Source organism: Musa acuminata, chromosome BXJ1-5 (assembly GCF_036884655.1).
Source record: "Musa acuminata AAA Group cultivar baxijiao chromosome BXJ1-5, Cavendish_Baxijiao_AAA, whole genome shotgun sequence".
Lineage (NCBI taxonomy): Eukaryota > Viridiplantae > Streptophyta > Magnoliopsida > Zingiberales > Musaceae > Musa > Musa acuminata.
In genome coordinates this window covers 306,198-367,145 of record NC_088331.1, presented here as the reverse complement: position 1 = coordinate 367,145, position 60,948 = coordinate 306,198, and the positions used below count along the sequence as shown (strand labels likewise).

At 39.5% G+C, this 60,948-nt stretch overlaps 6 protein-coding genes across 9 annotated transcripts in view; 3 read left to right on the top strand and 3 right to left on the bottom strand.

Moving 5' to 3' along the window:
* The first annotated feature begins 884 nt into the window (after window positions 1-884).
* LOC103983686 (starch synthase 3, chloroplastic/amyloplastic) lies at window positions 885-27,681 on the top strand. 2 transcript variants are annotated; one of them, XM_009400949.3, is made up of 16 exons: window positions 885-1,267; window positions 2,120-2,183; window positions 2,272-3,765; window positions 5,992-6,206; window positions 6,373-6,643; window positions 7,449-7,624; window positions 15,240-15,347; window positions 15,541-15,650; window positions 18,553-18,658; window positions 19,388-19,558; window positions 21,498-21,626; window positions 25,216-25,398; window positions 25,541-25,672; window positions 25,757-25,868; window positions 26,551-26,674; window positions 27,357-27,681. In XM_009400949.3, the coding sequence occupies exons 1-16, from the start codon at window positions 1,172-1,174 to the stop codon at window positions 27,493-27,495; spliced, it is 3,630 nt and encodes a 1,209-aa protein (XP_009399224.2). In that variant the 5' UTR covers window positions 885-1,171; the 3' UTR covers window positions 27,496-27,681. The 2 variants fall into 2 exon arrangements, with proteins under 2 accessions (XP_009399224.2, XP_065037325.1); XM_065181253.1 differs by lacking the exon at window positions 15,240-15,347 and having other exon boundaries at window positions 897-1,267.
* Window positions 27,682-28,964: 1,283 nt separating this feature from the next.
* LOC135672839 (probable beta-1,3-galactosyltransferase 2) lies at window positions 28,965-35,027 on the bottom strand. Of its 2 annotated transcripts, XM_065181256.1 has the most exons (11): window positions 34,668-35,023; window positions 33,364-33,460; window positions 33,041-33,105; window positions 32,697-32,908; window positions 32,547-32,610; window positions 30,975-31,047; window positions 30,714-30,834; window positions 30,184-30,271; window positions 29,968-30,093; window positions 29,691-29,800; window positions 28,965-29,314 (listed from the first exon to the last, which is right to left on the bottom strand). In XM_065181256.1, the coding sequence occupies exons 1-11, from the start codon at window positions 34,766-34,768 to the stop codon at window positions 29,166-29,168; spliced, it is 1,206 nt and encodes a 401-aa protein (XP_065037328.1). In that variant the 5' UTR covers window positions 34,769-35,023; the 3' UTR covers window positions 28,965-29,165. The 2 variants fall into 2 exon arrangements, with proteins under 2 accessions (XP_065037328.1, XP_065037329.1); XM_065181257.1 differs by lacking the exon at window positions 29,968-30,093 and having other exon boundaries at window positions 34,668-35,027.
* Window positions 35,028-35,502: 475 nt separating this feature from the next.
* On the bottom strand, window positions 35,503-39,316 carry LOC135672837 (aminomethyltransferase, mitochondrial-like). Its single transcript, XM_065181252.1, has 3 exons — window positions 38,662-39,316; window positions 37,764-37,882; window positions 35,503-36,219 (listed from the first exon to the last, which is right to left on the bottom strand). The coding sequence occupies exons 1-3, from the start codon at window positions 39,232-39,234 to the stop codon at window positions 35,670-35,672; spliced, it is 1,242 nt and encodes a 413-aa protein (XP_065037324.1). The 5' UTR covers window positions 39,235-39,316; the 3' UTR covers window positions 35,503-35,669.
* Window positions 39,317-43,441: 4,125 nt separating this feature from the next.
* On the top strand, window positions 43,442-48,243 carry LOC135672836 (polyamine oxidase 3-like). Its single transcript, XM_065181251.1, has 10 exons — window positions 43,442-43,863; window positions 45,070-45,185; window positions 45,315-45,403; window positions 45,490-45,603; window positions 45,837-45,924; window positions 46,012-46,097; window positions 46,195-46,297; window positions 46,563-46,660; window positions 46,855-47,284; window positions 47,644-48,243. The coding sequence occupies exons 1-10, from the start codon at window positions 43,827-43,829 to the stop codon at window positions 47,962-47,964; spliced, it is 1,482 nt and encodes a 493-aa protein (XP_065037323.1). The 5' UTR covers window positions 43,442-43,826; the 3' UTR covers window positions 47,965-48,243.
* Window positions 48,244-50,741: 2,498 nt separating this feature from the next.
* Window positions 50,742-51,229, bottom strand: LOC135674878 (non-specific lipid-transfer protein 1-like). The gene has a single exon (XM_065185129.1). The coding sequence runs from the start codon at window positions 51,087-51,089 to the stop codon at window positions 50,742-50,744; it is 348 nt and encodes a 115-aa protein (XP_065041201.1). The 5' UTR covers window positions 51,090-51,229.
* Window positions 51,230-57,353: 6,124 nt separating this feature from the next.
* LOC135672835 (auxin response factor 17-like) overlaps window positions 57,354-60,948 on the top strand; it is a 7,322-nt gene continuing 3,727 nt past the window's right edge. Inside the window, exons 1-7 of one of the 2 annotated variants that reach the window (XM_065181250.1) lie at window positions 57,354-58,307; window positions 58,407-58,656; window positions 59,917-60,029; window positions 60,188-60,286; window positions 60,390-60,446; window positions 60,539-60,694; window positions 60,794-60,878. In XM_065181250.1, the coding sequence (XP_065037322.1) occupies window positions 58,614-58,656; window positions 59,917-60,029; window positions 60,188-60,286; window positions 60,390-60,446; window positions 60,539-60,694; window positions 60,794-60,878 (553 nt within the window). In that variant the 5' untranslated portion in view covers window positions 57,354-58,307; window positions 58,407-58,613. Of the gene's footprint in view, window positions 58,657-59,916; window positions 60,030-60,187; window positions 60,287-60,389; window positions 60,447-60,538; window positions 60,695-60,793; window positions 60,879-60,948 lie in introns of both variants that reach the window. The other variant, XM_065181249.1, reaches the window with a different exon arrangement.

Genomic DNA, 60,948 nt, shown 5'->3' with positions numbered 1-60,948 from the left:
AAATATACTCTTTCATCAAACTTATTCTAAAACATATTAATTTCTATGCCAAAAAAAGCCCTAAATCCATTATAAAATAAAAAAAATTTATTAAAATCATTTTCTGATATAATTGTGAATTAAATAAATGGCTTGGTTGAAATACAAAAATAAATGAAATACACTCGTTCATAAAACTTATCCAAAAACATATTAATTTAAATTTAAAAAATCCTAAATTTATAATGAAATAAAAATAGTAATACAATCCTTATACTGAAAGAATATGTGTTGCTCGTTACAAGCTATTATCCTTAGGCCCTTGAATAAAAGTATACAACAAAAATATTTAGCAATAATGTTGATTAAGCTAATTCTGAAGAGACAAAATATATGTAAAGACATATGATACAAAATAAGATGATAATAAAATTTTCACAAATGATAGTTAACACATGGAATAATACAATGTATAATCCATGCAAATAACAAACCTCGGCCATCATACAACATATTTGGCTAGAGATCGAACAATTATTATGTTTGATAGTTTACTAATCTCTTAGATCCCCGAGGCATCTACTACAATATACTCGTTTAGAGCATTGTATTATTGTTACTTACCTTTAGAAAAAAAATTTGTTTTAAAAAATCATCTAGAAAATTTTTTTGTTTTAAAACCTTACCTTTATCTTTATGAGTTTGAAATAAGTTTTCAATATTGATTTTGATAGAAAATAACTCATCTCAAGAAATTTGGCTTGAATGAGTGTTTTATTAATAGTATCGATCATCAATTAATCGATATATTAATTACAATTATCCGCAAGCTTTTGAGTTATTCGCACGATCCAAAAAACACAACCCATTCACCATTATCTCCGATAACCACATAATTTCCCGAGCTTTACGATCATCGACGGCTACCGAAGCCGCTCAAATGTAGTCCACTCATGTGGACGCGGGGAGACCACCGCAAATCAAGCAATGCCAACACGAATTTGCTGGTCTCCGCCGCTCGATCCCGAATCCAAATCCCGAAAATTCCCTCTTTTTTCTCGTCCGTCATTCTTGATTCGTGCAACAGTCGGCACCTATCATTTGGATCTCTTCAGACCCACACTTCCTTGTCTCTTCGTCTGGGCCCTGAAGCGCCGCGGCATTGGGCGATCTCGGAGTGGCGAAGGTGGCGATGGCTCTCCAGCCGCAGCGGCCTGTTTGTTGTCCGGGTACCGTCTCGGAGAACTCCCACCTCAGGATTCGGTCGGTTCTTGGGCTTTTTTCGCAGGTAAGCTGATAAGATCTGTCTTCATCAGTGACAGATTCTTCCTTTTGCTCGACTCGGAGGGATTTCTCTTGTTTTGAGCATGCATAAATACTCGGTGGAAGAGTTTTGAGTTGTTTTTGAATGATTTTGATCTCAGTTCCCGATCTTGAGACTACTATTCAGCAATACACGTTGTTTTTCTTGTTTGCTTTGTCTTTATATTTGTTCGTTTTGTTATTTCTCATTTGTAGTTTAGTTGGTTTTTCTTTGCTTCGATAGGCACGATTTCAGTTCTTGAATGAGAAGAGCGATAATATGTCCATGCAAAGGCTCAAGTTTCCTGTTTTTATTGTTTATGTGGTTGTTTTTCTCATTTGTACTTAGTTGGTCTCTTCGCTTTGATAGGTAAGAAGATTTCAGTTCTTGATTGAGAAGGGAGCTAATTTGTCCATGCAAAAGCTGAAGTTACCTGTATTTATTGTTTGTTTGGTTGTTTTCTCATTTGTATTTTAGTTGGTTTCTTCGCTTTGATAGGCAAGAAGATTTCAGTTCTTTATTGAGAAGGGAGCTAATTTGTCCGTGCAAAAGCTGAAGTTACCTGTATTTATTGTTTGTTTGGTTGTTTTTCTCATTTGTATTTTAGTTGGTTTCTTCGCTTTTATAGGCAAGAAGATTTCAGTTCTTGAATGGGAAGGGCGCTAATTTGTCCATGCAAAAGCTGAAAATTACGATCCATTCATGAGTTCTATACCTGCTGTGTTTTGTTTTTGTCAGGATAAATTGTTGCACTGTACACTTATCTGTGGTTATGGTTTATCGTATACTTCTTGGCATGTTTCATCTTCTTCTATTTTCCTTTTTTTTCTCCTTCAGTCATCATTGAGGTTTCAAGAAGTTACAAGAATCAGTGCTACACCTCGCATGCTAGCAGGTTCAGGTCGGTGATTCTCATGTCATTGTGCGGTCAAATTCTTCTTCAAGTATATTTGTATATTTTTCTCCACGTTTTTAGTTGCATTCCGCAGGCTATTCAAAGAGGCAGCCAAGAAGGAGCTTAATTCCAATGACCAAAGCCTCCAACCCTAGAGGCTTTGCTCCGAAACCACAGGCAGGAACAAGCATTCGAAAGAAAGACCAAAACAAGGTCGATGAAAAGGAAGTGTCGGGAAGTTCAAGCTCCAGCAAACATACAATTTCTAGCAGTGGATTGACTGATAGAAGAGTTGCTGGTGAAGCACAAACAGCTGAAGTTGCTTCGAGTTCAAGAATCCCAAGCACTGTAGGAAAAAGGAGATTAGATGTCCTGGGAGAAACAGAGCAAAAAGCACTGGCAGGTGATGAGATAGATCAACAGAATTTTGCACACATGCCTTCTGATGACACTTGTGATGCTGAAACTGATGGACAAATAGCTGAGATTGGGAATGAAGGAGATGGAATTGGTCTGATATCTCAGCATGTGGCAGTTGATCATAGTGACAAAGAAATTGGAAGAGAGGCCATGACTGAGCAGTTCAATGAAGCTGGAAAAGAAATGGTTTATGTAAAAGATCAGATAGGCAGAAATACCATAGCAGAAAGTATGGTGATAGCTGGAGAAAAGGAGACAAAAGTAGCTGTGTCAGAGAGTAATTTGGGTATTATTGACGTTGATGAACCACCTGAGGATCAAAATGGTATAGCATACACAACTACAGCTATTCAAGAATCGTTAGTCAAACTGAAGGCAGATATGGATGCGCGAACACATAAACAGCTTCTGGAGAATCTCGCTGATCAAAATTTTTCAAGAGGGAATAAAGTATTTGTTGTTCCACAAATCGTGAATCCTGACCAAGTTATCAAAGTTTTCCTGAACCGAAGCTCATCAGCTTTGGCAAATGAAGCTGATGTTTTGATCAAGGGTGCATACAATGGTTGGAGATGGAAATTTTTCACAGAAAAGCTGCAGAAAGCTGATATTAAGGGGGACTGGTGGTCCTGTCAAATTTATGTGCCTAAGGAGGCATATAGAGTTGATTATGTGTTTTTTAATGGTGCTAACACTTATGAGAATAATAATTCGGAAGACTTTTTTCTACTTGTGGAAGGTGGTATGGATGAAGTTGCATTTGAAGATTTCTTACTTGAAGAGGAACACAAGAAACTCAAAAAACTTGCCGCTGAGCAAGCTGAAAAAGAAAGGCAGGCTGAAGAACAACGCCGGAAGGAAGCAGAAAAGGTTGCAAGTGAAGCTGACAGAGCACAGGCAAAGGTGGAGGTAGAGAAAAAAAAGCGTGGTTTTAATCATGTGATGAAATTGGCTTCAAACTCTGCTCACCATATATGGCACATAGAACCTAGTTTATTCAAAGGAGGCGATAGGGTCAGATTGTATTATAATCGAAGCTGCCGTCCACTTTCTCATGCTGCAGAGATCTGGATTCATGGAGGTTTTAACAACTGGGATGAAGGACTGTCCATTATCGAGAAGCTTTCCCATTCTGAAAAAAGAGATGGTGATTGGTGGTTTGCGGATGGTACGTGTTTTTAGATGTTTACTCTCTTATGATCCTATGTGCAGTTCTTTGTGGATTTTTATATTTAAAAATCTTGTACCTTTTCCTGGCATTACATTTATCTTGATGTGTGAAGGAAACCTTCTCATCACGAACTACCTGCCCTTCTGCTCATCTCAACTTACCTATAGTTATCATTGCACTACTGGTAATATCTACCAAATTGCATGGATATTCAGATGGAATGTGTTCATTGATTGTTACTCTCATTAATTCTTAAGGAACAAGTTAAACAAGGTCAGAGGTTAATAGTATGGTAACAGGAGTACATGCTAATGCATATGGTCATTGACTTTATTGCTTGGGTAAGTATGTGAAAGTTAGAGTTGAAGATTTGACTTTGTTGCATGGATAAGGATGTGTGAGTAACAGTTATTGACATATCCAATAGGCTGATCTTGTGAAGAAGAATATGAGAAAAGCAACAAAAATTAAGATAGAGCAGCACACTGAAATAGTAATGTACTTTTTTTTTATTACAGAAAAAGTAGTGAACTTGAACTTACAAGATTGACATGCTAATATTGAGATTTGAGAGCATTAAAAGACAATATCGAAAAGTTTGTCTAGTTTTTATATGATTAGGAAATTGCCTCTTCCATCAGTCAACGCTCTTCAGCTCATATTATATGATGAATAATAAAATTGTTGAAATTTATATCTTATTAATGCGCATTAAGAAATTCATTTATCATAATTCCATTAAAAATTTCAAAGTTCTCAACAATCAATATTTTTGTCGTTGATTGTGATTTTAAAAGAAAAGCTTCTTCTGGAAAAAAAAAGAACAGCTTCTTAAGGTCATTGCGGGATTTATCTGAAGTTGACTCCTTCAATGACTATGACTAATTTCTTAGAGAGCTTAACTTAATATATCTCTGAAATCCAAAGTTCAAGATTCCAATATGTATCCAAAGCATTCAATGCAAAATTTTGGCTGGATGGTAGAAGCTGGAAAACAAATGATATGTTTAAGTTAAAGAAAGAAGGAATAAACAATCACAAAAATATTTGAACAATTAGTTTTGTGGTAGGCAGTCATAATTGTTTCCTTATGCAGTAAATGAACAACTTTTTTTTACAATTGATCTGGAACAGAGGTATTAGTGTTCTAGCTCATTTTTTGTTCCAATTTACCATGATCGAAAACAACTGATTTCCATTCTCATCTTGGGAAATTTTTTCATGTTTAATTATTTGGTTTATGTCTCTGTGTGTTCAAACTTAAAATAGGGAAAAACTATTGAAACTAGTAACATCTCTTCTTCCATCTTGGTCTCAGAATTGTTTTGTGATTGAACTTCTTCACCAACTGCTTCCTTGTATTTTTAACCAAGTTATGGTCACAGTGATCTTGTCCTTCAATTTGTCTACCCATTGAGTAATCATGTAAAAATTGTTGTTCCGTTTGTATAAATCCTACTAATTTTAAATCAAGTTTGTTGTTTGTTTCAATTTACGAAAGATTTATGACTATAATAAAGAGACCTTTTTCTTCTCAATGCTTCAGTGGGAAGATATATGCACCTATGTGATTTTAATGGCCTAAGCAATCCAATAATCCAATAACTTGTCTGGTTCAGCTTTGCTAGAGAAACCTACAATGCTTAAGCCCAAGGATTGCCATCTCATACTGACCCTAGGTACTGGTTGATACCTGTGCAGTGTCGGTACACTGGTATGTACCTACTGAATTCCAAAAATCAGCTGAAAAGATGGCTGAAAATGAAAAAAAAAACCCTATTTCAAGGAATAGTGTTTTAGAATCAAGAGCAATTTCAGACTTCTATCCACATTACCAACATAGAGTGGAATATGTGTGACAATGGAGTTTTGTTTGGTGGAAAACATATGTCCATCTCTACACCTCAATATTGACGATGTGTATCAGAAAGACACTCTTCCCTTTGAGCATAATGACATAATCTGTTTGATTTTAACTCGAACAAACATGAGTGATGTGTCAGTAACCTAGTGTATTATAACAAGTTTTCAAGGGTTAGGTTGACTAGGCTGTACAGCAAATCAAATTGTTTGGGAGTAAATCTAACTCAAATTCTATCAGATGAATAACTTTAATTTGTTTACTCATCACGCTCATACTAACTCCTCTACCATAATGCATTGTTAGATTCTGAAGTTACTGCATATGATGTTTTCGTAATTAGTAGTTGTTTCTTTCTACAGTTGCTGTACCTGGTCGAGCACTGGTACTGGATTGGGTTTTTGCTGATGGTCCACCAGGGAAAGCAATTGTTTATGACAATAACAACTTGCAGGATTTCCATGCTACGGTGCCAAAGAGCATACCTGTAGAAGTGTCCTGGGTCGAAGAAGAAAACCAAATCTACAGAAAGTTTCAGGAAGACAGAAGATCAAAAGAAGAAGCTATTCGTAAAAAGGTTAGTATCATGGTTTGCCTGAATGATTCAGTACTAATACCGGATAATAATACATAAAGAAGATAAGAAACCTTTTTGTTCTTAGGTCGTTGTTTGTTTTTGTTAATGTTTGAGCATAACATGAAATTTAGGCTCAGCTTCACATTTACTCGTTTGGTTTTCACAGACTGAGAAAACTGTACGCATGAAGGCTGAAACAAAGGAAAGGACAATGAAATTGTTTTTGTTGTCTCAAAAGCATATAGTATATTCTGAGCCAATTGTTGTGCGAGCTGGAAGAATGGTCACTGTTTTCTATAATCCCTACCATACAGTTCTAAATGGCAAGCCAGAAGTTTGGTTTAAATGCTCATTTAACCGTTGGAATCACCGTAAAGGCCCCCTACCTCCCCAGAAAATGGTGCCTGCAGAAAACGGTTCACATCTCAAAGCAACTGGTCAGAGTTTGTACAGTAAAGAAAATCTTAAAAGCACATTTCTACATGTCTATTCTTTAATCACTCGGGTGGTGAAGATTTTGTCTCATATTACTCACTTTGATGTTTTTGCTGTAGTTAATGTAAATTAATTGGTTGTTTCAATGTTATTTTGACATCTTATATTAATTTATATAGCATGCATTTACTTTTAAAAGGTCAACTAGGCAATCTTCATCTGAAGCTATCTGATCAACAGCTGACCCAGATCCAATCAGTCTACCCAACTAGTGAATTTCATACATCAGGTTGACTTCAGGTCAACCACATGTTTACTTCATAGTGAGGCTCAAGTTGATCCAACTTGGTGATTAACCAGTAAATAGTAAAAACATTGGCTCAATGTGTCAACCCACCAATCTATCCTAACTAGCTTGTTTTTCCACCTCAGGTGATCTATATCTATACAGATGGTCACATCAAATCTTGTCCTGATGAGACGTTGGATCTGGTTCAGGTTGGTCAATACATCCTAGCTAGTTCAGCTCGACCTGATCTAATTCCAACCTAACCTGATCAATTAACAGCCTTAATTCCAAGTAAGTTTAAGAGTATCAAGTTCTTTCAGAAAATAATAGCAAGTCACATCTTTAGGCAAAGTAATAATTGTTTATTGTTGTTTTACAATTAAATGGTTTTACTTCTAGATTCTTGTTAATTGTTATAAGGATGTGTTAATTCACGTGCATTCAGCATCATATTTTAGATGTCACAGTTCAATGATCAACATCATAGGTTATTAAAGTGACATTGTTTATTGTTGCAGTTAAGGTCCCAATGGATGCCTACATGATGGATTTTGTTTTCTCGGAGAGGGAAAATGGTGGGATTTATGATAACAGAAATGGGATGGACTATCATATTCCTGTCACTGGAGGAATTGCAAAGGAACCTCCCATGCATATTGTACATATTGCTGTTGAGATGGCACCTATAGCAAAGGTAAACTTTATATATTGAACTTTACATGACCTCTATGGAAGTTAGATATTTAGGAGCTAGGATAAGATCATGACCATCAATCATAATGATTGGTTCCAGTAGAAACATACAGTTATTTTGTATATGGAACGCTAGTGACTGCAAAATGCTATTATGGATCTAATTTTGCTTGAGTTTAATACTAAAATTCTGCTGGCATGGCACACATCATTCTTCCTGGTCATACAATCCTCCTCAACTTGTTTCTGTTGAGCAATCAGAGTAACATTCTCATCATCAGCGCTCAGTACTGTTAGAAAAATTGTACCTTTGGATTGTAGGTTCCTTTAGATTCCTCCATCTGTTGCATTTTTTAATTTTCCTTTTCAAAAGTTCCTTCCTTATTCTGGTATGCTTTTTTATCTTTTTAATAGAATTCTAACCAAAGCTTCTATTCATGTGTAAGTTATTGGAAGACGGAAAAACCAGAATGAGAATTTCCATATATGTTTTATTGAATTGGTTATTTTGGTGAGATAACTTGATTTTAAATGCATTTTTCCTTTTTATTCCAAATTATTTAGTTGTTTAAAAATCTCATAAAAAAAATTATTTATGGATGTATACACTTAAATTTGTTAGGTTTTGTGCATACATGAGATGTTGAGAAAAATTGTAGCTATACCTATAGAACATTTCTTGTCTAGGTTGTAAGTTAGCTAGTGGGTTTTGGGTTGCTGCTACTGAACACAGATTGGCCTAAACAGCCATCTGTGAAAAGTAAAACAATTTAATAACCTTGGAAAACAAAGAAAACAACAGAAAAGGAAAAAAGCACAGGAAGAGTGATAAGAAAGTAGAAACAATTGAAATATGTATAAACAATAGAGTAAAAATTCTTGAGTGGACTGGTACAAAGAAGAATATTGTGAAGAAAAGGCAAGTAAATATAAATCAAGAGTGAAAAATGGGTGAGAAGAATATGAAGCATGCTAAAACTCATAGTAGAGGATGATTGTGGGGAAAAAATTATCGGTGTCGAGAGACTATAACTACAAATTATGGCTGATATGGTACACCTGGAAAAAAAAAAGATTATACACATGGAATAAGCTAAAACACCTGTAAAAAATCAATGGTTGCAAAGGAGATTCATTTAATTATCAAAAACCTAAATGTAATCTATAGGCAGTGCAGTTGAATAGCAAAATTTAAGGATAAGTTTTATGACACGATTATGATAAGAATTTTGAGTGGCTTAAATTTAATGATATTATGTTTAGTGGATCGTCAATCAAATCATATTATTCTCAAGGTGGCATGTGGAAGAGTTAAAACCTATATTCTAGTTAGTGTCCTTAGACAAACAAGTCCTATCGGGATCAAACTTTATTGTTCAAAGTTCAAGTAATCAAAGCTTATCGTGTACATCCACAAGCAATACCTAGGAACTTAGAGTGAGTGAGATACTTTGGTGCAGGGTTTGCCGTGTTGTCCTGTATTGGGCGGTACGTACCGGTCCGATAGGAGATCAGCATGCGGTTCATAGCAAAGGGCCTCGTATTGCTTGATATGTGGCTTGTACCAGTCAAAACGATCAAAATCTAACTGTTATCGACCTATACCGATTTGTCACGGACAAACTTCTAAACAAGGTGTTTGATGTAATGCTTATGTATGTCCGTGTCGTTTGTCATGTTCATGCCTTGTACAGAATGTAAAGGGGCGGCCGAAGGCTTAATAGTCCCATTTTAGTTGGGTTGGTGGCCTCTTTAGGCTTGTAAATAAAGGTTGTGTCATGTAGACACGTGCGAGAGCTTTTCGGTCTGTAATGGACCATTTTACCCTTTGTTGTGCCACTGTTCAGAGCTTGTAAAGTCTGTTTGTAATTTGCATTGTCTATGAAGTGTTTTTCGGAGATGTTTGCTTGTGGATCCCGTTGGAGGCGTTCTCTCTAACCCGTTCTCTCTTTTGGTGGTCCTAAGGGACAATGGGAGGCTTCGGGGAGGCTGACCTTTGCGGACGGACGCGCGAGGGTGCCGCACGACTTAGGCAAATCCAGCTAAGTCCGTGTCATATGGTATCAGAGCGGGACAAGCACTCATAGAAACACTTGACATGCAAACGTGGGGGACCTAGCGGGGCTGCATTGAGGGCAGTCAGCAACGCGCGACCGTTTGAGGGAAAACGGGCATGGAGATGTAGGGAAAAGAGTCGCTCAGAGGAGCGGGCATCTGAAATTGGCATTCAGAGGAATGGCCAACCCTTCGCGCAAGAGGCACCACGAGAACAGGCAAGCTTGGAAGAATTTGGAGCGCACAAAGGTTGGGATGGCTGAGTTTGAGCTACGGCTCAACGTTGACAACTATACTTGATGGTGCTCTAGGCAAGCGAGGCGCTTGGCAAGAATGAGACCATGCAAGGTGGAATGAGTTGCGCAACGACCAAAAGAGTTATGCAAAGCTCACAGAGGTGAGGGGAATTGCTAACTCGAAGAATTTGGTACTCATGCATGGGCTTGTATGCGGACGACGGAATGTTCGTGGCCATCCCAAGGCGACCGAGACTCGGCGCCATGGAGCATTGAAACTTTCTCTTTGGCAAGCGAAGGATACGTCCGTAGGAGGCTGAAGTGTGCAATGAGTTCAGCATGTTGCTAGGCCTTGAGGGGTGCAGTGGGGGCTGTATTGACGTGGAGTCGCAATCTAGCAAGTGCGTTTGCAGGAGGCAGAACAATGCACAGTTTGTTCAGCAGATCGGAGTAGTCCAAGGGGATGGTGGTCTCCGAAATGAAGAGAGATGTTGCTCCAACGGGATAGTTATCCAGGAGGGATAAGTCCCGGCTCTCCAGAGGGAGAATCATGTGAGACGGACCTCACATGTTGAGGAGGAGTACCTCACAAACAACAACTCCACGAAGCTCGATGGACTGAGCAAGCGGCGAGGAGTTGTCGCATGATCTCGCTCGAGAGAATGCATTAGTGGATGCATTGCGAGATCAAGTGGGGGAGCGACCTGAAGCAACTTAAATGAAGGCACACTTGGAATCGATGTGGAGATCGGACTCAAGGGAGGGCTGACCTGTGGAATGGTGGGCACGAGGGCCACCATCGACTCAATGCGAAAACGAGGAGCGGAGCAACTTGGGCGTAACTTGGTGAAGTACCCAAGCCGCATGAAGGGAGCCAGCAGAGAAGTTGGAACATGGAGCAGAAGCACAGTGCTTTCCTTAGACAGAGGTCAAAGACATGAACTCTTGCAGAGGCAAGAGTAGGATCATGTTGTTCCATGGGTCCTTCATTCTGACGGAGCGGACTCATCTTGCATGGTGCCAAAGACGAAGGGAGCTTCTAGGCACATGCACCTTATCTCGGAGGAGCATTTGATGGAGGAACTAAGGCGACTCAATTTGCGGAGGCGAAGTTGGGTTCAGAAGGCCTTAGCACGGGGCAAGAGGACGCAGAGGCGGGTACTCTTGAAGAATATGCCACAATGTTGCCATTCAAAGTTGTCATGAAGGAAGCAGTGCGCAGCGGAGATTGTGTTGGTAGGGGCAGAGGCCCAGGATCCAGACAATGGTGCACAAATTACAGTGAAGTCGGTGGACTTCGGGAGCTACTAGGCGACGGACTGTCCTAGAGCGGTGCTTCATCTAGGTGTGACCCAAGAGTGGGTGGATGAAGGTCGATTGCCAAAGGAGCGAACAAAATCGAAGGTGGAGGAGACCCTGCGATGTATTGGCAGAGGCCACACATGGAGGGTTCACAATTCGAGTTTATTCCATAAGGATCAGAATGCAATGGAGATGTCACCAGGAGGCGACATGGTGCAGCGGATCGTGGTGGGACAGTTCGTGGCAATGCGATACACACGACAGAGTCCCGGGAGGGACTAGATCATATGGAGGTATGATCGGGAGCTACTGGGAGCTCCACTTCGGTGAACAACACGACGGCAAGGGCTATGGATTCAAGGAGTGAAGGCCATGGTACCGCAGAGGCGGGTCTTCCGTGCGTGCATCGAATTTTGCATCGGACGAAAACCTTGGTCATCAGCATATGGGGGCTGTGTTCCACTAAGGGAAAAGTTCGAATGCAAGTACCAGTGAGTTCCATGGGAGGGACTTGATCATGCAGAGGTATGATCGAAGCAGCTGGAGAGTTGGACTGCTCCAGAGCTCATATTCGCTTAAGGGAGCCCGACAAGTCAGAGGACAAGGTCGAGTAAGCGAACGTTGCTACCAAGGAAGCTAAGGAGAACAGAATCGGTGCAAACTCTACAACGTGATGGCAGAGGCCATGCATGGGAGTTGCAGTCTGTCTTTCCATCGACAAAACGGACTGCTTGGAAAACACAGAGGTGTTGAAACAGGGGGTCGAAAGGGGCGAGGAAGCGACGACGAGTCCAGAGGGACTTAGCTACCCAAAATCAAGCATCAGTTAGAATGGAGGTGGACTCAGAGGAGTGTCACAGAGACATATCTACTGATTGTGAAGAAAAGGGATTCAGAGGCGAGGCGACGGATAGTAGCGCCATGGGCATGGCAGCGCCATGGTACCGCAGAGGCGGGACTTTCGTGAAAGTCATTGATCCCTTGCTCTCACGGAGGGAGAGCGCTTGGTCGTGAAAGGGGCCGAGGAGGTGGAGCATGCAGAGGCAATCTCCAAGTACCGAGACAAGGCTGAAGGGCAGAGGCCAAGAAACTTCGTAAGACCGGTGTCAACAAGTTTCTCATCAAGATAGCCGTAAGTGAAGGACTTCGGGTCATGCAAGAGTGCACGACCAAGGAACGAAGCAAGCAGTACGCGGTGCTGTACCTTTGCTACTCAGTGTAGTAGGCGGCAGGGTTGATGGAGAAGACGGTACAATCCCAGAGGCGACCTCATCTATCAGAGAATTACTCCAAGTTGGGGTGAAAACTTCCTGCATTCCAGAAGTTCAATGGCATTGAGAAGGTGAATCACAGTAGCTAACTCAACGCAAGGAGTGCAAACACTTCAAGTGCTTCAGAAGTGTGAGCAAAGAGCAGGCGAAGGCCAGTAACCAGCTCGATGCATGAAGTACAACCTCGAGGAGGCGGGCGAAGTCATGTAACCTTTGCCTTCTCAACTCTTAAGAGAATGGGCGAAACCGAGTACCCCAGTTCTCTTATCTATCCAGCAGAGGAGCTCTGCACAAGTTCAAAGACCCTTCGAAGATAATGGAAGACAATAGTTGTCAAATCCTCACCAACGGTGATCAGTGCTACTGAGAGTAGATTGTCCGCTTCATTTCCCAACGAAATGTCAATCGAAAGCGGAAGTGATGCGAACCTACTTGGATGTGACAACTAACTGAAAGAAGAGTCAATGAGCAGATTTTGTGGAGGAAGGACCCAAAACTTCAGAAGTTTGCGAGGCGATGCTCGTTAAAGCTCCAACAAGCATCCACCCAGTTCAAGCAGCATGTGGAAATTTTGAGAAACTGGCGCAGTAAGAATGGTCTTTTCCTTCATTTGGTGGATCCGCAGGAATCAACGAGGATCAACACAACTCAGCCAACCCCACACCAGAGTCAGAGTCATTGGCGAGTTGAAGCAGCATGGCGGATCAAAGGTTCGACTACTCAAAAACAGCAGCGGAGAGCAGCTGGGAGCCAGGAGGCGCATTGCAGCTGGAGCAGAAGATTGAAGACTCAGCAAAGGCGAAGAGTTGCAGTGTTCACAAAGGCTTCGACGAGGATGTCGAAGGGATAAGTGGGGGAGAATGTCACGGACAAACTTCTAAACAAGGTGTTTGATGTAATGCTTATGTATGTCCGTGTCGTTTGTCATGTTCATGCCTTGTACAGAATGTAAAGGGGCGGCCGAAGGCTTAATAGTCCCATTTTAGTTGGGTTGGTGGCCTCTTTAGGCTTGTAAATAAAGGTTGTGTCATGTAGACACGTGCGAGAGCTTTTCGGTCTGTAATGGACCATTTTACCCTTTGTTGTGCCACTGTTCAGAGCTTGTAAAGTCTGTTTGTAATTTGCATTGTCTATGAAGTGTTTTTCGGAGATGTTTGCTTGTGGATCCCGTTGGAGGCGTTCTCTCTAACCCGTTCTCTCTTTTGGTGGTCCTAAGGGACAATGGGAGGCTTCGGGGAGGCTGACCTTTGCGGACGGACGCGCGAGGGTGCCGCACGACTTAGGCAAATCCAGCTAAGTCCGTGTCAGATTGGTAATGGTTGGATTTCAACCGATACTAATCAATGGCTAGGATTGTTGAATTTGAATGGTCCATTTGACTGTTTGAACTAGATCTTAAGGTTTTTAAACCCTTTCTATCCCCTCATTTGATCGTTTAAGGGTGGTGCATAGACTGAGGAATAGTATTTTATGTATGCCACTCAAGATTCAGATCATGGAGTTCGATAAGGTACTGGTCAAGATTATACATGAAAGGGGAAGAGGAAGACAGTGGATGACTTTGAGCAAATGCGATTGAGACTATATGATGTAGACATAGAGTGAAGCTCGTCGTATTCATAGCCATCATATTATGGAGAATCCTACGGCCAACAGCAGGATGGTGATAGTTGGTAATTCTTCTTCGAGCAATAGTGCAGTGATCGATTTTATGATATGGAGCAATAAATCAGTGGCAAAAGTAGAAGTTTCGACATTCTCTAACCTTCGCACCAATACATGCCACAATCGTACTTGTCTCAAGAGTTTCCTCGGACATGTATGGTTAACGATGATCAAACTGCAACCATCACCACACTGATGTACCAATAGCATACAGTGTATCAATATACCATATCATAGGATCAATGTCAAGATTGGTTTTGACAAACATATCAAATTGATATACAGATACATACGATCAAGGACTCCTATCCATCGCCCGTGGAGTTCCGTTGTTCTTTTTGGTTTTAGAACCAAGTATATCCATTGATCGATTACTTGATTCATTTAAATTTTACAGTTTAAATTGTTTAACAAATAATCTAATAATTCAAATAATTTCTTTGTAGATAATTCAATATCAACGGAAGGACAGTCTAGAACGTACCACAAAGTTACTCCTCAAAGTCCGAAAAAGATATGTGCACTATTCTTTCCTAATTTAGATTATTTTTGTTAAAATTATACTAAATTTATATTTATTTCCAACTTAAAAACCCTAATCTATTTTTTTAAAGGAATTTTTGGAGCTATTTTTGGCTATTTTTTCATGTTGCCGGTATGCCCCGTCATACTAACACACGGTATGTTAGTATGATCGATTAGTATACCAATATGGATCAGTAAGGTGAACTCTGCTTTGGTGTACGTTAAATGTTGTTGATGACCAAGTGTACTTACCTTCAACAAATTTTATTTATTTTTCGTAAGTTAAAATGATTGCCACCATTTGTTTGGTGAGATGCAGTTCTATTATTTTTGGAGCTTAAGAGTAACTATTCTAAAGTGTCTGATTCACCAACTTTTTTTTAATTATAATTTGATAAATTTTTTGGTAGTTTCATGATTGCCAACTTTAAACTTTGATTTCTTTAGTAATAGAGTTGTATATCTTAATCTACATTATCTATGAGTTGAACAAAGTATCCGTTCTCATCATATTACCTTGATGGTCAATTCTCTAGTCTACCATTTTTTTTCTTCTTTGCAGGTTGGTGGCCTTGGTGATGTTGTTACAAGTCTATCTCGTGCAGTTCAAGATTTAGGCCATACAGTCGATGTTGTTCTTCCAAAATATGATTGCATGAATCTTAGTAATGTAAACTACTCTTGCTCCTAAATGGCTATTAAGATTGACATCATTGTTTGTTAGATATGTTAAAGGAAGTGCTGTTTTTCTTAATATATCATGAGCATAGACTTCATTGTTGAGACATCTGTGGTGCCTGTTATATTGTTTCTGATGTATGTTTATATTGGAAAATTTTCTTGACATGTTTCTTACAATTTAGGTGAAAGACCTCCATCACCGTAATAGTTTCGCTTGGGGTGAAACAGAAATAAGTGTCTGGTTCGGAAAGGTTGAGGGCCTTCCTGTATACTTTTTGGAGCCTAAAAATGGGTAGGCATTAACTTTCTCTCTTGTATCATGTACTTGTCCATTCCATTGGTTATCTTTAACTTCTACAAAATTATATGCATCTGAAAGTTGTTCAAATCATTCCTTATTTTTAGCATGGAAACTATATGTTACCATGGCTCTTTTTTTTATTTTTTTATGTATTGGATGCATTGGGGAGGAGGAGGAAGAGGAGGGAGGAGGGGGGAGGGGGGTGTTGGTAATTGGGAGGAAAGCTTATTCTCCTTATTCAAAGGTAATGCCACTTTCTCTTGTGGCTTTTCCTATAAAAATAAAGCTACACAAAGCAATATAATTATTAAGCTGAATTGGTTCTTCATGGTCCAGAGCAAGGTGTTCATGCACATTTGTTGCACAATAAAATATTTAGATTCTTGTGATTGTTGCCCTGTGAGACTGAGTCATGACCAATTGTGGAAATATCAAAGTTCGTCTGTCTTATTCCAGGTTGACAGACCTGCAAGGACATTTTTTAATTTATTTTTGTTGACAGTTATACAACTAAATTAGTAATTTGAAGAATCTTATTTATTTGTCTTTTAAGTTGGTTCAACAGTGATGTACATGAATATATAATGCATTAATAGCTTTGCACTCTTTTTAGGCAGAACTGTCTCTAGCTGTGTTGTAATTTCTTCTGCAGATTATTATGCAAATCCTCTTACGTGTATTGTAAAAGCAAATTTTTTGTTTAGGGCTTTGTACTTGTAGTTCTATCCTTTATATTGTCCAAGCATATCTAATCTAGAGTTAGTTCAGTTGGTCATCACTTTGCATGGGAAGATTACTATCATACTATGTATTATGTGTAATACTAAGTTACTTTTTTCTTTAATTTTCCTGTTATACATATTGTTTGAACTTTGAAGTGTGTTTCCTTAGCTTGTTTGGCATCTCATATGTCATGATTTTTATTCTGTAAGATAGTATTACTCATGGAATTCAATTTTGTGTTGCGGGCCTTTATCATTGTAGGCTGTCAGACTTGTATGGGTCCGGAATCTGCTGGCATGTACCAATACAGTGTGCCAGTCTGTAATGTGGTACAAAAAAGGCCAAGAAATTAGATTAGGTTTGGATTTAGACTAATGTTACAGTGCGTGTAAGTCCTATCGATTTGCATGAAGTTAGATTAGAAATTAGGTTTGGATTTACCTTGATTTGAGGAGATATTGGACTGAATCTTGGACTTATATCCTCTTCTTGAACAAATAGCCTTTCACTAAATGATCATGGACGATATTGAAAGAATTGAGAGCGACACGGGAGAACAAATGAAAGAGGGAGAGGGAGAGGGAGTGGAAATATTAATCCTTTACTTTTCAAGTACTTACATTATTTAAGTTAAATGCATCAGCATGTGCTTTGATTTTCTTGGAGACATCTTTTATGTTAATTCAGTTAGTCTGTTGTAGGAAATTGCTAATTGTCACTTTTTCTATAATCTTTAAACATAGTGAAACACCATAAGTTTTACCCTATCCTTCTAGAACAGTAGAACGTCGATCATTTCTTAATATTACTAAGCTTGTATAGCCTTCTCTACTTCTTTAATGCATTCATTACATAAGCTTTTGGTTTTCACTTGAATTCTTTCTGTTAGTTTCATTTATTGGTATATTCTTGCGTTCCATAAGTTTCTTTCTGTTAGTTTCCAACATCCTCTTTCAGCACTACGAGCCTCCAGGAATTTGCTGCATAACTGCATCTCTTAGAACCATGTATTTCTTTCATTTAGAAACATGGTCATAAATGGTCATAACTGCATAACTGCATAACTGCATCTCTTAGAAACATGGTCATAAATAAACCAAATGACCATGTATTTCTTTCATTTCTATTTTGATGCAATTTAATTATTAGCCTGGTTCGGCATATTGTTAATGTCCTCTTCTTTAATAGTTGGTTTAGATTATTTTCTGCTTTTTTTCTTAAATTGTATTTTTTTCCCATCTATATTTAATCCTACAGCTCAAGGGTGTCTGTGTGCTTTCCAATAAACAACAGAAGGGTGCCTTAGAATTTGTGGCTTTGCATAACTTGTAACTAAAAGATTTGAGTGAGGGTTTGATATTTAGGGATGAAAAGAGAATATGGACATTTTTTAATTGGTTTTCCGCTGGATGGTAACATGGGTTAGGTTCGAATCATACCTGACTATTGGTCTGGATGGCTAGGGAAAATCTGGCTTAGGTTGGTTTTTACCTAAAAACCTACTCAAACCCAACCAAAGTCTCTGGATTTGATCTGTTGCTCAACTTGAGTTTAATTATCTTGACCCAACACATACCCAATCCCAATTGGCAATATAATTTATATGATATTGTGATTTATAATTTGTTCATATTCAAAGTACTCTGAAGTTAGAACCTCTTGTAATTTAGATGATACACTAAATATAATAGCTCTTTACTAGAGATTTGAATCTCTTATAATGTGATGCTCATTTAATATAGGATGAACATGTTTAAAGGATGCTTATATATGATCTGATTAGGGTGAGAAAGATTTATTTTTGAACAACCTCATTGTATGCTGTGATTAAGGTTTAGTTAGGGTGAGAAAGATTCCATCCTGAGCTCGGGTTTGTTGAATTAATTTTGAGGAATTTGAGGGGCCAGTTTGGTTTGACCTCCAATTCGAGCTAACCAGCTAGATAAAGTACCCAATATTTGAGAAAATGGTTTATGTTGCTTTTGTAGGTCTTTGTGCTCTCTAGTCTCTACTTTTGAATACCAGAAATAAAGAAACTTTTTTTTTTAGAGAACTTCCATGTGATTATTATAATTTGTGAAGTATAATATGAACTAAACTAATAGCATTACCTTCTGATTGGTGAGAAGATCAATATGTTGGGAGTTCATCATGCTATAATCTTCTGCAGGATGTTTTCAGTTGGGTGCATCTACGGAAGGAGTGATGATGGTCATAGATTTGGCTTCTTTTGTCATGCTGCTCTTGAATTTCTTCTTCAGAGTGGATTTCGACCAGTAAGTTAAAAGAAAGACGTGCTGTTCTTGTGCCTTAATATATCATGTTGAAAACTAGAGTCCTGTTTATTATAGTTTGATGGATTATTATGTGATCATTTTCTCTTGAGAACATGCCTTCCTTTTAGAAATTTGTCTTCTATTAACATGAATGCACTGATGGCTGAATTTATTCATAAAAAAGCATGTTAAATATCCATTTACTGCTACCGCTGCAGAATGACACCTGTGGCACAGCATGCATTAACCGTCCCTAATCTTGAAACATCAATAGAGCCATGACCCTATGTTTCACCAGGAAATCACTATCCCTGTCCTTGCTTTCCAAGATCTAAATGAGATGACAAACTTGTTTTAACTTAGTGTGCTAGTAGTGAAGTAATGTATATTTTTTCTATTAATATCCATTAATTTTGCATGGACAGTCTTATGTTTAATTTTTTCATTCTGTACTAAAATGCTAATTAAAAGTGCAATTTTTTATCAATCACTGTCTTTACCTTAGAATTTAACAATCTAGTAAAGCCTGTGTGCATGACCAGATTTTTTGTGTATGGTACAAGGTAGATATCCATTTACCAATTACCAGTATCTCTGCAGGATGACAACTGAGCTTTGTCCATTATGGGTGTAAGCTTACCAACATGCTTCCATCACTTCAGACTTTCTCTTGCATGCTTATTTGATCCTTTTTTTCAACAGACCTTGACTGATTTTTTCCTTGGACAGGATATTTTACACTGCCATGACTGGTCCAGTGCTCCTGTAGCTTGGTTATTTAAGGAACATTACATATATTATGGGCTGAGTAATGCTCGAGTGATCTTCACAATTCACAATCTTGAGTTTGGGGTGCACAATATTGGTAGAGCGATGACTTATGCTGACAAGGCTACAACTGTCAGTATCTGGTTCTTCTATTACTTCTAGTATTTTCTCTAATTGTTTTTTTATATTTGATGAGCTATTGCCGAAGTACCCTTTTGATAATTAACATCTTTCCCTTTCAGTGGTAAACTCATAATATTCTTGTTATTTCTATTGTTGTTCATGTAACATGTTTCTATCTTTTGTCCTAGCAATTTAATTGCATTTGTTTACTGCAGCATGATAATTTTTGCAATTTACCTTGTTTGTTTGATCTTCTGGATGAGTTTAAGTATAGATTGTTGAACATCGTTTAGCTGATCTTTTGTTTATTGGGAATTATAAACAATGGAAATTGACATAATTTACAAGTGAGAAGCTGTATCAGGGAATACTGTGTTGAATATGTTCAATGTGTGGCAAAATTAGTCTGTATAGTTCCTATAAACAGATTAAAAACTCAACGACAGAAACAGAATTAACTACAGGAGAAATGCAACTGAATGAGGCTTGCCTATGATGTTGTTAGATGGTTTAATTGGTCATTGATGGGTGTCTCATTCTTTAGACCCATGCATATAGAGCCAGCCTTGCGGTAACCATGGACTTTTGGCCCATTATAACTTCATATGTGATAGCTTCCCCATCACTTCTCATTTGTCCAATTATTGCTTTAAAAACCAGCCACAATGATTAGAGAGGTGGCTAGACCCAGCAGCACCCATCATGTCCTGCCTAAGGTCTTATTAGTTATTTCTATGCCTGTCAGTTTGTCACTTGGTTGAGTGGTTGGTAGTTAGACAATGCTTAGATTATCTGTTCAATCTGGCTGATTAGTCCAATTGTCTGATCAAATTAATATGCAAATTGATACATTCTATAAGTGATGCATATCTCATGGCTCTCATTTCTTACCTTTGGCAAACAAATCATAAATTTTGGTTCCATGAGTGGCAAACAAATCACAAATCTTTAGTTCCATGGGGGCGGGGGAGGGGGGGGAGGGGTGGTATAGCTGTTTTTCTTTCCACTGTTGTCTAATTTCCCTTCAGTTTCTCTTCTTTCTTTCTTTTTTTTTTTTTGAACTTTCTTCGCTAAGCCATCCAAGCTTCTTTTGTTCTTTCTTTCCCTTCTAGTAATGTTTTAATAAGGAATAGTTTGGTTTATGGATTAAATGGGTTATCTATTCATTTCTTCAACTTTTCAATATTATGTCACTTAGCCTTTTTTTCGGATGGTTTGTCAACTCAGTGACCGCCTAGCAAAAAGATGGTGGGGTAGAGAGGATCCTGGTCATCCATCTGTCACCTGCAGTTGAAGTGAGACTTCATTTCATTTTTAGCTTGACTTCCTGTTTTGACATGGAAGTTTGTTAGAAGTCACAACCTTTTTTTTTTTGTCATGTTAGGTACCAAACAGAATGTCTGGTAGTCATGTTTAGCAGGATGAAACAGCAGAACAGATTTTCATTATGGTATTGAGAAATTTAAATTCATGATGTTGTATCTTCATTTGCTAAGGTTTTGATGTATAAAATTTGTTATCATTGTTGAGAAAATTCATCAGAAGATTGTACCTTAGGTTGTTCTTCCAATCTTGCATCTTTCACTATAGTTTCACAGGGAACTAAAGAAGATAGTTTGCTTAACCAAATACACCCAATATGTGAAAATTTGATTCAGTAATATGTTTGATTCATTAGCCCAAATTGGTTAAGATCCAAATTCCAAAGTCTTTTTGTGTAAGTTTGATGAGAATCTTTCCTTGGTTAGTGTGTTCCTTTGTTTTAGCTCTCGCATTTTCTGCAGTCAGGTTTTATTTTTGATGTATTAGTTCTACATGGCTTGCTCAAGAGTTCATGTATGGGATGATTTGACTAGAATCGAATGACGATATGTAATTTTTAACTGTAATTGGTTCTTCAAACTTTTATTTGCTCTTTAAACTTTAAAGTATTTATCTCTTAATGTAGGTATCACAAACATACTCAAGGGAGGTTGCTGGGAATACTGCAATATCTCCTCATCTTCACAAATTCCACGGTATTGTAAATGGTATTGATCCAGATATCTGGGACCCATACAATGATCAATTTATCCCGGTATTATTTGACTCTAAACTTATGTTATAAGTTTAACTTTCTTCGTTTGTATATTAACATGATGTATTTTTCTTTCACATGCATGCTTTGATTTATTTTGGTTGTAATAATTTTTATTAAAATTTAATTAAAAAATAATTTAAGTTTGCATATTATGATATTCTAGAATAACATCAATAATTTTTTTATTGATATTCTAGCACTAGCATTATCACGACCCGGGTTTGATAAACTAATTAGCTTATCAATTTCATTTGGCTCAAACCACTGACCAAAATGCATAAGTTAAAGTTGATAGTAGCATCAGACTCTTATAAGTCAATCATAATCTTGCCCACTTTCGATGTGGGATTAATCGAGATATTACAAATATAACTAATATAGCTACTAAAAACAAAGAATTTCTCATTTCATATCTTAAGCAAACAACGTAATTAAATTTGGTTAAATCTATATTCATGATTAATGGATATTATATGTTGATGATATTGTCTTAGTAGATGAGAGCCTAAGTGGATGAAATTACTAATCACTTACGTGATAGGCCTCTATGGTGTATGTCATTTGTTAATGATATTGTCTTAGTAGATAAGAGCCTAAGTGAAAATAATTATAAACTTGAGCGGTGGAGCAAATCCTCAGAAGCTAAAGGTTTTAGATTAAATTGAACTAAAACTGAATATATAAGATGTAATTTTAGCAATTCTAAAAATAGATAAGAGAATGTAGTTAAGTTCAGTGAAGTCATAGGGTTCTTGCTTAGGCGCCTAGGTGAGATGAGGTGAGGCTTGAGCACTCGCCTATTGACTGGGCGAGTATCTTTACTCAAGCGCGGCTCAGGTGCTCGCTTGGGCGTAAGCGTTGGGTGAATCAGGCGCTTGCTTAGTTCAACTCAGACCAAGTCGAGCCTGAGTCAAATCAAACTGACTTATTTGATTTGATTGAACCAATTAACCATCGAGAGTGTATCAAACCAAACACAAGAAACCAGTTATCTGTTACATAGTTGTAGAAAGCTCGAAACCTCTTACATGAGAACCCTAACGTAGAAACCTTCTTTCCTGTTTCTGCACGACGATGACATTCCTCCCATCAATGAACAAAGGCAGCAGCCTTCTTCCCCAGTGGCGTCTTCCTCCCCTCCCTCCTAGTATATCTCTCTTTCTTCTCCCTCCTTCCTCCTACCTGTGCCCTGTTCATTGTAGCCCTCCTACATTCACCGTAGCCCCTCGTCTCCCCCCTACCGGCCTCGTCGTAGGCCCCCTTCCCTTGTGAACAGCAATTGCCTGCTGTAGTGAACAACAGCTGCCCCTTCCCTCGTGAACAACAACCACTTGCTGTAGTTAACAGCAACTGCCCCTTCCCCTGTGAACAGTAGCTGCCTTCTTTGCTGTAGTGAATCAGCAATAAAATGTTGATTATTATTGCTATTGCTATAGTAGTTAGTGTTACTTTTAGTGTTTTAAATTGTCATTGCAGCTTTAGAATCTTGAATCATGACTACAGTAGGTATCACTTCAGACGAATCTATAGTGCTATTTGTTTAGTTTATTTTTATTAATCATGTTATTTTTTTTAATTATAATATTTGGGAGCGTCTTACTTCGCTCAAGAAAGCGCCTAAGCGAGCTGACTCAGGCATTTTGGGTCCGTAGAATCTTTTGATACCTAGCACTTTTAACTATACTTATAGTTTGATGAACAAGAAATTGCCTTAAGTAAAAAGTTTTAGGTATTTTGGATTAATTATTCAACAAGATGAAGATATCGATAAAGATATTATTCATAGAGTAAAAATAGGTAGGTTAAAATGGCGAGGGACGTCAAGAGTCTTGTGTGATCATCGGATACCTTTAAGATTAATAGAAAAATTTTATAAGATGGTTGTGAGACCATCAATGCTTTATGGATCTGAATGTTGGATAATTAAGAAACAACATGTATAAAAAGTTTGTGTTGCCGATATGAGAATGTTGAGATGGATGTATGGAGTTATTAGGAAAGATAAAACAAGAAATACTTTTATCCATGAATAATTAAGTATCACTTCGATAGAGGATAAAATGAGATAAACTTATTTAAGATGGTATGAACATGTGAGATGGATGATCGGATGTGATAGTCAGAAGAGATGAAATGATTAATGTTAATGGTATAAGGAGAGATAGAAAAATATCTAAAAAGACTTTAATAGAAATTATAAATAAAGATTTGAATACTCAGAACTTAACTAAGCATATGACTTTTTACATATCTCAATTATGGTAAAAGATCCATGTAATCAACTCCAAATAGTTAGAACTTATGGCTTTGTCGTTGTTGTTGTAAGCAAATAATGTAACCGGCATAGGAAAGTGAGTTCATGGTGATAACAATGATTGTCAAGACTTTTGTCATCAACCTGTGGTTTTTCAATAGTTGGCATGGAGAACTATGAAATCATCATTGTCATCTGGAGTTTATTATCTTCTGCCACATGGCAATAGATCATGAAGAATTTCTTGATCGGAGAATGAAATAGAAAAGATAAGGCAAAAAAGAGAAGTATTTCATCATGGGCATGGGCATGGGCATCTTTAGTTAGATAACCAAGAAACTTTCACTCATGGCCTGCCGTTAATATATGAAGGCATGACAAAGGCCTACCATTACATAGTATATGGGGTAGATCAAGGTTTTAAATATGGTGCTTCTACCCATACAGGAATCTGATTGGAACCATTTACACCGATCAATATGGAATAGTACAACTTGGTACACCAATAAAAAAATTGAAAATGTTTGATATGTCAAGTCCCATCAGTCTATGTATTGCACTGGTATATCAGATTCAGTACTACAGTAATATTCCAAATCATGTTGAAGAGTACCTACCTCATTCATTTAAGTAATCATCACTATTGCCTCAACTATTTACCTATACTTACTCAAAATATGATCAAAAGCTAGACCTAGCAGTATAAGTTTTAAGGGAAACAGGATGAAGATCTTGCATACCTTGGATCCTTAAGCTCTTGTGAACTTCAAAATTGGTTCTTCAAATAATTTTTTTGAACTGAAAATGGTCATAAGCTGTTTGAGACGAGATTAATTGACTCTTTTAAGAGGTATGGTCTAGAAGTAATGATGTAATACATCTTCCCCAGGTGAAAATAATCTAGAGTGCATCCTAAGGTGATCTTGCCCTTCAACCATGGAGTTCTTGGCATGCCATCCAATGTTGACCAGCACGTGTAGAACCTTTGTACACATTCATCAATGTGGCTCTTTTTAAGATAGTATTTCTGACATGTAGTTCAAAGCATCTTATTTGCTGTTAGTTGTTGATCTGACTGAAGATCCCAACCCAAGGATTGTTTAAATACTGGGTTAGACCACAGGGTTATGTCATTCTTTATTAAATGGACTAGATTTTTAGCCATCCTGTGCGGCCATGCTCAAGTGTTTTGGCCCTACCAGGCTTATGAACCTGTCTAGCTCAATTGACTAAATTGTTCTGTAGGATTGTTCTTTATAAAATGGTTCTGAAGAGGTGTCTATCCAACCGTCAAAACATTCTTCTGATGGTTTCATATTTTTGTTATTTTAGGTGCCTTACACACCAGAGAATGTTGTTGAAGGTAAGAAGGCAGCTAAAGAGGCATTGCAGCAAAGACTTGGATTGAAGACATCTGATCATCCTCTAGTAGGAATAATTACCCGCTTGACAGTTCAGAAGGGAATTCACCTCATCAAACACGCTGTTTGGCGAACGCTTGAGCACAATGGGCAGGTTTTACTTTATATACCCTTTATGCAGTTCTTGGCATTATCTAATATTTAATCTCATAGGGATTTGTGTCTGCTACTGGATCTCACAGCACCAATGCTCCTCATTTAAGCATTTTGTAATCTATAAGAACTATTTGTTTTAGGTTGTTCTTCTTGGTTCAGCTCCAGATTCTCGTATACAGAATGATTTTGCTAACTTGGCAAGTGAATTGCACTCTTCACATGGTGATCGAGTACGTTTTTGCTTGACCTACAATGAACCTCTTTCTCATCTGGTAAGACTTCACTTACTGCTCTTTGTTAGGTGCCATTGTATATTGATAAAGTATATGTGACCTAATGCAATTTCCCTTTGTCAGATCTATGCTGGTGCGGACTTCATTCTTGTTCCATCACTTTTTGAGCCATGTGGCTTGACCCAACTTATAGCTATGAGATATGGTTCCATTCCTGTTGTTCGTAGAACAGGGGGTGAGTGCTTTACTAATTTCATACTGTGCTCTCAATAGAGTATCAGTTTATTCTCAAGCAACAGTTTCATGCAACTGAATCACCAGTTAATTAGTGGACTGTCTAGTGCATGAGGCTCCTATCAATGTGATATTTGGATCATTGCATGCAGCCTTACCTTTTGCAAATGAAGAGTCTATTTCAGTGAATCATCATTTCGTTTATGCACTGTTAAACTTAACAAACTTGATATGGAGGAAAAGACGATACCGAAGACAATACCACTGTTGCGCTTTGACCCTTAAGGTCATCCGAAGCCACATCATGGAAATAGTTGTTATCAGTTGCAGGCCAAAATCAGTTTGCATTTGCCAAAAGTTTGGGTGTGTCAAATAGAGATCGTGTTAATATGCACAGCCTAACTTATATGAGTGAATATATATACCCAGAGCCCCATTCTGACCATAATGCTTTTCTTGAATGCCTAGAGGCCTTACCTGATAAAAAACGGTATTGTTATGTTACGGTGCAGTCATCCTTGCAACATTCCTAAATAGATAGCCTGTTTTACATGAAGTGTAGTAGCATGGCTGTATAAATAGGGCCATCAAGAATGCTTATGCATCTGCCACTCTTTACTCTAAACAGTGATACATTCTATTATTAGAAATAAAAAAGAGGAAATGGCTTTTTCATTATGCAGGACTTTATGATACCGTGTTTGATGTTGACACTGAAAGAGAGAGAGCTCAAGCTCAAGGTCTTGAACCAAATGGGTTTAGCTTTGATGGAGCTGATTCTGCTGATGTGGATGATGTTCTCAACAGGCACGTTACACAAATTTTATTTTTTTTATTTTTTTTTCAATTGATTTTATTCTTAAAATGGAACTTTGAAATGAGTGATGAGGAGGTACTCATCTGTAAGTGCTTTGATTATATCTGCTTGATTTAGTTCAGTGCTGGGTTTCAGGAAATCAGCAAAAAACTTGCATTTTATTTACTTAATTACTTTGCGTTAGCATCTAACTATTTAATACATGGAACTCTCACTTTAAACTACTGTTATAATTTTGGCTAGTTAAGTATTTAAGAAAGCATACTTGGCCATATTTAATTTTACCAGCTTGTCTTATACCTTGAACCCAGTTTACATTTCATATGGTTAGGAAGCTAATGGAATATGTTTGGAACCCTTGAATTTGTTCATTAGATAAAAGTTATTTGGCATTTCATATTCCACATTATGCAGACATTTTTCTTCAATTTGTACACCACTGACATGCTGATTTTCCTTGTGTACTTTTTCTTCGAGCACTTATATTTTATTTGCATAATTTTCTAACTATTGGATATCGAATGAGTTCTAATTAAACATAAATCAGTTTTATTGGTTGCTGAACAATTTATAATCTATGTCATTAAACTTATCTCCACTTTCTTCTAAAAAGCAAAACCAAATTATTTGTGGAGCAAGCAAAATTATATATCTTATACTTGGATATCACAGAGCAATATCTGCTTGGTTCGACAAACGGGAATGGTTTCACTCGCTGTGCAAGCGCGTGATGGAGCAAGACTGGTCGTGGAATCGACCGGCTTTGGACTATATGGAACTCTACCATTCGGCACGGAACAAGACATCATGATGGTATGGGGAGAGAAATCTGGTACACTATTCTTGAAATCTTTGTACAGCACAGTTGATCATTCTCTGTTTCTTCTGGTTCTGTATTCTTAGAGATGTGCATCACTTGTCTAATTTAGGCTCATATCAAGTTACCATTTATCTATGTTTCAACATTCAAGTTAAGATGATTCTTCATTTTGATGCATTTTGACAGTCTTTGCAACAATATAGCACTAAAGTGCTGTTATATTGGGAAATTTTGCAGTGTCTCTGACCTGGTGTTGTATTTCTCATGCTTTTTTCATTTTTCTGATATCGTCGGCTCAAAGGCTGTGTTAGTTTCCAAACCAATCAATCCTATCATGAAACTATCAAGCCTAATTCGCCACGCCACATATAGTGCCATAATGTTGATCCTGGAGCAAGTATGCATCTCCTTTGCTAGGAAGTTTATATTGGGGTTTAGTAGAGAAGTATCTATTCATCATACCATGTCTCCAAATTCTAGTCTTTATTAAGTGTATGAAAGAGAGAGAGAGAGAGAGAGAGAGAGAGAGAGAGCTCTGGAAATTTTTGATTTATCCTGAAGAGTGAGATGTGTGCAGAAGTTTATGTTGATGTTTAGCAGAGAATTTGTCATTTATCATTACTAAATCTTCGAATTTGTCATTCGTCATAGTAAGAGCTGGAAATTTTTGATGCATTCTGAAGAGTGAATGAAAGTTATATGTTCGATAGGGTTTGAAGAAAGTGTTTTTGGCTCAATGTGGGATTGGGTTCATTCGTAGCCTCACCTCATTACCACTGAGCTCCATTGTCAACTCCTCTAAATCCATCCCCGCGGACCCTTCTCTTTCCCCTCCCCGAAGCCTTCCTACTGCACTCCCCCCGCCATTTCCCTCGTCTTCCTTTACCCCACTCTCGTTCCTTCCCTCCCCATGATGTGCATCAGCCTTCCGATGGGGAGCGATGCCAAAGCTTTGATAAGGACGTCGATGATGTCGCTACAAGAGATTACTGCTGTTTATGATCTCCTAATGATTGTTAGCGACATCGACCATGTTGATCTCCTAAAGATAGAAGATAAGAATGATGTCAGAGTAGGCTTTGTGTTGGAAGATTGACATTAGCAATGGTTTGAATGGTCCTTCCACACATCACTTCAATTGTGTTGGAAGACACGCGTATAAGACTCGCCATTAGCTGATCAACCACATCTCATGCAATATAAAAAACAAATGACATCCCCATCTCTCGTCAATAGGGAGTCAGTAGAGACTAAGAGTTTAACTGTGCCTGTAAATAAATATATTTAGAGAGGTTGTTTCTGTGATTCGAATCGAATCGAATTTGGATCTCCTCAGTCATAAAAGAACTAACCTTACTGTTGTACCAAGATCGACCCTCAAACACATCTCAAGTAATATGAGCTAAAAATAATTTTGCATCCAATTATGCATTTATTTCTCTACATCAAAACCATTCATATGAGATTAGATAGGCAATGACATTGTAAAGAATGTCCCACAAAGACCCATTCACCCAACCCATGGCTTCCTCTGGTAAAATGAAGACGGCCATTTCCAAAATCTAGTCCACTATAATTCCCCTGTGAACTTACATTCCATGATGATACATTGTCACAATAGTGTAGTAGCCCATCCACCTAATTAAAAGAAGATGCATCGGTTAGAAAACTGCATTCCAGATAGCACTTTCATTTTCGCCACATCGTCGATGAACTTCTTTGATTCTATCGACGGAATCGCAGATACCACTGCAGTTCCAATCAAATGAGGCAACGCAGGTGTTGCCTGCCCGGGCCTTCCCCTCACAATCTGCAGTTCATTGTTACGCTTATGCACTATCGACAGTCATTTTGAAGATTAACTATGAGAATGCCGAAAGTCGTTTGAGGTTATTACTTCAGAAGTAAAATCTTAAGTACATTCTTTGAGAGTAAATACAAGCATGAAATGAGAATCAGTTTACAAGACTAAACATTGAGCATCTCTTGATCGTCTATTTTAAATGGTACTTAATGCAAAAAGACAGCAGGATAACTGATTATGATAGATTTATTACGATGCAATTCCCAGTGTAAAGTTTTTCATGTAATTAGATGAGGCGAAATGCATTGATAAAGCTGGGAACTTGTGGAAATTGACATCAATAAACAATTCAAAGATCAAATATGATGGTAAGCATTGTTACCAGGTGGGGTACCGCAGCATAGTTTGCGGTCATCGATGTGCTCAACATCTAATCCTATAAACCACGATCCTAGTGACACATCCTCGTTTGCATATTTGTGTAGTATATGCCTGAAATTGAATGAAATGAGAAGCTATCTATTACTCTAATTAGATAGAAACAAAAGAGACAAATAAGAGACCATTTATAAAGAATTGCTCTCATTTTAGTTTGGATCCATCGGAAGCACAAGTCAATTACCAAAGATATCAAAATTTGCATGCCAAGGTTTTCTTACTGGTTTATGGATATATAGGTTGCCAGTTCATTCGAAATGGCATATAATTGACCAGTAGCATGTCGGAAGTACTTGTTGCCTACCCCTCCAAACTTCCAATGTTCAGGTTCATGATATTTCACCCCCCTATAGCATTATGTATTATTCCATTGTAAATTAAACCATTTAGCAATGTTAAAGCAATCAATAATTCAGAATCCATCAAACGGTACTTACTTCCGGGCAAGAACAGGGCCACACTTCATGCATCCAATATATACTCGTGGTTTCAATCGATGCCTTGCTAAAGTAGTCCCCAGCGTTGCTGCAAAATTTAGAATGTAATCAAGATAACATAAAAAATTCCACACTCCTAAATTGACTATATTGATATTTAGGAAGACTAAATCTGGACACTCTGTGCTGTTGTTGTATAAAACAGGACACTAGTGATAGTGATATAAAGGCATTTGTGGTACGGATAACATTTATAATTTATAATTTTATAAACCCTTGAAAAGCTATTAACACTAGTATTAATCATCTGTAGTATGGCAGTATAATTTTTTACTACTTTTTATATAATAGACCTTTAAAAGGCTATTATCCAGTGGACTTCTGAGAAAGCAATATTCTTTCCTTGTGTTACCATCGGGAATTGGCAAAAAGAACTTGTTACATATTTATCTAAATATGTTCCCATGCATAAAGATGCTTATCAAGTTACCTAGACAAATCTTATTGTAGATAATCTAAAGGAATATTACCTATATTTACATGAACATCATCATCAACTTTAACATAGAAGTTTGCATCCCACAAAGAAACTGCAGTAGCAAAATATGTTCTTGTTTTGGCTGATAATTCCAGATATCCTTCTACATGATTCTGCAAACAAATATATATCCATATTTACCATGTTTTCTATCTTTCTCATAAGAGATCTCTTTTAGCGGCATCTCCATACGTGACACTGAAAAGTTACAGAAGACTAATAGAAAAAAAAAAAGAAAAAACAAGTGTTTTACCAGCCTCAAGAAATCACCATGTTTTCTGTCCTCAGCCTCAATTGTTCTATCCAGAATTCCACCAGAAGTGGCGCTACAAACAAATTCCAATCGTTACTTGCTTGTTATATGCAACAAAAGTTAGTAAGGAGTGTTATAAAATGTGGCAGAAATAATGCAATGAAGTCGATACTATGCAAGAATAAGATCTCTGTTATTTTCTCATCTTATTATTACTTCTGTTTAAATATTGAGCTGGTGCAACTATAAAATTATTAGGTGATTGGCTTATCAATCTAAGGGAGAATCAGAATTCAAAAAGCTAAAATTTACCAGATTAAATAAAAAAAGCATTCCGAATAATAATTAGTAACCATTATTCTTGAAGATCCTTTAACAATATAAATTGAGAAAATCAGTTGAGAAATTTCAGCTTTATTGCTTACTATAGGTCACTTATTTCTTGAACTCTTGAATAGGATCAAGACATCTAATTAGTGCCTAATTTTATGGCCTTACTAGACCTCAATTCACAGAGCTGGTTTCGGGATAGATTTGTAGCAGACGTCAGAATGCAGGGAGAGAGGAAGCCCAGTATTGACTTCTAAGGTCTTAAGCAAGGTTTATAACTTTATCGTACCACAGCATACCGCTCGGTATGGGCGGTACATACTGGTCCGACAGGGGATTAGTATGGAAGGTACATCGGTACGCCTCCATATACCATGTGTTGGTATACTCGGTATAAGTCAGTACATACCGTACCAACAGCTGATCGGTATATCGGTACGGACTGGTAAAACGAACCATGGTCTTAAGCACAAGACCTTAGAAGTCTCTATTCTGATGAAGTGACAAGCACCTTAATCTGCTGCAAATTATGCATGTAAAAACAAAAAAAAGAAAAGGGGGCTTGGTGTGAGATGTGCTCGTCATAGTTTACGGAATCAGCATTGGGATTTGAGATTTTGTTTCTAGAAACATGAGTTCTAGTTTATTGGACACATTTATGAAATCTGGTTTCAAATTGAATTCTGAGGTCTGATTCTGCCTCTTCTGTCAGAGCCCATTTTGTTAATAACCTTGAAATGAGATAGAACAAGAAATGATCGTATTGAAGTCAGGATATCTAAAGAGATATGCATTACTTGATATCGGTGCCAATATCACCAGTATTGAAGTTAATGCACTGTTTGCAAGTGATCCAGAAGGAAATATATTGAAGAAACTGTCAGTGCTTAAACAAGTATCAAAGAATCTATTTTCCTTCATTGAGAATCCAAGTGCAGTGCAACAGTAAGATTGCTCCATTGTAATCTAGACACCATGTTTACCAATAAGGAAAAAGGCAGGCCTAGAAATCAGTTAGTTTGATCTTTGTTAGCCCCAGTAGTTGCAGGTGCCTCTTGGCCCACGATACCGTTATTCTTTCCTCATTTTCCTTTGCTTTCTCCTATAACAAGCTATACATGGAAACACAAATGCTGCTTATAAATAATTAGATAATGCTTAACAGAGATATAAACAAATAATAGGGCATACAACAATGTTTACTCAGTCCACTGGTCAGAATGATACCGGAATAGTGCTCACCCGTGACCAATAACAAAACGGATGACAATGCCCTTCTCTTCTTCAAGTTTCTTTCTTTTTTCACCTACAATATATTTGTGATCTGATCATCTGCCAAAGTTAATCCAGCTACTATGACAAGAAAAAAGAATATTAAATTGAATTACAAACCTTGAGGCATCCAAGTAGCACGAACAGAATCTCTTCTCTTACGGCTATTAAAAGCAGTATTGATTCCTATGACCATAAAATATTTGTGTCTTCTACTGGTGTTAATAGCCTTTGGCTCTTCAGCTAATGGAGAATGCTTGAGCAAAGATTCTTGTGCCATCCTTGCAGCTGCTAACTCCATCTCTAAGTTTGATATTGTTTTATTTAGCAACCTGTACACACAGATTTTCTATTTCTTGTTAGAATTAAAGTTATTCTTAACGATCTCGTGCTATTAAATGATACATAGAATTCCAAGCATGAAATATTCTATGAAATCCAACTATAACAACAATGTATCTTACTGGAGATCCTCATCAGTTGTTGAGTTCTCCCCCAGAATTTTTCTGGCCTCTTCCTTCTGGTCCATCTGGAGAGAGAAGAATTGTCAAACAACTAAAAGAATTCAATATCTTCAGGATATAATAGAAATCACTTAATGTTTTGCAGGATTATCTGCATCGGCACTGCTTAGTTTCTACATATAATTGAGTTCCGAAAATCTTTGTACTGAGAAACTGAAGAGGAAAAAAAAAAGAAAAAAACCTAATCTACCGCATTAAAGTCATGTTAGCAAAGTAAATCCTATACTTGATTGGCAATGGTAAAGCAACATGAAGGTACTCACTAATTTTGGATAGTATCTTTCTGTAATGACCTCTTTTCTTTGTTCCTTGGACTTGCTTGTTCTGATGATATCTTTTGCATCAGGCACCATCCACATCCTGTCATTTAGGCACAAAACGACTATGAGATAAACATTAAATCTATATTTTAACGAAAATATCAGGTCTAATACTTTGGTGACAACATCATGTCAACAGTGTAAATCTGACTGAAGTAGTTGTGTATGATTCTTGTCACCAAAAGCATTTCAACCAAGGTTTGCAATACTGCTTGATACTGTTCGGTACAGACGGTATTTATTTGTCTGATAAGATATCGATACACAGACTAAGGTAAACTGGACAATATGCTTACGGTGCTAGTATTGCCTAGTATCGAGCCGATATCACCTGTGACAAGGAAATCCAAGCTCTACACATGGCAACTTCTTTTTTATGTTTTTTTTTCGAAAATCGATACATGCTGGTCGGAGCCCTAATCAGTACAGTACCGATGCACAAAATTACAAACCTTGATTTCAACAATGACATTCTAACTTGAAGTCTATACAAAGACCACGTTCTTAAAGTTATGAATATTGACAGTTATACGCGACCCCAACCAAATGTTCAATTGAACATACCTCTTATGAAATGTGAGCTAGCTTAGTTAGTAAATGCTTCTGAATACTGACAGAAAAATGTCTCCAGCCAAATGTTCTAACTGAAGTCACCGGTGATGAAGATATCAGTCAACCTAGTTGGCAAAACCCATTTTGGGATTAGACCCTACCTTCACCACTTACTTTTTGCACACACAGGAAAAAAAAGAAGCACCCATTATTTTCATAGTAAACTAGACAAATGCCTTTCTTCAACAAGAAGATCTTATAGGGACCCCAGTGGGAAGAATTACTGTGTTAATTAATTGTTCATTGTTAGCTTGCAGTTGCAGTCATTTACTCCTTTACATAACAAGTGTGCTTGGGATATTTGAATGATTTCAAATAGAGATCGCACTTGAAGTTGATGATTATTGATGAAACGAATCGACTGATCTATTAAAGCATTTGATCTCGACAACACACCAAAAGAAAAGGGGGAAAAAAAATCTCATCATCGGTCATGTCCCCAAGTCCAAATCACTGCCAAAATCCTCCATTCAATCACCTCTTGGTAAAAAAAAAAAGTATTGAACATTGATAAAAATTGCAAAAAAACAAACTAGTTATTGTAATAGGTTTGGATGCAAAACCATGAATCGAGCCTTGATCAACTTTCCAAAGGATCGCCCAGTAGGAATAAACTGGGGGAGATGTTGGAGTACCTGTTGGTGAAGACAAGCCCTGTGAAGAAGCTGCCCACGCAAAGCAAAAGGGTCCATCTCCTCGACACTGTCTTCTCTCCTCCTCTGCTCTTCCAACTCATTACTAGACCCTCCTCTGCTCTCCTCTCTTCTCCTCCCTCACCCTCACATCCGAAGAAATCGGAGACCAGGCTTTCTTGGATTTGCAGTAAAAGATGCTCTCAAGCTTTAGGAAATGTTGGTGCTGTTGCAACTCCTCCCCAGATGATGAAAAGTGACACCCGAGCTTGCTTTCGCCGCGAGCTTTCTCGATGATTTTGTTTCACTTTCTTGGTATTTTTCTACCCCATCTTTGTCGATCTTCGACTCAATCGAGTTCACCGATCGGCTTCTAAAACCCACTCTGACGTGATACTATTTTACAGTATCTTTTTTCCCACGCGACTCGCGTTACCCGATCTCACCAACCTGTCGTTGAGAAGCTGGGACCCATAAGTGGATCCCGGGACGCTTGCTGGTATAAAAGCAATGGGGAGCACAAGAATTCCTCTTTTTTCTAACGAAAACGAATCTATCTCAGATCTATCACGAATCAAATTGAGATCTATTCTATTCTTAAACCGCGTTCGGATTGCTTTAATCTGGTTTCTGATGGGTTAATAGTAGGTTCTCCACTCTGATATGGAACGATAAATCAAGTTTGGGTCAAAAGTTTTTGGCCCTCGTTGATAAATACGGTCCACCTTAGGTCAGCCATAGATTTCTTTGACAGTGAAGTTTGAGCTCCTCTTTCAACTTCTCCTAATCAAGATGAATCACCATCATCAGAGAAGCTTAATCCACAACATCTATAACAAAACCATGAAACCAGAGCATCAGATTTATTTCAAACAAAAAGAAGCAAAAGAGTTCATCATCATCTTGGACTTCCAGCAGAAGGAATGTTCAGTTACAGATATCAGCTCAGAGAAAAAAACAAAAGAGGTGGAGGATGATCAACTCGAGCAAAAAGCATCTCACGATCTAAGATGGCTTATAATACTTGGTTGGAACGAAGGGCATCTTGGTGACGATGCCATCGTTGGCCTTCCCACGAATGACGATCTTGACTTCAGTTCCAGGCTTGTGGAAACCCGACTCCACGTACCCCATTGCTATGTTCTTCTTCAAGCAGGGGCTGAATCCACCGCTGGTCACCTCGCCGATCTTTTCTCCGCTGCTGCTGCTCAAGATCTCGCTGTGGCTTCGTGGGGGTGGGCCGTTTGAGAAGAAACCGACACGCCTTACTGGTGGCCCTTCCTGTAGCTGCTTTAAGATCACTTCTGCTCCCAAGAAGCCACCTTCTGCTCTTCTTCTCTTGCCAATTGCCCAGGAAAGGCCAGCTTCAACAGGTGTGGTATGCTGCTCCATGTCATTGCCATAGAGACATAGGCCAGCTTCGAGACGGAGACTGTCACGAGCACCTAAACCTGTCAACCTCACCTTCCCTTCAGATTTCTCCAGAATTGCCTTTGTAAGATCTACGGCATGCTCGGATGGAACTGAGATTTCAAATCCATCTTCACCTGTGTAGCTGATGATTTCAGGAAGATTAGATAGTGGATTGCTTGTGATTCAACAAGTTGATAAAGTTTACCTCTGACTAACAAGCCGAATAAAGTGTTAGCAAAATAGTTCAAGAGCTGAGTATCGGAAGCTTTTAGGTATGATAAAGAGAGATGACTTTGTTGAATAAATTTGATTGAAAAGTTTGCAGATCAAGCAGGTGTGATTTTAATGAAATTTGTGATACTATGTCGTGCCATAACAGTAACTTGAATTTTTTGCTCGGTGCATCTTCCTCACTTGATTTCTTTCGTTGATGATAATAAATGGATAAAAATCTTTGACTAGTTCCTTTTTGGCATTCTCTTATTGAGTGGTAATACTGTGGGTTTGAATATATCTAATGGTGGTAGGTCCTGATGTAACTGTTTATTTCATAGGCTCCACATAAATGAAGGGTATAATACCATGTAAAAGGATCGAGTTATGATGTTGGGCTATTTATCATACACTCGCTAGGAAGGCAAAAAAGTGATTATAAGTTTGTACATGAAAAATGCAAATTTGATGGATATGAAGTAAGGACTAGTGTCTATAGACTAGTATACAATGTGACAAGGCACAAACACATTAATTCAAATGGTCCATATCTAGTAATTTCAAGCATTTGGCTCAAAGATGATTCTACAATTATCGAGTGTGTATCTCTTAACAATTCTGGATTTCTTAAATACTATTGAAGAAATATAAGGTTAAGCAACTTTTCCTATCAAATTTAAGGTTTAATTAATTGAGGCTTGATCAACATGTCAATCAGAAAAGATTAGATAAGAAGAAAAAAATTGCTTGATCAATGATTATTTCCTCTACATTACACAAGACATATCATTCATTACTGAGAGCATTAAAGCTTCAAGATCATAAGTATGCAATAAAAGGCATGAGTAACTTGGATGCCGAAGAGAGCTGATAAGGTTGGTTTAGACAATTTGTTCAGCTGTTTCACAAATTAAAATCCTATAGTCAAAAAACTGGCACCGCATGCAGTTTGCAATTCTACTTTGAGACCATCGAAATTCTATAGTCAAATAATGAAAGGTTTCTCCACATATAAGAATAAATTTAGCGGTCTAAGTTATGGATTAGAATGCATCACATGCAGAGTTTGTAAGAACTTTTTTTTTTGTCTCTATGTTTAATGCTCATGAGACATTATGGTATCTATAGGAAACAAAACATAGGGCATTTATTCCCAGTGTGCAACTTTACTAACGACCATACTCACAATGACTAATATTGTTCAAATGCACTAATAGGAAACATGATGAAAGAAGAAAGAAGATCTACAGTGTACAAACATTCCTATGTGCCTTCCATGTTAGACTGTTTATGATTAATTACAAACTTTCCTATGCTTGTCGGTCATCACAGCTCTAGCAAGCTTGACATTGTTGCCATTCATTTGTTTTTAAATGGTCACTTACTCGTCCAATCAAGACCTTGGCAACTGACTACAGACTGCTTTAAACTCATAAGATATAGAAAGCTCATACTAGAAGAGAAAGGACATACCCAGTTCTTGTGAGAAAACAATGGGCTCCGTTGATGTCCAATGTGCGGAATTCACCAAAATAGATTTTGCTTAGATCATCTTTCATTAATAACTGGAGAACTGGTGGAGCCATAGGACCCTGAGTTTGTGCATTAAACAACGTAAACCATTTCAGATTTTGTGAGTCGAGCAAATCGATCTGACATGGTAAGTAGGTAGCTGCTCTGTATGAACACAAGGAAAATTTGCTCTTACGGTTCTACCCAAAATGCACATAATTTTATGAGTTTCGTCAGGAATACATTATTCCATGAAATGTTTAGCGTTTAAGGCAAAAGCTCAAATGGCTGGATGCAAATAAACGAAAGAGAAACTAATACAAACCGTGACATGATAAAACTTGCACACAGAATCATGCTCCAAATCTAAGCAAACCAACAATAAATATAAACATCAAGATCCACTTACCAAGTGCAAAAAGGTTCCAAGCCTGAAGTGACTAATGTCAAATCTAAAATTGCATATTACTCGAGAGATTTCACTGTCATACAGTTGTTCAAGATAGATTCAGATAACTACCAATTCCAAGGATTAGTCACCCCGGCAACATTTCAGCGACTAGTTATTTATGGAAGAAGGATCTGAATCAATATGAAAAAAAAATTCTAAGACTAAGAGATCTAAAGGGAAAAAAAAAATTAATAGATATGATCCAAAGAGAATTAGAAAATAGCCAAATTAAATGAACAAAAATAAGGAAAAATTATACTGCTACTAGTATAATGATTATTTTGTAAATCAAGAACAGAACCACAAGGATCTCTATATTTAAACTAAACAAAAGGGAAAAGGAAGGCGTTGTTGGATCCGACCACTAAATGGTTCCACATGAACTCCAAAAGAACAGATCTCATATACCTGGAGCGCAAGCAGAGACCTTTCATCATGAATGTGCCACTCCACATCCCCTCCCTTGGCCTTGAAGGTCTCCAAGTGCGCGCCGATGTGCGCCAGGTCCTTGTCCCTGCACCCGGCGTTTACCACCAGGTAGATGTGGTCGTCTCCCACCTTGGTCACCACCGAATCGTCGATGGCGCCGCCGCGCTCGTTGGTGAAGACGGTGAGGGTCCCGGTGCCAGGGCGGAGGCCGGCGACGTCAGCGATGACGAGGGTCTCGAGGAATGGGGCGCAATCGCGGCCGCGGAGGCTGAGGCCGCACATGTGGGAGACGTCGAAGAGGCCGGCGGCGGCGCGGCAGTGGAGGGTGGAGTCCATGATCGAGTCCTTGTACTGCAGCGGCATGCTCCACCCGGCGAAAGGCACCATTTTGCCGCCGTGCTCGACGTGGAAGTCGTGGAGCGCCGTCTTCTTGAGCTCCACCGTCTCCGCAGCGGGGGCGGTGGCGAAGGCGCGGGGCATGGCGCGGGGCTTGGATCGGGCGAGGCGGCGGGCGAGGCATTGGCTGAGCTGCCAGAGGCCGCCTCCTCTCATCTTGGGCGGCGAGGAGGGATCGGATCGGATGGCGAGGAAGGAAGGGATGAAACGAGAGCGCAGAGTGTTGGTGCGAGTTTTCTGCGATGTAGAGATATATTTGCTTTTTTCTTATTGGCGAGCATGATGGGCCCCAATTTTGGCCCAATCATAATGCGAATATTATATAAAATTGGACAAAAAATAAAAATATATGATATTAATTTTCTAATTATATAATATTACATTATAATCTTTGCTGTGTCCAAAGTGGGAGGAGTTGGTGGCAGAGGAATCTTTGCTGTGTCCCAAGGATGTGAAGAAGGGGAGTGGGCACCATGTCACTCTTTACCTTGTTCTCTTTGTCCATCTCTAATTACCACGTACGTATATTGGTTGGCAGCAGGAGGGAGAGCATGAATTAGTATCAGCAAAGATTGCCTACCAAAGTATTTTTTTGATGAACAAGTTCCTTGGATACAAATCTAAAAAGTAAATATTGATTGAGTTGGAGTTGGTTGGTGGAAGAAGCTCACATCTTTTGCTTATTATTTATTGATGAAGTGAACTTTCTTTCCATCACCGACCCCCTCCTCCTCTGTTTGAATCAAGCGAGATGGCTGTCTCAGAGGTTCGGTTCATGGATGGAGCTACGGAATCTTGGGAACTTCCGGCGGAGATGGATTCTGCGAGGTCATGCAATAGATGGATCATGCATCACGATACAACTCTTCCTCTCTTATTATTCGAAATTAATATTCTTTTCCTATATCCTCCGATGTCTTCTGGGTATCATCATTATAGTGAATAGGGTCCAACGCCACCCAGTTCATCCTCGTCCAACTTGTAGTCCTCCGATGTCTTCTGGGTATCATCATTATATTGAATAGGGTCCAACGCCATCCAGTTCAGCCTCGTCCAAGTCCAACTTGGGAGTCCTCCGTCCGGGAACAGAGCAGCAGCGTTTGAGGTGGGAGGGCAGGTGATCAGCGCTCCGACTTGGGCGATGCAAGTAATCTACTTTCTTTCTCTTTGCCGCGGTTTGTCATCCGACACGCTCTGCCACCGGTTTTCCTCCCAACTTAAAAAGAGTTGACGATTATGCTACCGCTAAGAACAGTCTTCTCTACTCCGCCGATAGTCATCTCATCAATTCTTCTCTTTTATGCCTCCGGATGGATTAATCGACGCGGATAGCCATCTCATCGATTCATCAATCTCTTGGCTTCCGCTTCCGCCAATCAATCTCTTGACTTTGTCTCCATTCGAGCGTTCCATCTTCTCTGCGTCTCTCTCTTTACATTTCGACGGTCTTGAGAATGGTTGCACTTGGAAGAGTCTCAAGGGGATCGATCATCTGAGAGATAGATATGAGTTGTATAGGTTGAGATTGAATTATTATTTTCCGAGAAAATAATAATTTGAGCGGTAAAATTGAAAGAGGAATATGTGACATGGATGTCAGATGTAATTGGATGTTGCACTGTTTATCACTGAATAGCTAGCTAGCTGGCACCGTGCACCGACAAGAGGCTAAGTACCATTGGATTGCTTAATTGAGCAATTGCCAATCGCTGATCAGTATTGCTGTGAGTACTTGTTGTCCGACGAGCACGAAGGAGTAAGAGGACGATCGGTGAAGGTGAACGACTCGTCCACCGATGGTGGTTGGTGGTTGGTGGTTGGTGGTTGGTGGTTAGTGGTTGGTGGCAATGACAAATCTATCGATCACCGCCGATGGTGATGGCAAGGTGCAAGAGGCAGATCAAATATGCAGATCGCAGGAGAGGCAGCAAATCGCTAGTCATAGATCACGATCGTCGAAGAAGGAGAACAATCGCCGGAGGCGTCAGATCAAATCGAGGCTGAACACAATAGTCGTAACATGATTTCCTAAGAATAACATGATAATTAATATTCGAGATGCATCGATACTTGGTCATCTCCACACAGCACCTCCTTCACTGCCAAACGTGTGGCATGTTTGAGGACATGATCCGCCATATTTGTTCTTGTTCTTCGGTATTATCAAGAATCATCTCGACAGCCATATCTTATTCAGTTTGATGATCCCCATTTTTCTTCTATCTCATCGAGTGCTCGCTCCACCCAGATGACATGAGAAATGCTGGCTTGCATTTACGATCAATGGTGGAACAAGTGAAGAATTAAGTTTGATGCCTCTTTCATCATCCATGTTTTCTAGCCGGTAAGAAGTGTGTCGTCCATGTAACTCTGGCTGATGCTTCGCCCGTAAGAACCGGATCATCCATCCATGATATGCTGGCTGATGCTTCTTCACCCCTCACCCCCTCCCCCCGTTCTCGTTGGTAGATGGAGCCACGATTAGCAAGAAAATTGCTACGTTGGCTGATGATGCTTCTTCACCCTCCATTATTGTTGGTAGGTGGAGCCACCAATTAGTAAGAAAGCAAGAACCGTATCGTCCATCCATGATATGCTGGCTGATGCTTCTTCACCCACCCACCCACCATTCATTCTTGTTGGTCGGTGGATCCATTACTTTCTTTTTTCTATCACATTCCTTTAGCTTTTGAGCAACAAATAAAGAGAAAGAGAAAGAGAGAGAGAGAGAGAGAACAAAGATTAGAATTCCGCAGGGAGAACAAAGAGTTCATCATCATCATCCTTCCTCCTCCCCAAAATTTTCCAACAGAAAGACTCCTCCATCTCAAGCAAGCTATTAGGTCCCTAATCCATCAGTATGTGCGTCCATCTTTCAACTCATGCTCACGGTGAAGAAGACACATTTCACATGAGCAGCGGAAGGAAACCTTTCTGCTAATTCTGTATAAAATCCTTTGTAAACCTTAGTCGATGCTACATGTTTCAAGAACTAAAGATCATCAAAAGGCAACGTTAGCACACTCACAGCACTCGTGTTCTTGTAAGGTGTGTGCCCATAATGATATATTACTATTACTGTATGATTTCTTTCAATTATTTCTATCCCTAAGAAATCAGGATAAAAAAATAGTTGCTCTTCTATTTTGTTTTTCTCTTTCATCCTCCTTCCTTACATATATGCATACATGGAGGAGGACTTCAACGTGTTTATAGCATATATGAGATTTCTTTCTTGCATATACCGAGCTCGAAGAACAAATCTACTAGCTAAGCTGATTGTTTTGTTGGTAAATAAATAAATATAATATAGGCTTAGATAATGGTTTCTTCTCCTCAGAATCATTATAGAAGACAAGTCATACAGAATAAATGAAATAATATAAAAAAAAATAGACAACTCACATAGTCAACAATTTCGTTACCCAACAGGCCGCATCTCTCGGCCTCCTCACCCACCGACCATAGGAGGCACGACGACGATCGACACTTGCTATTGTGCCGACGATGACTGCATCATCTTCCTTGTTGACATGCTTTGCTTTTTATCTAATAATTTAAAATTAATTAGAACAATTTACATAGCCACGATTGTGAAAATAATAATAATAATAATAATAATAATAATAATAATAATAATAATAATAATAATAATAATAATAATAATAATAATAATAATAATTTGAGAAAAATCTATTTAAAGGCAGGCAGTCGTCACCTTTCGACGCCACTCACAGCGCTTCTTACCAGAGATAAGTGGTTCTCTTCGGTACTACTTATCAGTTAGGTGTTCACTTTGATGTATTTTATTGCATCAATCAAATAACATCTCACATGTTGAATGAGTGCAATAAATAGTCAAGCGTATACAATATGATCAAAATAAAGATGTTTAACATGTCCCTATCTTCTTTTTCTTTTCAAAAATCTATAATAATAATAATAATAATAATAATAATAATAATAATAATAATAATAAAATCCTCAATCCTCAATCTACCTTCTCCACTTATTCTTTGTTAATAATATACCCTTAGATAAATTATACATTTATATTCGATAGCAATCTTATATTCACAGCTTAATAATGACAATGAATAATAATAATAATAATAATAATAATAATAATAATAATAATTTATCCACCATGCATTCGACATGCTGTAGAATCAGACTTCAAACTACGCATTATGATTTCGAGTAGAGTGTATTGTAACATAATTTAATTATGCTTATATTCATAAATTTCCAAAACCCGAGGCGGTAAGCTTACGTAGACGGTAAGTGGACGCATCGCCACCGGTGAAAACTATAAATGGAGGCCGCTCGGGAAAAGAGCGAGACAGGTAAGAGGGAGAAGGCTTTCAGCGTTCCGTATTCCTTCCGATCTCTCTTTCTATTTCCTCCCCCCCCCCCAAAAAAAATTACCCTCTTCGATCTTCCCAAAAACCCCAACCGCGACCCCCCGATTGCGCATGGGATCGCTCGGATCTCTCGGCTGATCCGTCTTGCTGCGGCGATTGGTGCTTCTTTTTTTTATTTCGGAGGGCAATCTCCTCTGATTCTGAGGCGAACATCGGTTCCCTTGCGATTACGCATGAACTGGTTCGTGAACCTGGGGTTAAATTCGAATTCCAATCACTTCGTCACCTGCCTCCTCATCTTTATCCTCCATTACTCCCCTCAATTGCCCCCCTCGATTCTGAATTCGAGAAGTCGTTGGAGCTGCGATCCCCAGTTTTGGAGCCATGGAGAATCGCTGTGATGGCAACGGCGTCAATAAAGGTGACTCCTTTCGTGTAGAAATGTATCTGCTGGCAATTATTCCTAGAATTTTCTATTTTGTGGCTAGAGATGGTACTTTTTTTTTTTTTTTTTGATTTGGGGGCTTTAGATAAGATGTTCATGGGGTTTCCGTTCAAAACGTGGATTTTCTTTTCACTAGTAGATTGATGATGCAATCGGTCGATCCTCGAAGGCCTAGCCCTACTAATTTTGTATGTGGTGGTCGATTAATTAGTATTGTATGAGGGAAGCAATAGAAAATTTTTGAATTGGCACCTGAATCAGGTAGAATTAGGCGTGAAAACTGTGTCGGTCACGATGCATCTGCCCCTGGCAACGTTTTCTTACTATTATTCACTGTGGTCCATACACAAACAATTTTGCATATGTACTTGTTCGATGGCAGTGGGCCCCGAGCTTAATGTCTTATGTAGGTCTGCCAACAATTCGTTGGTGCTAAAGGATTGGAAGACGTGCACAGTCTGTGTAACGGTTTTGCAAGACATGGTTGGCACATCTAAAGAAATTGATCGGTGGGCAAGCAAGTGCTTCGAAGAGGTCATTTCATATGCCTCGATTGGTACTTTTGGTGGTTTTTCTGTTTTGTCCTCTGGTGCTTTTCTAGTGATTTTATTGAAGTATTACAAGTATCTTTCAACTTTCTCGGAACCCTTAATATCCAAATATTCCTCCATGTCCATGATCCTGATGCCTTAATCACCGCACAAATATGGAGCTATGATTTACCATGAATTTCTTTATAGTTTCTTCCATAATATTCTTAAATTTCAGTGCTTTAAACAAACCCAAGTGACAACTAGAAGTTTGTGAGCAAATATTGGGGTGAAGTTTGCCAGTCGAGGAAGCGATCTAATTTTATTTACACCATTTAGCTACTCAAGATAGACCGACTATCATTCTACCAGTAATATTAGATCATTCTCCGAGAGCAACCATATACTAACAAAAGCAGTTTTGATATTCCTTCATTCACTTTCTTTGTGCCACTTCATATATAAATTTTTATCTCGCGTCTGTGGTCTGTTTTAGTTTGTGTTTGGGTCAAGCTTTCTGAGAGTTTTCCATGCATGCTTAGTTGCAAAATCCCATATCTGCCCAGGTTTCCATGTGTATGCTTAGTGCATCAACATCCGATATTTCTAACACCCAAATGAATACTGAATTATTCTTTTGATGTCCTAGCAGCCTCTTGCTATTTAAATTCTGAGAGAAAGCAATCTCGTTCTCCTTCTGCCATTGTCATCGGTGGTGGATTTGCAGGGATTGCAGCTGCTCATGCTCTGAAAAATGCATCTTTCCAGGTAATTTGGGTCTTTTCTTTAACAGTTTGTTTTAAGTATTTTACATTTCATATGATCAGTTCTAGTCTGTAAATTGTGTGACAAATTTTCCTGTTGATATATCAAATGGACATAATTTATTTTCCACAGGTTGTGCTTTTAGAATCACGAGATCGGATTGGTGGCCGAGTTTACACTGACCACTCGTTCGGTTTTCCTGTAGACATGGGGGCAGCTTGGTGAGCTTCTTTCTGTTGTTTGTTTTGAAAATTTTACCGGCCTTGTGAGTTATTTAATGACAATAATTATTTACTCCACTTATCAGGTTGCATGGCGTCTGCAAAGAAAATCCATTGGCAACTTGGATAGGAAGACTTGGTTTACCAATTTATCAAACTTCTGGTGATAATTCTGTTTTGTTTGATCATGACCTGGAGAGGTGATGCTCATCTCGATGACTTTTTAATCCCCAAATTTTATAATCAACTCCAGTTTAATTCGATAGCAAATACTTACCAAGCACTAAGATTATCAATTAAAATGGAGGAGAGTGAATCTAAGGGTTTTACTGTAGGCAGGTCAGATAGGATCGCTGGAACTTCAAATTTCGTGCAGCCACTGATGACTTTTGCTCTCTCTCTCTCTCTCTCTCTTTCTCTCTCTACCTTGCAGCTACGCACTTTTTGATGCTGATGGACGACAAGTCCCTCAAGAACTAGTCCAAAAAGTTGGTGAGGTGTTTGAAAGTATTTTAAAAGAGGCAAGTTATTTTACTTGTACCTGTTCCTTCTCATAACTAGAAAGTCAATTGTGCTGGTAATCTCTAAGATTGTAAAAGTTTTTCCAGGCCAACAAAGTTAGGCATGAAACCACCGAAGACATGTCTGTAGCACAGGCTATTGCACTTGTTCTGGAGAGAGATCCAGATCTAAGGTTTGGTGAAACTAGTATTAGTTGTCTCATTTTATTTTCTATGTTTTATTCGAACCTTCATTCTTTTTTAATCTGAAATTTCTTCTTTTTTTTTCAGGCAAGAAGGACTTGCAAACAATGTGCTGCAGTGGTACCTGTGCCGAATGGAAGGTTGGTTTGCTACAGATGCTGACAACATCTCATTAAAGAACTGGGATCAGGTGAAGAAATTGTTCTGTGATATTGCAGTATGATTTTACTTTTCAATATAGTTCTAGTGCAAACTTTTTGAATTTGCAATAGCTAGTTTAAAGACGAATATGTTTTTTCACATAAACTTCAATCTCAAAGTGACAGTTTCAGAAGCCTCTTTGTAGTTTAATATTTGATGACTATTCGCGAGCACTTTCTTTGTTTTAATACTCAGGGTGAGCTTGTTTTTGTCATTTCATATTTGATGGATTCTCCATGCTTTGCAACATGTAGGAAGTTCTGCTTCCTGGTGGCCATGGTCTTATGGTTCGTGGTTACCGTCCTATCATTAATACACTAGCGAAAGGCCTTGATATTCGTCTCTCTCATCGGTATGTCCTTGGAACATATTGTGCAACTGCTTTAGGTCTACTGTGAAATTGCTTTCACACATTCATTTAGTTATGTTTATATTTTTGTGTAATTGCATCTCCGGCAGTGGTTATGTTTATCTAGTTTAATGGCAAAATGAAGTTTTCCAATTACTTTTCTCTTAAAAATTTTTCTCACCTAAATCTTGCTCCAGAGTCACAAAAATAGTGAGGGGTAAAAAGGGAGTAGAAGTCACTGTCAACAATGATAAGTCATTTTTTGCTGATGCTGCTATCATAACTGTACCTCTGGGGGTTCTCAAGGCCAAATCCATCAAATTCGAACCAAGACTTCCTGAATGGAAAGAAGCAGCTATAGATGGCATTGGTGTTGGGGTAGAGAACAAAATTGTTTTGCACTTTGACAAGGTTTTCTGGCCAAATGTGGAGTTTCTTGGAGTAGTCTCATCCACTTCATATGGTTGCAGCTATTTCCTTAATCTTCACAAAGCAACCGGCCATCCTGTTCTTGTTTACATGCCTGCAGGTCGCCTCGCCCAAGATATCGAGAAAATGTCTGATGAATCTGCTGCTAAGTTTGCCTTTAGTCAGCTAAAAGTGATCCTTCCAGATGTCACTGAACCGGTATTTTTTTTTCTTTTTTTTTCAAAGTACCATATCATCTCTTCCAATACTTCAATATATAAAGTTTGATGTTTTCTTAAAGAATCTCTCATCGATCGTTGAACATTTTGGTTAAGCAATTATGGCAGCTAGTGATTGTTTTTTTTTAGTTAATGCATTTGTTACTTTGTATATTGGGTTATCAACTATTCATGATGATCTAGCACTTTATGGCTTGCTCGGTAGGTGCCTTTAACTTGGATTCTATCCATATTCCAGTAGAGGTACCATAATTTGGAACAAAGATTTTCTAAAAAAACTAATCTGTATCCTTGGGAGAATGCATGTCTACTGATCGTTTTTCTTCTCCATCACTTCAGATACAGTATCTCGTGTCACGATGGGGGAGAGATGAAAATTCACTCGGCTCATACAGCTACGATGCGGTTGGGAAACCTCGCGATCTTTTTGAGAGACTGCGCATCCCTGTGGACAATCTCTTCTTTGCTGGGGAAGCCACCAGCATCAAGTATACAGGGACCGTGCATGGTGCCTTTTCCACTGGGTTGATGTCAGCCGAGGAGTGTCGGATGCGTGTCCTAGAAAAATATGGTGACCTGGAAAACCTGGAGATGTTTCACCCATCTATGGATGAAGAAGCTGCATCGATCTCAGTCCCATTACTGATATCCCGTATGTAATTCCATGAATACAGACTCCTAGTGATAACACAAGTAGTTCCCTAACCGTTTCCATTGATTGCCTGAAAAATGACATTGGAAAAATTGTTGTTTTCCCATGTATTTTTCAAGCATGTGGCATGTGTTATGTGCTACAATGTGGTATTAGTGGTTTTTGAACAATGTTCCGATGGTGAGGGTTCATATAGGAACGGAACCCATGGTAGTTTGCCTTGCTAGAAAACCTGGCAGTGTGGATGCTATAATAAAAAGAAGCAATATTTAGTATTTGGATGGTTAGTCTTTTTCGTGAGTATTCATGAATCTCCTCCTGGTTTCTTCTGTTGATTAGAGAATGTTGGTTTCATGGTTCAAACTTGGGAGCATAAACCTTCTTTTGAGCAAGGTAACCTTGATATCGGGACACATTATGATCTTGGGTTATTTCTGCATGCTTGGAGCTGAGAAGAGACCAAATTCATAATAGCACACTATATTTAGTCCAATATTGTTTTGTTGGAGAGTTGGAGAGCGATCGAAAGCTAAAGTTACCGAGGTCTCGAGATGGGAGGGACATTGCATTATAGAAAATTATGGAAGAGACAAGCTGATTTCCCCTTCTTTTTTGTTGTTTTGGTGCACTCTGATCCTGGGATCGATGTATGTATAGTTTTCTCTTTTGTTCGGGAAGACAAATGTTACTGTCGTTATGGCTGTCACAAATACAGATTGCATCTTCGAGCTCTAAGATTCAAACAACTCCCGATTAGCAAACGTAGAACAAGCTCTAAGATCCTATTAGTAGTGTTCGTAAAGCTTTGTCAACCCTTCCATAACATTTCATCTCCATTACTTCTTATCATTAGCTTACAGACGCAATCGTAAGAACTCGTTGCGGATATCTAACACCACGCATTGCAAGCCAGACAGCAGAGCTAAAAGACCACATTCCCAACCATGAACATGCCTTTCAATTTTTGTTTAATGCACATGTGGATGTCCGGTCTCTGTGCTTTCCGTCTGATTCGGGTAACAGGCGTTGCCTTTCATTTCGAGCAACATGAGATAGATGTTCATGCATCTTTTAAATTTTTATTTTGGAGATAGTTACTGTTATTCGTCTTCCTACGAATAAAATGGAAGTATGAAAATTGTTTTTGCAGACTTCTTCATCGCAAAAGATCATAGATTTCTATCATCTTCTCTTGATGTAATTGTCATGTGCTTTTCTTCGAGAGACGGAGGTACATTAGCCAAACAAATTGTTTTATATGCAATGCATATTATTTAGCCAAATGAGATAACAAAATTGGATTTGTTATGCTCATGTTGTTTTGCGAGAGTGACAGTGGGAGAAGAAGAAGGGAGAGAACAGCTGCTGGCCACACTAAAACCCAGTTTTGTGGTCTAGATTGCTACCCACATTGAAGATTTGGATAAGCTGATACTAGAATTCTGTAGGTTTCAAAGGAAAAGTGACAGCAGAGGAACGCAAATCTCCACGAGATTCATTGCCAAAGGGAAGAACACGAATTAGATCGCATGAATCAATCCATGCCGTTGTCTCTCATTTAAAGCCGAAAAGGCAAATCCGTCGACAACCCGACGCTAAACAGTCTCTCATCTTTCTGCGTTCCAAATCGTCCACTCAAACTCCATCCGATGAAATCACACCCAAGTTTCCCTATCATCGCAGGGCTCTATAAATTTCTCCTCCGAGCATTGAGGAGACCATCTCCACCACCTCGTCCGAGCCTGAGCGAGTAGGAGTGGCCGTGGAGACATGACGGGCAAAGCACGGGCGCTCGGCCGCTACGTGATGGAGGCCGCACCGCCGCAGGTGGTGTCCCCCGTGAGGTACAGGGTGGCGAAGATCCTCGACACGATTGCAGAGGAAGAGAGAGAGACCGACGAGGCGTCGTCGTCGTCGTCGTCGTCCTCGTCTACGAGCTCCGCTTCTTGGCCAGTTCATCACCACCGTCGCAACCCTCGCACCGAGATGAAACCAGCTTGCGGTCCTTGATATCTCGGTTGCCGATGTACTCTGTGATTTCCTATTCGCTGATACGAGAAAGCGTAGGAGTCGAATCTATTAAAGAATATAAGAGAAGCAAGTAATTGGATTCTCCATTGCTACTTCTTTCGATGCGAACATAACCGATGCATCCGTAGTTACGAGAGATGGGAAGAGACTTAACAGGAGAGGATAAGGCTAAACAGATGATGCCTTGGAATCTCCATGGCTCTCGAACGAAATCTATCAGCGAGTCAGGGGACTCGATGACAATCCATTACGGTTAGCTGAAACGATCGAATGCAGCACCATGAAGAGATCCATCTATATATCGTGACATCCGATTGGTGTTCCAATCTGTTCCCTGCATGCCTCCAGCAACATCTACTGTCTGTGATTTCTTGAGCCAAAGCTCCAAATTCTATCTTCTTGATAAAGGTTATTTTGGTGGTGAAGAGTAGATTATGTATTGATCACATAAGACATCAAAACACGCAAAAAGGCTTTATTATTTCTTGCTCGATCATGGTGACATTCGTAACATGAAGAAGAGGCTATTCATCGCACATGTCAGCGAGAAAGCTGCGTCTTTTCTTCCTACATATATCCCTACTGATAATATAGTCTCGTATTCTCAGGCAGCTGCACAATGCCAGAGATCGATGCCACTGCCCTTTATTGCCACCCCAAGCTTTCCTCCTAGTTTGGAATCCTGCATGAACACAAACACGCAGTCACAATCAACTTGGCCAAGGAAGAAGACGAAGACGAAGACGAAGAGTACTCACTTGGAGCAGTCAAACTCCAAGCTGATGGGGAAGGGAAGCGGCGTGGCGCACAGCCCCGGCAGGTCGCTGACCGCGTCGTCTTTCAGGTTGGGGAAGTGCGCCGCCGCATGCTTCACGCAGTTGCATGCGAACTGGCGCTCGGCGGGGGTGATGCCCATGTTCTTGAGCCTCCGAACACCGTCGCAACACGCCGGCGTCGGCGCCGGCTGCTGCCCCGTCAGGTACGTGAGGCACGGAGTTAGGCACGTCTCGACTTGGATGCAAGTGAAAGCACGGGTTGGCTCGACCACCACGAGTGCGAATGCGAGGAGGAGGAGGAGGATGCCTGCAGGTGCTACCTTCATCGTTGCGTACTGCTTCTGAGCTCGGAGAAGCTTCGAGTGTGTCAGCGAGTTGATGCGGAGGTGGGTATTTATGGTGAGACGGAGGAGAGCGATGAGCAGGCAAGAGGTGATGGCACTGAGGTCAGAGCGAGGTCTGTTAGTTTCAGAAGTGGATCGGATCATCACCTGACGAAAGCTTGGAATGGTAGCATTTGTTGTTTCTCCGAGCTGACATGAGAGTGGTGGCAGCCTCGCAGGCTCAAGCATGGGCAGAAGAAGGAAAGAGGGAAGTCGAAACATTTTGGTTCCATACGAGTAATTCTGCATTCTCCAAATTGTTTAGTATGTTTCCTCCCAACTTGTCATTTCGAACTTATGACGCGACTGATTCATGCATTTATTTACGTAAAAACGAACAGTATTCTGAAACGACAACAATGGGCCATTTACAGGACCAAGCGGATTGGGCAGGGGGAAGTGATGAGTCTGGCGCTCAGGGAGGTGTGATGGGCCATCATTTACAGGACCAAGCGGATTGGGTAGTTCATAATCTGATCTTTTAAGTTCCATGAGGTGTGATGGCTTCCCTGATCGTTCATGTTCAGCAGGAAAAAGACTGCATATTCATGATGTGATCCATATTATTTGGCTCAAATTTTATCAGCAGGCATGATGACAAAAAGATCATCTTTTAGGTGGGGGTGAATCCTCACCGACATCCAGTTCTTGAGTTAATAAGCCTAACATCAGTCAGTAGCCGACAGACCTACGAGAGCCCGTCCCGTGAATAATAATTGTCAAAGGCTAAATTCCAGGTTATATGCCTTGTCAGCTACAAAATCCAGTCTTAAATTCCCACCCCCCCCTTAACAACAAACAAGGACAAATGCTGGATAACTTTTTTCCCCAACATAGTCCTCTCTCTTTAGGAAGGTCAAATACAAATTCCAGGGCAGGGCAGGGCAGGGCAGGGCACAGATCTTTATAGTCCTCTGAGGACCACCCCCTTTTAGGTTGGTGGCAGATTTATTATGCAGGCACATGATCACACATTATGAAATGAGAAAACATGGGATTTCATGAGCTTGTTTATTCCATCCATAAACTATATTTCCAGTCTCTCATCAGCCAGCAACTCGTACTGGAAATCCTTGTTTCGGATCCATCAGATTAAACAAAAAAAAGAGGAGTATCTGTGGTAGAGATTGCAGAAAACTAAAAATACGATTCAGAAGCCCGGCAAAGTACATCCATGCAAGCTTCTTATTTTCAGAATAACCAATGCACGAGTGCTTGTTGTTTGCGGTTCTTTCTCGGTGTGGTGAGAACCGATTCTTCTGCACGAGTACTCGTGGCTCCATTTGGGAAGACGACACAGGCGTAGAGCATGCATGATGGAGAAGCAATAAAGATGGGTGAGCACTGAACTCGCTTGTCTGTCTGTGAAACCAAACCAGCAAGATGAAACGAGCGAGCCACCCTTGCCTCCTCGTATGCGATCGATGGAGAGAAGGGAAAGCAATGCTTGTTCCCCCATGTAAAACAACTAGTCAACCATGGCACCGGGCTTTGCGTTTGGTGGCACAAGTTTAATCATCATCACGTCCTTCTCTAGTACATTTTTAGTCATCTGATTCATCGTGATTAGCATGCTTGTGGAGCGGGTGACCTGAGGTCCACCTCCGTCAGTCTTCATCTCCTCTCGAGTCGTCCACTTTCCCGTAGAAGGCCTAAACTAATCTTTGTTAGGACGATTTGTCTTTGATCCCTAAATCCAGGATTCTCTCTTCGGCTATATCATAGCTCCTCTTAATTAATCGTAGTGTGCGTGGACGTAAGATTTTGTTTTTCTGGGAGCGGAGTAAAAACAGAGTGCTATGTGCCCACCCACCAAAAACGGTTTAGATCAACTTTGATGAACAGAGTCAAACATTTCGGCTTAAGATTCGAGTGCAGTGGTCCAAATATGAATCTGGCGGAAATTGCAATCGGTGTTACCTTGTATTTAATTTCGCACCAGAAATCATGGTCCCCTTCATCCGCTAGATTTTGGTAGCATCTAATGCTTCTGTATAGAAAAGGTTGACTTGTTTCAGCCAGAACAAGAGGATGTATCCTCCTTCCATTTTCTGATGAATCTCACAGACATCGTTGTTTCAAGTTCCTGTTGTCAACCTGTAAGTGCCAATGCTATTCGTCGCGTGTGATCATTCTTGCTCTTCTTTCCATGGATACAGATCCAACCTTTACCTTTCCTTCCTTTCCACCCAAGTTTCTTCTCTCTCTCTCTCTCTCTCTCTCTCTTCCGCTTCTTGTCGATACTGTTGGAAGAAGAAACACACACCAAGGAAATCTTCAGCGCAAAGAGAATATAAGCCTGTAGTTCAATCAATATTTGCTATATCTACATTCATATTCTGAACAAGTTGGCTTCCAGTTTCTGAGGACTTCCAGGTAAACAGCAGCTTCTCGGGGGATCAATCAAATAGGACATGTTGGATATGGATGTCTCTCTCTCTCTCTCTCTCGCTCTCTATCTATACCTTTTCCTGTTGGTCATTCTTATCCTTGTTCCTGACACCGCTTAAACCTGCCATGGTTTTTGCCAGTGCCCTTACAGCTCCATTAAAGGTCAAGGCGAGGCGATGGTGTCATCGAGGTCCACAACCTTAGGGTGCCTTTGTAGTACCCCCCGACACAGTCTCCTTTTCTCCAACTTTCTACGAGAACTGGTCAAATCATTCTCTGCCTCCACATGCAGGCCATGCTCACCTCCTCAGTTTTGATTGTGCAAGGACAAGGATGGGGCCGCTTCTTGAAAGATGTGTTCATGCATGAGGGTGGGTGGTGGGTTGCATTCATGCCCACCACTAGATCATCATTGCCCGTTCATGCCCTTTATCCATATCCAAGCTCGACTCTCCGAGCATCACTGAGTATCCCTAAATTTAACCGCAGCAATTTTTACCTTGAGCAGCTCATGACGGATCAAATGGCCATCGCAAGAGATCAGATCTCCAATAGCTTTTACCTGTCACATGATATCAATCGATCAGTCCACTATATGTTTCTCTCGGCCTATTCGCTTTGCACTCTGTAGACTGATGTTGTGCTGCAGCATTTCTCACACTATTACTTGCATACTAGTGCTAGTAGTGCTCTTTTGTTTTCGTTTGTTTTGTCTTGCCTGTATGAGTACTATAATGAAGTCCACCACCGTCATCATCGCTTTTGGAGGTAGGGATCCATTCATACAGTAATCTGATTTGTTCCGGTGGATACGCGTTGGATTGCACACCGATAACCCATCTCGGATTTCAGTAAGCAGCGTTTGCAGGTAGGTAAATACGAAAGGGACAGCTCTTCCCCTCCGCATGGTTGGTCATCTGCAAGCAGATCACGTTGCCTATCAACACGATCTTCACACGAATGCTAAACCCTCTCCGAGCCTCGAGACGGGGCTACGCTTGCTCCGAGCATACCTTCTCGGGGAAAAGCACCTTGCAACTCGGAGCAATAACAAGTGCACAGAGACCATAAAAAGTGTGGATAAGGTGGGTCTAAATCCATTCAAGCTCAAAGCTACGAGTATAAATAGCAAGATGGCACATGCAGATAAGCTTCGAAATTTTCCACTGCTTTCTTTCAAGCTCGAGAAAACTTGTCGGAAGAAGAAAGTAAAAACCGCATGCCGATTCAATTGTTTAGTTCCAAGTCTTCGATGATGTTGAGGACCAATTAATTAAAGGCTGTCATGAAATCGAATAGCTTGCAGCAGCTGATGCTGATGCTGACAATTACCAGATGATTAGGTATCTGCAATCAAACGTGCAGTTACTCCATGGTGGGCCGCTAGTCCGAAGCAGGAAGTCGGCGGCTGCAGTAGATAGCGATGATGATTACGCTGTAAAATTAGCAGCAAGCATCGGTGCAGAGGAGGAGGAGGAGGTCAGGGAATTCCAAAGAGAATCGACAGGCTTTGGATGGAGTTGATTTGAATCTGCCATTCAATCGGATACCGATGGAGGAGCAATTCAAGGCGGACGATCGATCATAATAATCCTTCTAAATCAACATTTCGATTGGGACCAGAAGAGACTACCATCAAATGCATAGCGATTAGCATCAGTAGTGGTCTCCAAAAACAAGTTCCTAAATGTCCATTATCAGCCAGACAGAGAACGTCGACAACACACGTAACATGAAACACTCCCATCCGCAAGTGCCAACAAGAATTGAATCGGATACAGAATCGTCCACATTAGAATATATTCAGTTAAGGACAGCAGGTCAAGGGAATCATACTCGATCAAGTACACGATAAGCTTGCCAAACATGCTGTTCTCGGTCACACACCTCAGTTCAAACTGTATAATCTCGATGCCTGTTCTTCCTTGGACTCCTAAACCAAATCACATGTCCCAAAAACTAAACTGATGATAACAGGTGCCGTGCTTGTGCTCCTCTGTTTCTGTAAGTGGATATGGATTTGATCGAAGAAAAGACGGTCTTAATGTATCTCTCCATCATGGCAAATAGGTCCACGCAAGTGAGGGTTCGGCTTCGATACTGTTGGCCAAGATGCCATGGCTTCGTTGACAACTATATCAACTGTGGAAGTCGACAATCCGAGCAGAGACATGACAGCAACCTCTAAAATCTTTGGTGGAGTAGATCTAAGAGCCCACCTGCCAAATCCAAGTTGACGTTCCAAGTTAACTGCACCGATCGAAGCATTCAAGCACCCATCTTCGCTGCATGTGTCGAATCATTGCTTGCTGCCGATACATCTAAAAGCTTTTAAGCCTCAGTTTCTACATTAAGCGTTTGATGTTACAAGGCATTATTATGGTTTCTAAATCCGAAACTAATTGTTTCTGAGCTTAATCGACCTAACAGTCTCATTTAACAGAACCGAGACAAGAAGAAGAAGAAGAAGAAGAAGAAGAAGAAGAAGAAGAAGAAGAAGAAGACATGATGGATAACTCGAAAAGAAATAAATCTTCAAATACCTCCTACGAGTATTTAACTCAAAGTCATCGCGGTCAGCATGCAACAAGGACAGCTGACAGAGAGCGTCTGAAAACTCGGTTTCATGCTCCAGTGATAACACACAAAGCGATGGGTCGGCAGGAGAAGAAGACCGGGCGGGTTGGCCATGGCTACTGATGTGCATGCATCATCGCCGAATCTGCCATCGCCCATGCGACGCACTGGGGATCTACCATGGGAGTGTCGATGGGAAGAAGACACGAGGCGGTTCTGTTGCAGCCAAGGCAGGGTTCAGGAACCTTTTGCATCCGCTGATCCGAGTTCGTAAATGGGGCCCGCGGGACCCGCCGCTCGTTTTACCGAGTAAGATGTGGAGAACCGTGTCTTGGGATGTGCACCGCAGGATGAGGACAGGGAGGGACCTGAAACTTTAGGTACTCTTAGTTGTACGTAGAGCGAGAGCCAACCAAATCGATTCGGTTTGTGGGGCCAGTCATTGGGAGGGTCACACATGAGCGAAATGATAGTGGGAGCGGGTGGGTTGAGGTACTTGAAATAGTGCCAGAATTATTTTCATTATTTGCCCAGAGATAATAGAAGATAATTATGGTCGCATGAGCCATCCCACCAATTGGCCATGGCCCCATGGGGAGGGCTCCACCGCTGCAAATTATATACGTATAATATACTTTTGTGTTTACCTTTCTTTTTTTTTTTTTTGTTTTTTTGATTATTATATAATTATGTGTACGCAAGACGTTACGAGTATAGTACATCACTAATAAATTCTATTTTAGATATCTAAAATTTATCTCGAATACTCAACTGGATTCAGTAAATCATTAACAAAATAATAATTGAAGTATAAATTATATCATGCATACAACATGTAAAAAGACATCACTAACTATTATATTATATTATATTATATTATTATTACATATAATAACATTCTTAAATAATATATAAATATAAATATATATATTTACATTTGAATGTCTTAAAGAATGATTCTTATTCCACTTTCCAATCAAATGAATTCATCATGTTCTTTTATTTTTAATATATGCACTCAACTACTATCTATGACTTCATGATTCCACTGCATCAAATTCAAAGAGCCGAATTAGTCTCTCTCTCTCTCTCTCTCTCTCTCTCTCTCTCTCTTCCCCCTTCTCAGCAAGTGTATAAACACTGTGGCAGCACGAAATGGTGGAAATAGGAAGCAAGCGAGAAATCTAAAAGAAAGAAAAAAGATAAATAGTGACGGTTTTCTACAGATTGAATGCCACTGTAAATCATAGCACTAAGAGAGAGAGAGAGAGAGAGAGAGTAGTCTTCTCACTTCTCTTGGAGACCGACACGAAGCACCTCATCGAAGTCCCTATTTTTGGAGCCTCTCACCTCCCTGCTTCGATCCAAGCGAGCAGCGATATCTGTCCACGAACCGCGATAATCCTCTGCGTGATTCCAATCTCCGTCCCGTAATGCTTCGCGGTCGAGATCTCCGGTGCATGGTGTTCCAGGTGGAACCCTCGCGGCTGAGGAGCACGGGCTAGGGTTTCCGAACCCCTTTGTTCGAGTTCTTGGAGACCGAGCTGCGTCTCGTTGTCTGAGGCCGAGATAGGGTTTGGGGTAGAGGGTGTTTGCGGAAAGGCGGCTCCTTTTGGTGCTTCGTTCTTACGGGCCGCGAAGGGGAAGCTCTGAGGGGAGATCCGCAGGGTTTTCCGGTTGCCGTCGGGGTTTTCTTCTCCAATGCGTGGGTTATAGTGATTTCGGTTGTTCTTTTAGGAATTTTTTTTTTTTTTTTCAAGTTTGTTCCTCGTCGAAGCTTGGGATTGAGAAAGGCTTTTGGGGTTTTGCAGAAAGATTTCATCTTTTTACGGGGTTTCAGCTCGGTGGGTTTGGTTGAGATAGCTGGTTTCCATTTTTTTTTTCTTTCCCTCCCTTTTCAAGTCTGTCGGCCTTTGGACTTTTAGTTTGAGCATCAGGGGAAGGAGCTATGTAGTGGTTGAGGTGAAGGTTGGAGTAGATGTTTTCGTTACGAGTTGAATAAGCTTGAGGCACCGCGGAACTTCCGGAATCTGTGATTTTGGCTCTACTTTCAGATACGATTTCTTGGTGTTCAAGTCCAAAAATCATCTTTTGATGTCAAAGATTGCGACCTCTAACCCTGGCGCCTGCAAATCGAGGCATCACGACCGATTAAACTGGGAGTGGCTCTTCCTTGCAAAGGAATCGGCTTAGGTGATGATGGTCTCCGCTTATAGTTGAGGATTTGTGCCCAAATGGAGTAGTCAAAACCAAATCGTTCTTTTACATTTTCTCAGTTGGTAGCTTTTATAGATTGCAGAGAAAAATAGTGAGGCATGAGTTCTAGTGGAAACAGGCGAGGCACAACCAACTCTGTGGGGAAAAAATAAAAAGGATTTGAGTTTTGCTGTTTAAAGTGCCCGTGCTTAAAGATTTCAGTTGTTTGCTGACGGAAAGGAGCAACTGTGATAGTAAGCTTCTGCTTCCTACTGCAATAATCTTCTTCTCAACTGCCAAACAATGAGGCTAACATCTCCAACTCTCACCACTCAGCCGCAAGAAGGTAGCTATTTATCCTCTTCTCTGGTGATTAGCATGAAAATTTGTGTTTTTGGTGATAATTCTTTTGTTCCGTGTGCTTCCTGTGGTTCAATGATTCGTGCCCTTATATATGTGTGATTGTTCTGGATTTGGTTATGAAAATTTTCAGATTGTTTGCAATTCTGTCTCGAACTGATTCTTTGGCCAACAATTTGTCCCTGGAAATTGGCATGCTTTTCATTTTCAAACATTTTTCCTTCTGGGTATCCTTTTTTTTTTTTTTTTTTTCTGTTATGTGTTCCCTAGGTGCAAGAACAGATGGTGCATCATTGTGCAAGTTATGCATTGCTCTATAAGCTTCATTGCAGGATTCATAGTTTATCTTAGTTTGGAATCTGCACTCACCTGATAGCTGTTGGATAAAGAGGCAGATATTTAAACATTTATGAGTCTTAAAAATACCTTTGATCAGGGCAGACCGCCTGATCATTTAGTTTGAGAGCAGTGCTGTTTCTCCTTGCACAAGCAATTATAGAGTTTAGACAATTTGATTGCTGAAGGCTGCATATTTTTAAAAACAATTTCTCCCTTCTACAAGTTACTTGTTTCTCTGATGCTTAATTTTACATTTTATCTCGTACATGCCATTTAAAAAAAAAATGGTTTTCTACGCAATGCAACTTTTGAAAATGGCAGGTTTCAGTATTTGTTTCATTCTCAATTAACTAAAGTCACCTACTGGTGACAACTAGGCTGAAAAAAATCTAAACAGCATTAGCTATACTACATGTTGTTTAATCTCTAAAAATCTAGTTTTAGATGATGTTGCAATGCTTTACAACTGGCCTTCCTTCTTGACATGATAGTCCAGATTTCTTTATACATCCAGGGCATCCTTTTTGTGATAGCCCATGTCTTAGAAAAAAGGCTGTGTTGGTGAGTAAATATGCTGTAAACGGTATTTCTCCATTTAACAAGTGCTAAGTTTGTATAATTATGGAGGTCAGCATTTGCCATAGAAGGACTTGCATCTTTTCTAGTTTTAGATTTAAATTGGCATCATCTGATGGGTTTGTTTACATAGCTTGTGAGCATGTTTGTCAGCAGGTTCAAACTTGCTCTTTTACTCAAACAATAGTGGGTATTTGTTTTCTGAAGAAGCAGCCAGGAAGTTGTCCTTATTGTTATTGTTATTAACTTATTATTAGTGCTATTTGTTTATAAGCTTGTCATTAGCTTATGTTGATTCTGATTCTTGCTGTTTTCGTGCCCTCGTATACAGAGGAACCACGGTGTCTTAACTCAGAGTTATGGCATGCATGTGCTGGACCTCTGGTGTCATTACCTGCTGTTGGAAGTCGGGTAGTATATTTTCCGCAGGGTCATAGTGAACAGGTCAGTCGTTTTAGCCTACTCTAAGTCACCATTCATGCAATTAAACAATGAAGTATCTCCAGTATTTTTGACCTTGCCTTCTTGTCTTTTAGTTGATTCCTTAGTCATGAAGCCCTAGCAACCTGTTATATGTTCTTTAACAATTTCGGCTGTCACAGGTGGCTGCATCAACCAACAAGGAAGTTGATTCTCAAATACCAAACTACCCAAGCTTGCCTCCTCAGCTGATCTGTCAGCTGCATAATGTTACTATGCATGTAAGTGTATCTTCAGTACTATCAAACTGTACATGCTTGATTTGCCGTCAACCATATGATGCGTTAAATAAGCTATTAAAATTCATTTGTACATCTTCTTCAGGCTGATGTGGAGACCGACGAAGTTTATGCTCAGATGACCTTGCAACCATTGAGTGCTGTAATGAACTGTATCATTGTGCTTCTGCCTTATTTTAAACACACTTGTAATGTATTTTTCATTCGTTTGTTTCTTTTGGATCTAACATACAGCAAGAGCAAAAAGATCCCTATCTCCCTGCTGATTTGGGTACCCCCAGCAAACAACCAACGAATTACTTCTGTAAGACATTGACCGCAAGTGACACCAGTACACATGGTGGATTTTCAGTTCCCCGTCGAGCAGCAGAAAAAGTTTTCCCTCCATTGGTAGGTATTTTGTGTATTGTGTTAACTGGATCATAGTTGTTCTAGGATTTCTACAGTCTCTGACAATCTTATCTTATTCACGCTGGGGTTTTCTTTTAGGATTTTTCACAGCAGCCTCCTGCACAGGAGTTGGTTGCAAGAGACCTTCATGGCAATGAGTGGAAGTTCCGCCACATTTTTCGTGGTGAGTATTTGTTCAGTCATCTTTTATTAGCAGTATATCTAACTGTATTGTACATGAGTTTTTCATGTGT

What these genes read in the sequence shown, in the direction of transcription:
- LOC103983686 (XM_009400949.3), top strand. Translation starts at nt 1,172, where the DNA reads ATGGCTCTCCAGCCGCAGCGGCCTGTTTGTTGTCCGGGTACCGTCTCG. An exon ending in TTCACATCTCAAAGCAACTG is followed by an intron (nt 6,644 to 7,448) that starts GTCAGAGTTTGT and finishes TTATTGTTGCAG; the next exon opens with TTAAGGTCCCAATGGATGCC. An exon ending in ATGCTGACAAGGCTACAACT is followed by an intron (nt 19,559 to 21,497) that starts GTCAGTATCTGG and finishes CTCTTAATGTAG; the next exon opens with GTATCACAAACATACTCAAG.
- LOC135672839 (XM_065181256.1), bottom strand. Translation starts at nt 34,768, where the DNA reads ATGAGTTGGAAGAGCAGAGGAGGAGAGAAGACAGTGTCGAGGAGATGG. An exon ending in GGCCCTGTTCTTGCCCGGAA is followed by an intron (nt 30,094 to 30,183) that starts GTAAGTACCGTT and finishes ATAATGCTATAG; the next exon opens with GGGGGTGAAATATCATGAAC. An exon ending in ACCTATATATCCATAAACCA is followed by an intron (nt 29,801 to 29,967) that starts GTAAGAAAACCT and finishes ATTCAATTTCAG; the next exon opens with GCATATACTACACAAATATG.
- LOC135672837 (XM_065181252.1), bottom strand. Translation starts at nt 39,234, where the DNA reads ATGAGAGGAGGCGGCCTCTGGCAGCTCAGCCAATGCCTCGCCCGCCGC. An exon ending in GGTCTCTGCTTGCGCTCCAG is followed by an intron (nt 37,883 to 38,661) that starts GTATATGAGATC and finishes GCACAAACTCAG; the next exon opens with GGTCCTATGGCTCCACCAGT. An exon ending in TGTTTTCTCACAAGAACTGG is followed by an intron (nt 36,220 to 37,763) that starts GTATGTCCTTTC and finishes TGAAATCATCAG; the next exon opens with CTACACAGGTGAAGATGGAT.
- LOC135672836 (XM_065181251.1), top strand. Translation starts at nt 43,827, where the DNA reads ATGGAGAATCGCTGTGATGGCAACGGCGTCAATAAAG. An exon ending in TTTGATCATGACCTGGAGAG is followed by an intron (nt 45,604 to 45,836) that starts GTGATGCTCATC and finishes TCTACCTTGCAG; the next exon opens with CTACGCACTTTTTGATGCTG. An exon ending in TTCCAGATGTCACTGAACCG is followed by an intron (nt 47,285 to 47,643) that starts GTATTTTTTTTT and finishes CCATCACTTCAG; the next exon opens with ATACAGTATCTCGTGTCACG.
- LOC135674878 (XM_065185129.1), bottom strand. Translation starts at nt 51,089, where the DNA reads ATGAAGGTAGCACCTGCAGGCATCCTCCTCCTCCTCCTCGCATTCGCA.